Source organism: Phyllostomus discolor, chromosome 4, assembly GCF_004126475.2.
Source record: "Phyllostomus discolor isolate MPI-MPIP mPhyDis1 chromosome 4, mPhyDis1.pri.v3, whole genome shotgun sequence".
Classification (NCBI taxonomy): domain Eukaryota; kingdom Metazoa; phylum Chordata; class Mammalia; order Chiroptera; family Phyllostomidae; genus Phyllostomus; species Phyllostomus discolor.
In genome coordinates, this window is record NC_040906.2 from 103,538,112 (window position 1) to 103,609,398 (window position 71,287).

At 41.2% G+C, this 71,287-nt stretch overlaps 4 protein-coding genes across 7 annotated transcripts; 3 read left to right on the top strand and 1 right to left on the bottom strand.

Moving 5' to 3' along the window:
• Window positions 1-6,790: 6,790 nt before the first annotated feature.
• LOC118499938 lies at window positions 6,791-17,889 on the bottom strand. The gene is made up of 4 exons (XM_036022579.1): window positions 17,818-17,889; window positions 17,065-17,469; window positions 16,562-16,618; window positions 6,791-7,380 (listed from the first exon to the last, which is right to left on the bottom strand). Exons 1-4 carry the CDS (start codon window positions 17,887-17,889, stop codon window positions 7,273-7,275), a joined length of 642 nt encoding a protein of 213 aa, XP_035878472.1. The 3' UTR covers window positions 6,791-7,272.
• On the top strand, window positions 16,258-33,449 carry LOC114493890 (E3 ubiquitin-protein ligase TRIM39). Of its 4 annotated transcripts, none has more exons than XM_036023739.1 (10): window positions 16,258-17,087; window positions 19,332-19,791; window positions 21,340-21,435; window positions 25,906-26,136; window positions 27,329-27,351; window positions 27,883-27,998; window positions 28,705-32,109; window positions 32,205-32,287; window positions 33,050-33,175; window positions 33,321-33,449. In XM_036023739.1, the coding sequence occupies exons 2-7, from the start codon at window positions 19,339-19,341 to the stop codon at window positions 29,250-29,252; spliced, it is 1,467 nt and encodes a 488-aa protein (XP_035879632.1). In that variant the 5' UTR covers window positions 16,258-17,087; window positions 19,332-19,338; the 3' UTR covers window positions 29,253-32,109; window positions 32,205-32,287; window positions 33,050-33,175; window positions 33,321-33,449. The 4 variants fall into 4 exon arrangements, with proteins under 4 accessions (XP_035879632.1, XP_028364454.1, XP_035879630.1 ...); XM_028508653.2 differs by lacking the exon at window positions 16,258-17,087 and adding an exon at window positions 17,187-17,283; XM_036023737.1 differs by lacking the exon at window positions 16,258-17,087 and adding an exon at window positions 17,472-17,964.
• On the top strand, window positions 31,813-33,454 carry RPP21 (ribonuclease P/MRP subunit p21). Its single transcript, XM_028508657.2, has 5 exons — window positions 31,813-31,936; window positions 32,009-32,109; window positions 32,205-32,287; window positions 33,050-33,175; window positions 33,321-33,454. The coding sequence occupies exons 1-5, from the start codon at window positions 31,880-31,882 to the stop codon at window positions 33,401-33,403; spliced, it is 450 nt and encodes a 149-aa protein (XP_028364458.1). The 5' UTR covers window positions 31,813-31,879; the 3' UTR covers window positions 33,404-33,454.
• Window positions 33,455-41,885: 8,431 nt separating this feature from the next.
• LOC114495240 (high mobility group protein B1-like) lies at window positions 41,886-42,504 on the top strand (the record flags this gene model as incomplete). The annotated part of the gene is given in 2 exon segments (XM_036022560.1): window positions 41,886-41,910; window positions 41,913-42,504. Coding segments are annotated over 2 exon segments (588 nt in total), but the record flags the coding sequence as incomplete, so codon positions are not given.
• Window positions 42,505-71,287: the final 28,783 nt, after the last annotated feature.

Consider the following 71,287-nt stretch of genomic DNA (forward strand, 5'->3'; position numbering starts at 1 on the left):
ATAAACAAAAACAAAGACAAAAATCACATGATCATATCACTAGATGATGCAGAAAAAGCATTTGATAAGATACAGCACCCATTTATAATAAAAACACTCAGCAACCTGGGAGGAGAGGGAGCATTGCTCAACATAATAAAGGCCATATATGAGAGACCTGCAGCCAACATCATACTCAATGGGCAAAAACGTAAATCTTTCCCACTAAGATCAGGAACAAGACAAGGTTGTCCACTTTCACCACTTCTACTCAACATAGTATGGGAAGTTTTAGCCACCATGATCAGACAAAAAAAAGGAAATAAAAGGCATCCAAATCGGAAAGGAGGAAACAAAACTGTCACTGTTTGCAGATGATATGATAGTGTACATAGAAAATCCTATAGACTCTGCCAAAAAACTACTTGACCTAATAAATGAATTTGGCAAAACAGCAGGTTACAAAGTCAATATCCAGAAATCGAAGGCATTTGTGTATACCAACAATGAATCAGCAGATGCAGAAATGAAGAAAAAACCCCATTTGATAATAGCAAAAAGAAAAATAAAATATGTAGGAATACACCTAACCAAGGAGGTAAAAGACCTGTACTCAGAAATCTACACAACACTGAAGAAAGAACCCAAAGAAGACACAAACAAATAGAAATGTATACCGTGTTCATGGATCAGAAGAATTAACATCATCAAAATGGCCATATTACCCAAAGCATTTTACAGATTCAATGCAATACCTATTAAAGTACCAATGGCATATTTCACAGACATAGAACAAACACTTTAAAAATGTATATGGAACCATAAGTGACCCCAAAGAGCTGCAGCAATTTTGAAAAAGAAGAAAGTAGGAGGGATCACAATACCTGACACCAAACTGTATTACAAGGCCACTGTAATCAAAACAGCCTGGTACTGGCATAAAAACAGGCACATGGACCAATGGAACAGAACACAGAGCCCAGAAATAAACCTTAGTCTCTACAGTCAATTAATATTTGACAAAGGGGGCAGCAACATAAAATAGAGTAAAAATAGACTCTTCAACAAATGGTGTTGGGAGAACTGGACAGCTACATGCAAAAAAATGAAACTCTAGCACCAACTTACACCATACACAAAAATAAATTCAAGGTGGATAAAAGATTTAAATATAAGTCATGACACCATTAAAGTCCTAGAGGAGAACATAGACAGGAAAATCTCAGATATTCCATGCAGAAACATTTTTACTGATATGTCCCCTAGAGCAAGGGACATAAAGCAAAGAATAAGCAAATAGGATCTGATCAAAATAAAAAGCTTCTGCACAGCTAAAGAAAACAGTATTAAAATAAAAAGAGAACCAACCATATGGGAAAACATATTTGCCAATGATACCTCACACAAGGGTTTAATCTCCGAAATATATAAAGAATTTACATGACTCCACTCCAAGATGACAAGCAAGCCAATTAAAAAATGGGCAAAGAACTTGAACAGACACTTCTCCAAGGAGGGCATACAGGGGATCCAGAGACACATGAAAATATGCTCAGTATCACTGACTATCAGAAAGATGCAAATTAAAACCACAATGAGATACCACTTCACACCAGTCAGAATGGCCATCATAAACAAAGCAACAAACAACAAGTGTTGGAGAGGTTGTGGACAAAAGGGGACCCTAGTGCACTGTTGGTGGGACTGCAGACTGGTGCAACCACTATGGAAAACAGTATGGAACTTCCTCAGAAAACTAAAAATGAATCTGCCTTTTGACCCGGCAATTCCACTGTTAGGATTATATCCTAAGAACCCTGAAACACCAATCCAAAAGAACCTATGCACCCCAATGTTCATAGCATCACAATTTACAATAGCCAAGTGCTGGAAGCAACCTAGGTGCCCATCAGTAAATGAGTGGACCACAAAACTGTGGTACATTTACACAATGGAATTCTATGCAGCAGAAAGAAAGAAGGAGCTCCTACACCCTTTGCAACAGCATGGATGGAGCTGGAAAGCATTATGCTAAGCAAAATAAGCCAGGCAGTGAAAGACAAATACCATATGATCTCACCTTTAACAGGAACCTAAACAACAAAACAACCAAACAAGCAAAATATAACCAAAGACACTGAAATAGAGAACAGTGTGACAATGACCAGAGGGGAGAAGGGAGGGAATTTCAGGGGAAAAGGGGAAGGGTTTACAGGAACAAGTATAAAGGACACATGGACAAAAACTAACGGGGAGTGGAAATGGGAGGGAGGCAGGGAGAGCTGGGTGGGTGGGCTGGCGTGGGAGTAAAAGACAGAAAACTGTACTTGAACAATAATTAAAATAAATAAAAATAATAATTTTAAAAAATTATATAGAATAAAAAAAACTCCAAAAAATCTCAGCAATCTTGAGAAAGAACAAAGTTGTAGGTATCACAATACCTGATATCAAAGTATACTCCAAGGCCAATCAAAATAGTCTGGTACTGGCATAAGAACAGAACCACACAGATCAATGGAACAGAATAGAGAACCAGAAATAAACTCTTGTCTCTATGGTTAATTATTACTTGACAAAGAGGGCACAAGCACACAATGGAGTAAAAAACAGTCTCTTCAACAAATGGTGTTGGAAAACTGTACAGGTACATGCAAGACAATGAAAGTAGACTACCAACTTACACCATAAACCAAAATAAACTCAAAATGGATAAAAGATTTAAATATAAGTCTTGATACCATGAAATTCCTAGCAGAAAATATAGGCAGTGAAATTTCAGATATCACACATAGCATATTTTTGCCAATATATCTCCTGGGGCAAGGGAAATAGAGGAAATAATAAACGATTGAGACTACATCAAATTAAAAGGCCTCTGCACAGCTAAAGAAACCATCATCAAAATGAAAAGGGAACCAATTGTACAGAACATATTTGCCAATGATACATTAGACAGGGGTTTAATCTTCAAAATACATAAAGAACTCACACAACTCAACACCAGGAAGACAGACAATCCAATTAAAAAATGGGCAAAGGAAGACATACATATGGCCCATCAACACATGAAAAAATGTTCAACATGACTGCCATTAGAGAGATGAAAATTAAAACCACGATGAGATACCACTTTATGCTGGTCAGAATGGCTGTCATTAACAAATCAACAAACAGCACGTGCTGGCTAGGATGTGGAGAAAAGGGAACCCTAGTGTACTGTTGGGAATATGACTGGTGTAGCCACTGTGGAAAACAGTATAGAATTTCCACAAAAAAAATTAAAAATTAAAACAATTTTAAAAAAATTTTGGCCCAGTGTTTCCACTGCTGGCATTATACTCTAAGAATCCCAAAACACCAACTCAAAAGAACAAAATAAACTAATGAACAAAATAGAACCAGAGACACAGAAACATGGAACAGTGACAGCTGCCAGAGGGGAGGGAGGCAGCAGGGAATGGAGTAAAGAAGGGGAAGGCATTAGTCAAAAAATACGTATGAATGACCCATGGACATGAACAACAGTGTAGGGATTGACTGTGGGATCGGGGTTGGACTAGGCAGAGGAGGGCAAAGGGGGAAAAATTGGGACAACTGTAATAGAGAAAACAATTTTTTAAAAAAGAAGTATTACATATATACAATAGAATATTACTTGGCCATTTGTGACAACACAGAGAGCCCTAGAGGGTATCATGCTAAGTGAAATATGTCAGTCAGTGAAAGACAAATACCATACAGTTTCACTTATATGTGGAATCTAAAGAGCAAAATAAAGAAACAAACAAAATAAAAACAGATTCATAGATACAGAAACCTGAGGGTTGCTAGCGGGGTGGAGGGTTGAGGGACGGGGCTAAAAAGGTGAAGGTGTAGCACAAATTGGTAGCTACAAATTAGTCACAGGGACATAAAGTGCAGCATAAGGCATATAGTCAATACTACTATAATAAGTATATATAGTACCAGGTGGGTACTAGACTTATTGAGGGGATTACTTCAAAAGTTATATAAATGTGTAACCACTATGCTATATACCTGAAACTAATATAAAGTATTGTCAACTGTAACTTAAAAATAATAACTAAAAAAATAGGCAGAACATGTAAACAAAATGATTCTACAAAATATAGTCAATCAGTTTTAATGAGAATGACCCACCTTTATTAGTATGTAATTCTGTGGCTATAACTATGACCCCCTAATAACAGGCTTATTCAAGCTAGAAGTCTAGTTCTCTGACATATAATGGCCCTGTTGTAGGTAGTCCTGGATTGGTGTACTGTCAGCAACATATGCTCCTTCAATATTCTGCTCTGGGATCCCTAAGATAGCAGTTCCCCAACTCTGCTGCACATTTGAATCACTTGGGGATTTTTAAACACACTACTGTCTGGCCTCCACCTCCAGACCCTCTTATTTGATTGGCTCATGGTATAACCTGGGCATTGGGATTTTTAAAAGCTCCCTACGTAATTCTAACATGCAGAAAAGTTTGGGAATTACTTGCCCTAAGGAAATGTTTGCATCCCCATGGTCCAAGTTGGCTTACCTCATCTGCATTCCAAACAGTGGATAAGAGTATGGGGCATGGACCAAAAGCTGCACCCATCATTTCTAGTCACATCTCACTGACCAATCACATGGCCATACTTGGTTGCATGAGATGCTGAAAAGGTAATTTTTATTTCAGTCTGCCAATTGCTCAGCTAAGAATACCTTCTTAAAAAAAGATTTTAGACTTCCAGCCAAGATGGAGGCATAGGTTGTGCCTCTTCACACAACCAAAAGAAGGACAACAACAAACTTAAAAACAAAAAACAACCAAAACTGACAGAAAGTCAAACTGTATGGAAATCCGACAACCAAGGAGTTAAAGAAATATTCATCCAGACCTGTAGGAGGGGCGGAGACAGGCATCCAGGCAGGGAGGACTCGAGGCAAGGCAGCAGCTGGAGGATCAGGGCAGGCAAGGCTAGGCTGGTGGGCAAGGTGGCAGCTGGCAGACAGAGCATCAGCAGCTTGTAGACTGGGTGGTCCCACATTCATGTGCAGATAAACCAGGAGGAATAACTGGGGAGCAAGACAGACCACACAACCCAGGATTCCAGTACGGAGAAATAAAGCCTCAAACCTCTGACTGAAAACACCTGTGGGGGTTGAGGCGGCAGTGGGAGAAGCTCCCAGCCTCACAGGAGAGTTCATTAGAGAGATCAAAAGGGTCCTAGAATGTACACAAGCCTACCCATGTGGTAATCAGCACCAGAAGGGCCCAATTTGATTGTGGGTAGAGGGGGGAGTTACTGAAAACCAGCAAAGAGCAGAGCAAGTGGCATTGTCCCCTCTTAGACGCCTCCCCCACATAGAGTGCCACAACACAGCTCTGTAGGTTGCCCTACCCTAGTGAATACCTAAGGTTTGGCCCCATACTATGTAACAGGCATGCTGAGACAGATCGAAGCTCCAGAAAAAATACAACTAAGTAATGAAGAAAGAACCAACCTATCAGATGCAGAGTTCAAAATACTGGGAATCAGGATACTCACAGAAATGGTTGAGGATGGTCGCAAAATACAGGAAGAAGTGAAGCCTATGAAAAGTGAAATAAAGGAAAATGTACAGGGAACCAACAGTGAAGGAAAGGAAACTGGGACTCAAATCAAGAGTTTGGAGCAGAAGGAAGAAATAAACAATTCAACCAGAACAGAATGAAGAAAAAAGAATTCAAAAAATGAGAGGCCTAGGAACATCTGGGACAACTTTAGACATTCCAACATCCAAATCATAGGGGTGCCAGATGGAAAAGAGGAAAAGCAAGAAATTGAAAACTTATTTGAAAAAATTATGAAGGTCATCTTCCTCAATCAGTCAAAGGAAATAGACTTTCAGGAAGTCCAGGAAGCTCACAGAATCCCAAAGAAATTGTACCCAAGGAAGCATACACCAAGGCACATCATAATTATGTTGCCCAAGATTAAAGATAAAGAGAGAATCTTAAAAGCAGCAAGAGAAAAGGAGACAGTTACCTACAGAGGAGTTCCCATAAGACTTCCAGCTGATTTCTCAAAAGAAACCTTGCAGTCACGAAGGGGCTGGAAAGTATTCAAAGTCAAGAAAGGCAAGGACCTACATCCAAGATTACTCTGTCCATCAAAGCTATCATTTAGAATGGAAGGGCAGATAAAGGGCTTCCCAGGTAAGGTCAAGTTAAAGGAGTTCATCATCACCAATCCCTTATTTTATGAAATGTTAAAGGGACTTATCTAAGAAAAGGAAGATAAAAAATTAACAGACTAGGCAAACAACTAAAACAGGAACAGAATCACAGAAATGAAAATCACTTGGAGGGTTATCAGCAGAGGAGTGGATGGGGAGAAAGAGGGAAAAGGTACAGAGAATAAGTAGCATAGATGGTAGGTAGAAAATAGACAGGGGGAGGGCAAGAATAATGGGAAATGCATAAGTCAAAGAACTTATATATATGACCCATGGACATGAACGGGAGGAATGTGGGTCGGAGGAGGTGCACAGTATAGAGGGTAATAAAGGGGGGAAATGGGACAACTGTAATAGCATAATCAATAAAATATTTTTTTAAAAAGATAAAACATTTTGTTTTTTTTTTTTACTTTTAGAGAGAGGGGAAGGGAGGGAGAAAGAGAGGGAGAGAAATATCAATGTGTTGTTGCCTCTGGCATGCCCTCCACCGGGGACCCGACCTACAACCCAAGCATATGCCCTGACTGGGAATCAAACTAGCAGTCCTTTGGTTCACAGACTGGCACTCAATCCACTGAGACACACCAGCCAGGGCTAAAAATACTTTATTAGACAAGAAGAGGACAACAAATATTGGCTATAACCATCAATCTCTCTCCCCACCCCTCCCTTTTTCTTTACTAAACATAAGCAGTCTGTTCAGGCAAAAATGCCAATCCTTGAATCTACAGACAAAACTCTAACAGAGTTCTCTGACATTGTCAGATACCTTCCGTCCACAAGTACATGCAGCCAGAGGCTGTAACAAATCATCCTCAGAGGGTGGAAGATCCAAGCTTGATGAAATACATATCAGAATATCAACCCCAGAAAATTCCTGGGTTTTCAGGTGAGTAGATATGTTATGAGAGTCAAAAGCAGGCAGCAACATCCAAACTCCATGTGCATTATCCAGCTGACTGAACACAGTGATGCATTCTCAGTGCAGCAACATAGGAAAACTTCAAAGGGAGGGGTGGTCTTCTAAAATTCACCAAATGTGTCATCTTGGGCCTGAAACCATCTTGTTAACTACTTCTTGAGACTCTTCGTTCTAGATTTGCGTGTATTCAAAACTTCTTTTCCAGAAGAAATGCAGACACAATTAAATGGTAATTTCATCATCATGCATCTTGAATGCTGCAATTAGTCTAAATGAAATAAAATAAACATAAACATATGAAGTAACAGATCTTAGAAAACAGCATGAAACTGTTTATAATTCAACTTTCACATTATAAATCAAGCATTAACTAAACCATACCTTTATAGAAAATCACCTTTATGACACTCTAGTATTACATGTTCACAGATGAAAAATACTGAAGTTCAGAAAAATTAATAATTTCTTTAAACTGGTAAATTGGTAGGACTTCTAGATCCAAAGTGCTAAGGGTCTGATTTCAAACTTCTCATATTTTTCATTATACTATGGAACATCCTACATACCATTGTATAGCTGTCTTGCTCTGCAGGGGTTTTCTTTGTCTAAGGTATTTGCTGCTCCTATTCCACTCCCTCCCCACCCCCCTCCTCCAACCCCATGCCCACTTCACATAATGACGGGAGGAAAGACAGGCAGGGCAGAGGGGCCTACTGATCCACCATCTTTCAATATCTCTCTGTAGATCCTGGGCCCATTCAGGTGCTCCATTCACAACCACACTAAGATTCTGACACCATTAGATCTGGTTTCTCTGGACTTCTCATCTGTAATTTTGGTTCTTAATTAGTCTAATTCAGGCATTCCTTCATTTAACATTGAGAATCCATTTCTTCTCTGATACCCCTGCCTCTGGTCTCTTCCCTCTGCTAGCCATTTGGGTATCCATTACTAAGTAAAACATCCAAAATTCACATTCATCACTCCTTAGCCAAGATCACCAGAAGCTCCCTGTTACTGATTCACACTGAAAACTCTCCAGTGCTACTAGGAGGAAATCACTCAGTATTTTCTTTAGCACTGTTATGCAGTGCTGAATTTGCCTGATGTCTGTATTAAAGGCCAGACTGTAAAGCCTGTAGTGGTTTCTAATGCAACCAGGTGCTTGTTAATAGCAGTAACATGCTGCAAAAGGGAAGGTGGAACAAAATCTTCTAAGTAACTTTCTTATAAACCTGCTTATTTAAGTGAAGCATATAAAGGAAAATGTACAAATCCTAATAAATGTTCACAAAGCAAAACTGAACACATCTGTGTCACCACTGCCCAGATTCATAGCAGCAGATCATGAAACAGTGCCTAAGGAACTTGTGACTGAAAGAGGACCATCACAAGGCACTTCCCTTTCCTTCTGCTCTTTATTGAGTACCAGAAAGGATACTTAGGCTAGAGACTTGAGGAACTCAAGACAATTTCCTTTGGAGAAATTAAAAGCAAGCAGTTAGAAGTCTTGTTTTCAGAAGGGTCAAAACTGAAATAAAAGCAGACATCTCATTCCAAAGTGTTGTGAATGCAAAAATGCAACAGCAAACACAAGAGCAGAACATAGTTCCCATAACATTTAATCCAAGGTGAGTCTTCTACTTAACCAGGACTAGCTTAAGCAGGGAACTACTAATAGCTGAAGCTTAGTGAGAATGGTCAAATTGTATCTTGGGGTTTACAGAAGTATTGGGTGAAACTTCTAAAAAGTTTTCTTCAAAATGAGCAGAGAGAAATGCACACTGGTTTTCCTCTTCTTCCATCCTGTTGCCTGATATATATCTGTGACAGGTAGAGCCCTGGTACCATCCTGAGCCAGAATAATGAGGGCCACACTGCAGTGATGTAAGAATGTAAGAAAACTGGTTCCCAGGACTTTGATGAACCATCAAATCGACCCTAGAGGACCACCTCCAAACATTTTTTACATAAGAAATAAATTTCTAATTTGTTTAAGCCACTTATCTTTCATCTATAACATATAGTCAAACCTAAACTGAGAGTAACAACGTTCCACATGCCTCCTCACTCAACCCATTCCTGCTTGTACACCTTTTCTTCACAATGTATCCTACACATGAGCAGGCTCTCTCTCTTTTTGTGATAGTCCAGTGAAGTCTAATAATGCCTTTTCTTTACAAAGTTAACACCACTACGTCTTCCTTATACGCACTGATCCTTTATAACATGTTCCACAAGAGCACACAGTACTCCCTGCAGAATAAGGAGAAGGTGGAAAAACTTTTTCCTATCAGCTATCAAGAATTACTGTAACAATAAAGTTACAGTAATTAATATAGAGTTGTATTGGCACAAAAAGAGATGTGGGTAAATGTGGATAAGTAGTTGTTGAAATTATGACAAGCCCTGGCTGGCGTAGCTCAGTGGATTGAGCACGGGCTGGGAGCCAAAGTGTCCCAGGTTCGATTCCCAGCCAGGGTACATTCCTGGGTTGCAGGCCATAACCCCCAGCAACCGCACATTGATGTTTCTCTCGTCTCTCTCTCTCTCTCTCTCTCTCTCTATCTCCTTCCCTTCCCTCCCTAAAAATAAATAAATAGAATCTTTAAAAAAAAAAAGAAATTATGACACTGCAGAGTAGTTGTGAGAAAGAACATGTATTCATTTCAACCTATAACACTACAGTAATCAAAACAGTGAGGTACTGGCATAAAAACAGACACACAAACCAATGGAACAGACTGGAAAGCCCAGAAATAAACCCATACATCTACATCCAACTTATATTTCACGAGGGAGCCAAGAATACTCAATGGAAAAAAGACAGTCTCTTCAAATAAATGATGCTGGGAAAATGGGGTATTCACATGTCAAAGAATGAAACTAGAACCCTATCTTATACTATTAATATAAATTAACTTGGAATTGATCAAAGACTTAAATGTAAAACTAGAAACTATAAAACTCCCAGAAGAAAACATTGGAAAAATGCTTCTTGACATTGGATCTTGGCAATAATTTTTTGGATATGACACCTAAGGCACAAGAAACAAAAAATAAGCAGGTAGGACTACATCAAATTAAAAAGCTTCTGCACAGCAAATAAATAAATAAATAACAACCTATGGAATGGTTAAAAAACTTTGCAAACCATATATCTGATAAGGGGTTAATACGCAAAATATATAAAGAACTCATACAACTCGGTAGAAAAAAATACAAAAGACAAAACAAAACAAAAAAAGGAATTCAATTTAAAAATGGGCAAAGGACCTGAATAGACATTTTTTTCAAAGGTGGCATCAAGAACATGAAAAGTTGCTCACAATCACTAATCATTAGAGAAATGCAAATCAAAGCCACAGTATCACCTCATACTTGTTAAAATGCCTATTACCAAAAAGATAAGAAATGGCAAGCATTGGCAAGAGGCTACTGACAAGGCTATCTCCTTGTCACAGGTTTTTTTAGAATTTTGATCTGTTCTTTCATTTGGGCCATATTTCTTTGTCTCAATGCACCCTACATTGTACGGTGTGGAACCTCAGGCATCCACCAGGGTGGGGCAACCCACTTTGCTGCATTGTGGCACTGTATGTGGGGAAGGAGTCAGAGGTGGAACAATGCCAATTTCTCTGCTCTTGCCCTGCTTTCAGGCACTTCCCCTCATTCACAGGCAAACTGGTCCTTCTGATTTTCAGATGGGTGGCCCTGTGTTCTAGGGCCCTGTGGATCTCTCCAATGAATTCTCAGTTTCTCCCACCACTGCAACCCCCACAGGTTTTTACAGTCAGAGGTTTTGAGGCTTTAGTTTCCCACACTGGAACCCTGGGTTGTGCTGTGTATCTCACTCCCCAGTCGTTCCTTCTGGCTTATCCACACACAAATGTGGAACCACTTGGTCTGCCAGCTACTGCCTCACCCGGCCAGGTCTCTCACCTTGCCACATGTCCTCTCTGTCCCTTCTACGAGTTTGGATGAATGTTTCTTCTTTAACTCCTTGGTTGTCAGACTTACATCCAGTTTGATTTTCTGGCCATCTGGTTGTTTTTTGTTTTTAAATTGGCTGTTGTCCTTTTTTTTGTTGTGCAAGGAAGCAAAGTGTATCTGCCTACAATTCTATATTGGCCACATGTCCCCTCTTTTTACTTTTTTTTTTAAATGAAGTCAGAAATAGAGGACTTCACGTAAGTGCTTTATATTATATTTCTGATGGGCAGCACTGCTCTAGAGAAAAATAAAGATCTCCCCTTTACATCGTATTTTTTAAAATAGCAAAACTTAAATTAAAAATACTGTAAGAGAGCCCTGGCCAGTGTGGTTCAGTTAATTGGAGTGTTGTCCCACACACCAAAAGGCTGCAGGTTTGATTTCTGGTCAGGGCACACACCTAGGTTGCAGATTTAATCCCCAGTCCAGGCACATATGATTGTATATGGGAGGCAACCAATTGATGTTTTCCTCTCATATCAATGTTCTCCCTTCTCTCTCTCTCTCCATCTCTCCCTCTCTCTCTAAAAAAAGCAATGAAAAAATGTCCTCAGGTGAGGGTTTTTTTTTTAAAGTACTATAAGAGAACCTAGGAATATAAATTAGAACCTGAGAATCAGGATGGATTTCTTAATGAAAACAGCATGTCACACATACATGACTATGTAGAAATTGATAAAAAGACAAAAAACCCAACAGGACAAAAGGTCAAAGGACAGGACTAGAAATGCACAGAAAAAGAAATAATAGTAACAAAAAGGTACTCTAAATTGGGGTCCCCAAACCACAGCAATGGTCCATGGTCCATTAGGAACTAGCCTGCACAGCAGGTGATGATGGTGTGTGAGCAAGTTCTGTATTTACAGCCACTCCCCAGCACATGCATTACCTCCTGAGCTCCGCTTCCTGTCCTGCATTATGGTGAGCTGTATAATTATTTCTCTCTATATTACAATGTAATAATAATAGAAATAAAGAGCACAATAAATGTAATGCACTTGAATGATCCTGAAACAATCACCCCCGTCCCTGTCTGTAGAAAAACTGTCTTTTACAAAATTGATCCCTGGTGCCAAAAAGGTTGGATGCCACTGCTCTAACTGACTAAGGAAGAGAAATTCCAATTCAAGTAACTAAGCCATCTCTACTGTCTGAAAAAAATAAAACATACATAATACCTCTGCCAGGAATGTGGGAAAGGGACAAGCTCATGCATTGCTGCCAAGGGAAATATAAAGAATAACAGATTTCTGAAAAACCAATATGGCAATAACCATTAAAATCAGAATTACATACTATCCTTCAACACAGGAACCTTTCTCACAGTAATAAATCTACTATACATATTGACATATGTTCAAAGACTCTGCATTGTAACACTGTTTATGGAGCAGCAAAAAAAGGAAACTAAGTAACATTGAATAAGAAACTTAGTGTAAATGTCCATCTGCTGACAAAGGGTTGAAAAAGTATGGTACCTACAGAACAAAACCAGTTATGCAATCATTAAAATTGTTAAATGAAAAATATCACCAAAATTCTTTTATTTGATAATGTCAGCACTGGCTCCATGATAGGGAAACAGATTTTCTCATACTATGCTGGTATGGGCATAAATAGCTACAACCTTATAGGAAAGAAGCTAGAAGACTCTATTAGATTATTTAAATTTCCATGCCAAAAGAAAATATAAAGACTCAGCAGTCCAACTTCCAGAAATCTGTCCTACTAATATATGGTATGAAAGTCTAAACATACATGTGCAAGTATATTAAATCATTATGTAGCATACCTTAAACTAAAACACGATGTTGAATGTCAATTATATCTCAGTAAAACTGGAGGGGGGGATATATGTACAAGGATGTTCACTATAGACTTTATTTAGAACCTAAATGTGCATTCTTAATAAAATGGCTGAATAAATTATGTATACACAATGAAGTAATAAAAGACTTGAAAAAAATGATGTAGTTCTATGTTACTGAACTAAAAGAAGACAGTATAAAGTATAAAAAGCCCAAAGTGAAGACTGTCTTTGAAAATTTTCATAATTAAAAAATAAAATAAAGGGGTTGGAGGGAATAGATAGTTTGTCTTTTTATGAGTAAGAATCTCAGTAATCTGGACAGTTGAACCCTCTCCACCCCAATCCACCATACATGACCTCCATCAGTTTTCTACCTGCACAGCTAACATACTCATTTTCTCTATATGAGTCATTAATTATAAATCATCTTCTATCTTCCTCTCCTGATATAAAAACAATATTTAAAATGTATGTTTATAGGACTTCCAGCCAAGATGGAGGCATAGGTAGATATGCTTTGCTTCCTCACACAACCAAAAGGAAAACAATCAATTTTAAAAAAAGAAAGAAAGAAAAAAACTGCCAGAAAATTGAACTGCATGGAAGTCCAACCACCAAGGAGTTAAAGCAGAAACATTCATCCAGGCTGGTAGGAGGGGCAGAGAGCAGCAGCCAGGGGAGAGAGGATCCATGGCAAGGTGGCAGCTGGTGGACCAGGTGGTCCCACATTCATTTGCAAATAAACCAGGAGGAACATCTGGGGAGTGAGACAGACTACACAACCCAGGGTTCCAGCATAGGGAAATAATGCCTCAAAACCTCTGGCTGTAAAAACCTGTGGGGATTGTGGCAGCGGGAGAAACTCCCAGTCTCACAGGAGAGTCAGTCAGAGGGACCCACGCAGTTCTAGAACATACGCAAACCCACCCACCCAGGAATCAGCACTAGAAGAGCCCAATTCACTTGTGGGTAGCATGGAAAGTGACTCAGAGCCGAGCAAGCGCCACTGTTCCCTCTCTGACATGCACATACCCTGCCCCCACATACAGTGCCACAATGCAGGGAAGTGGGTTGCCCTGCCCTGGTAATACCTAAGGTTCTACCCCTTACAACACGGGTGTCAAACTCATTTTCACAGGGGGCCAAATCAGCTTCACAGTTGCCTTCAAAGGACCGAATGTAAGTTCAACTCCTTAACAGTTAAGTAGTAGTTACATTTATACAGTCCTAAAATTATTTCAGCCCTTTGAAGGCAACAGCAAGGCTAATGTGGCCCCTGGTGAAAATGAGTTTGACACCCTGCCTTACAACACAACAGGTGCATTGAGAAAAAGAAAAATGGCCCAAATGAAAGAACAGATTGCCCTGGCTTCTGTGGCTTAGTGGATTGAGCGTCAGCCTGTAAACCAAAGGGTTGCTAGTCATGGAACATGCCTGGGTGGTGGGCCAAGTCCCCAGTAGAGGGTACGCAAGAGGCAACTACACATTAATGTTTCTCTCCCTCTCTTTTCCCCTCCCTTCCCATCTCTAAAAATAAATAAATAAAATCTTTAAGAGAAGGACAAGCAATGTTTTAAACAAAGAAAAAATAGATCCAAACTCCGGAAAAAGAACTAAGTGACAAGGAGATAGCCAACCTATTAGATGCAGAGTTCAAAACAATGGGAATCAGGATGCTCACAAAAATAATTGAGTGTGGTTGCAAAATACAGGAAGAAGTGAAACCTATACAAAGTGAAATAAAGGAAAATGTACAGGGAACCAACATGAAGGGAAGGAAACTGGGATTCAAATCAAAGAGCTGGAGCAGAAGGAAGAAATAAACATTCAACCAGAACAGAATGAAGAAACAAGAACGCTAAAAAATGAGGAAAGGGTTAGGAACCTCCAGAACATCTTTAAACGTTCCAACATCCAAATCATAGGGGTGCCAGAAGGAGGAAAGGAACAGCAAGAAATGGAAAACTTATTTGAAAAACAATGAAGGAAAACTTCCCCAGCCTGGCAAAGGAACTACACATGCAAGTCCAGGACACTCAGAAAGCCAAAGAATTTGGATACAAGAAGAAATACTCCCAAGATACAACATAATTAAATTACCGGAGATTAAAAATAAGGAGAGAATCTTAAAAACAGCAAGAGAAAAGGAGAGAGTTACCTACAAAGGAGTTCCCGAAAGTCACCCTGCAGGCAAGAAGGGGCTGGAAAAAAGTATTCAAAGTCATGAAAGGCAAGGACCTACATCCAAGATTACTCTATCCAGCAAAGCTTTCATTTAGAATGGAAGGGAAGATTAAGTGCTTCCCACATAAAGTTAAGGGAGTTCATCATCACCAAGCCCTTATTATATGAAACGTTAAAGGGACTTATCTAAGAAAACTATTAACAGTAAAATTACAACAAACTCCCAACTATCACCAACTGAACCTAAACAAACAAAAACAAAAAACAAACTACATGAACAACTAAAACAGGATCAGAACCACAGAAATGGAGATCACATGGAGGGTTATCAGCAGGAAGGAGAAGGGGGAAGAACGGGGGGAACAGTACAGGGAATAAGAATTATAAATGGTAGGTACAAAATGGGGGAGGTTAAGAATAGTGTAGGAAATGAAGAAGCCAAAGAACTTACATGTACAACCCATGGACATGAACTATGGAGGGAGAATGCTGGAGGGAGGAGTGGTTCAGGTCAGAGGGGGGAAAGGGGAGAAAAAAATGAGACAACTGCAATAGCATCATCAATAAAATATGCTTGAAAAAAGATGTATGTTTATAAATTTTCATCTCATTTAAGGAATCATCTCATTATTATAATTCATTTTTGCATATTACTGTGTTGGAAATCCCTTGGTTTAAATCAACATTACATACCTGTCACTCTCCCTCCAAAGCCAGGATAGAGGCTGACTGCCCGGTCATCCTACCTTAGCACTGAGGCGTTCTGTGAACTAGAACAAGTACTGTTGTGAAAACCCCTAATGATCCAAAAGCAATGGGGGTGGGGGAGTTAACAAATGTAATTTAAGTTTAATCTTCTCCAAACATTGGCTACCGAAAAGAGTGAACTAAAAGTAAAATAACATTAAAGAAAAAGTACACCAACTGTATTTAGCATTTGTGACCAGAAATCTTTGTAATCTGAATATTTTCTGCAAGTAAACAGTTTGTAGCTCCCAGGATGGGAGGCTAAATACGGCACATTGTTTGTAAACAGTATCACAAGTTACACTGGAAGACTTTGGGCCACTGGTCATTGCCCTGGAAAGGTACACCGAAATTTGCTCATCTCTTTCAGTCAGCATTTTGCATGCCACGTGTTGGGGTAGAGAAGGCTGGGCAAGCTGCCTTCTGCACCAGGGTCCTACACTCCTAGCCTGAGCTCTTCGGGACGCCCATCACACCCTCCTTCTCCAAAGTCACAGGCCTGCGAAGCTTCCAGAAGCAAGGTCGCTGTCATGCATTGGAGTCCACACAAGCACTATCTACTCCCGTGGAGAAGCTCAAGTCACATTCCTAGCAGTGAAAAGAACAGGCCTTGGTTTGCACGCAGCTTTAGGACGTTCAAGGCGCTTGCTGTTACGCGGAGCGACGATCTGAATACACAAACGTGAGCAGCAGAATCGCAGTACCAGCTCTCTCGCGGCTCCCACTCCAGAAGAGACGGAGATCATTTCCTCAACGCCCGCCTAGCAGGGATACGGGCGTGGAGCACTTGAAGCCCAAGGCTACGAGAACTTACTCCCATTATGATAAATGGATAACTCTAAAGTAGTCGGAAGTGACGTACTCGGTGAGACTCGCAGATCAGCGACGTAAGTGGCTGCCACCTCAACTACCCACCTTCTCCCGGGACTGGCCGGCGGAGGATAACTGTAGCTCAAAGTCCGCCACCAGCCCCGCCTCTACGGCTCCCAGCAGCACCCGAAACAAGCCAAGCCCGAGCCCAAACCAGACCGGAGAGCCTCGCAGCAAGCGCCCGGCGGCGCCTTGCGGGCAATGGGCTTCAGAACTCAGCCACGCGCATGCGCGGCCCTCTCTCCGGAGGAGTCCACGGATCACCTGGACGACCACGCATCAGCCACCTGCCCCTCCGGGTCCTTTCCCGCCCTTCACTCCTGCAGCTCATTCTCACCTCTGGCCTCCGGCCTTTTGCAGGTACGACTAAGCTCTCCCGCGGCCGCCCGCCGATACCCGGCTTCCACTGACTCGAGCCCCTCGGCGCGGCTTCCGTTTCCGGCGAGTATTGTGTGTCGCGCTGCGGGCGAGGGCGGGGGGTGGGGGGGAGGAGGAAGGAGGGAGGCAGCGCTCTGGCGGCTCCGCGCCCCGCACTGCCGGACCCGAGGCCGGGAAGGTAGGTGCTGTCCCGCCGCCGAACCCGGGCCCCGGGGCGTGCCCCACCGGCCGGCTCCACACGCCGCGTCCCAGCACCCCGCCACTGCGCCACCGTCCCGCACGTAACCACAGCTGCCTCCGCCCGCCTCGGGCCCGGGCGGACGTTTTGCCACCCGGCGACGTCAGCGCGTCCGGCGTTGCTTGGCTACCCCGCCGTTCCCCTGTCCCGCTGCTGCTCGCCTCCCCGGGTGGAACTCTGACGCCGTCATCGCGGGTCTGGGCTGCTTTGTAGCAGCGGGCACCCCACCTTCACGTCACACTCCTCACCTGGACACGCAACCCTTCCTCTCTGCCAACCTCTCCCTCTCTCCAGTACCCTGCACCTGATCTGACGGTAGAAGATGGAGACGGGGGTGGGATCGAGTCGTGTGGACCACGCTCAGGAGAGGGTCGCAAGGTGGGACCCCGGACAGTAGTAGAAACAAAACGAGAACATTCCTGAAGTTTGCCCTTCTACAGAGATACGAGGAATGGAGGGAAACAAATGACCAACCCAGAGGTGCCCCGAGGCCTCGCTGTTGCTGTAGCCCCAAGTCCTTTCCATGCTTCCTAAGATTTTCCCCATTGTTTTCACACACTTTGCCAATCCAGATCCCTAACTCCAGGTCCCTAACTCTGCATACGATCCAACTCGCCCCAGGTGAGGAGACCATCTAATTTCTAGAAGACTGGGAAAAGGGCCAGGTCACTACTTAAAGTTGGGGTTCCGTAGGTGGGAAACATCATCTAACTAAATAGTCTCTTCTGGTTGAGGAAACAAATTGAGATCCAAGTAAGTTACCACTCTAAATTAAACGCTTCACATGTGCCATCAATAGGCATACAGGAATAACAATGATTGTTAACTCAGCTCATCATATGGTTGCACCTCCCTCAGCACGTAGACCTTCTGAAGTTCTTTTGTTGGATTCCTTGGAGGGGAGGGTCAGGATGGACAGGAGGGGTCATGGGGATATAGAAATCAACCATCTCATGGGTAAAAATTATATTTTAAGGATAGAGTAGGGAACCAGCTTCCGCTTTATAAATCTCTTTCATGTATTTCCAATTCTTTTGAGGCTTCACTTCAGGGAGATTTTGATTGCCTCCTTACTTTTCTCTCCCAACCACTCCAAAACCTATTAGCTGGAGGCACCGTACGTCTAAGGAGTTAGTTATCAATAGCTGTTTCATGAGACTTCAATTACTGCTGAATATTTCAAATAGACTTTTCAGCTGTCTTTTCAAGAAGTTATTGGCCTGGGCTCAGTAATACACTCTTTAGTATTGTTGCCATGAATTTATCACTTAAGTGGTTTCAGGGGTCCAAATGCACAAATGGAAATGGGATGTCGTGTGAATCATTTCATTCCAAGAAGAGGGCACACTTCCTCTAGGCTAGTCTGATAAAAGGAAGAATAATATCAAAACTTTCCTGAAAAGAGGAGATTGTTACCCTTGCATAACTAATTCTGTTTGAAAAAGTGAGAGAACAGTGACAGAGAGTCAGGCTCAGGTTCCAATGGACTATGGTGATAAGATTATTCTGTAACATTAAACTTTATATACCTAATTTATGAAATCTTAGTACTTTGACTTTTATGGCAGTCTGCACTGTCCCAAACTCCTTTCTCATCTGTTAGAAAAATATGCAAAAACTAAGGATACATTGATCTAGAACTATTGGTTTTAGGATACAAGTGGGATGAGCCTGGATCAGGAGAAACAGAGCTAGAGTTGAAGGAGACCTCTGTTTCTAACAAGGGAAAGCAGAGATAAAAGACAGAAGATATTGGGGGCTGTGTGTCAGTTTGCTGACAAGGAAAAATAAATAAGTTGATAGCCAGGAATCACAAGTTTTGGAAATGGAGAAACAAAAGGTTGAATCTAGTGACAGAAAATGTAAAATACCAACATGGAGCTGAATCTGGAATTAGGATTTTACACGTGGGTAAATGTCAGGACAGAGATGCAAAAAAAATTAAACCTCCAACTAACATTTTTGTCTGCCCTCTTCCTATCCCTAAGTTAAATAATGGCAGAGACAAGTCTGTTAGAGGCTGGAGCCTCTGCGTCCTCCACAGCTGCAGCTCTGGAGAACTTACAGGTGGAGGCAAGTTGTTCTGTGTGCCTGGAGTATCTGAAGGAGCCTGTTATCATTGAGTGTGGGCATAACTTCTGCAAAGCTTGCATCACCCGCTGGTGGGAGGACCTAGAGAGGGACTTTCCTTGTCCTGTCTGTCGCAAGACCTCCCGCTACCGCAGTCTTCGCCCTAATCGTCAACTAGGCAGTATGGTGGAAATTGCCAAGCAGCTCCAGGCTGTCAAGCGGAAGATCCGGGATGAGAGCCTCTGCCCCCAGCACCATGAGGCCCTCAGCCTCTTCTGCTATGAGGACCAAGAAGCTGTATGTTTGATATGTGCAATTTCCCACACCCACCGGGCCCACAATGTCGCGCCACTGGATGATGCCACACAGGAGTACAAGGTGGGGAACTAGACACATGTTAATGTGGGGCATAAGGGAGGAGCACAGAAGGGGGGGCTCCCTGGGGAGAGCATCATATGAGGGGGGACCCAAAAAAAACCGGAATTATTTTCTGCAGGGTGGGCCCCTTGTAGTACAGGCTTCCCCCATGAGGTGAGTGTTCTAGACACCCATCTGTATCAGTGTATCAGCTGGCGTTGTTGTGAGAGGCTGTGTTCGGCTTCAGTGAATTTTTTTTAAGACTGTCAATGCATTTGCTTATTTCATGATGGGTGATTTACGGGCGCACCTGCCTGCACTTCACTGAGTTGTTCAGCAGTTTTTGACCAGAAACAGCATGACCCCCATGCCCCACCCTTCCTATTCACTGATCTTGCCTCAAGCGACTTTTTTTTTTGTTTCCCCGAATGAAAAAAGTCCTCTAACAGAAACGTTTTGCCAATGTGGAAGAGGTGAAACAAGAAACGGCAGAAGCACTAAGAGACATCAAAATCGACGAGTTCAAAAACTGTTTTGAGCAGTGGAAAAAATGTCTCAATAGGTGTATTGCATCAAATGGAGAGTACTTTGAAGGTGACTGAAGTTTAAACATGTAAGAATAAATACACAATATTTTATAAATAAATTCCGGGTCTTTTTGGGTCCCCCCTTGTAAGCTCCTGAGGGCAAGATTGTATCTGGTCCTCATTCTGTAGTCCCCTCAGAGCTGCATATGCAGGGGACACATAGTACATCTGATTAATTATACTCAAGCATGAAGAAGAGCAATGGCGAGGAGTACCCCAAAGTTTCTCTCTGACTTTTCTAACACGTTTGAGTATGAGTGGTCTTGGACTGTATCATATTTTGCATAAATGAATGGGACCACATGAAGAAGATCTAAATGAGGAAGAACTGAAAGGTGGTCTGGTTTCTTCATTCTGTCCCTCTGCTCATAGTACCCCTTCTCTTCCCATTGGTATTGGGAATAACATCATTTCACTTTAGACTGATCACCACCAGAGAGAAGAAGGTGAATCAGTCTTGTTTGCATCTTCCCCAGATAATGAATTACATGGCATCTGGTTTAAGTTATTATTGGGACACACTGTAAATGTTTGAGTAACAGAAACTAGAGATTTTAATGTCTTAGCACTTCATCATGTACTTTGCTTAACTATGTTAATAAAACCTTGGATATAAGATTTAAGGTAGTTTACAGTATAATTAAAATTTTATTATACTTGCAGATGATTAGATTTGGGTGGGAATACAAGTTAAAAAAAAGGACATTAGGGTATAGAAGGTCACTTTGACAGTGATAGGCAGTTACTTGAGTTAGGAGATGGATAGGGTTGGTGACAGCTGGACCACTGAGATTCAGTGAGAAGAAAGTTTTGGTGAGCAAGGAAGGCGATAGGGATGGGCTGGTGGCAGGAAGAGGAACCCGTAAGAAGTTGATGGTGAGATGGATAGGATGCAAACAGTTTAAAACAAATGAGTTAACATCTGAATGTAGGCTGTGCCAATCAACCCCAGATGCCACCTTTCCCACTTCCAACCCCTCAGGAAAAACTGCAGAAGTGCCTGGAGCCCTTGGAGCAGAAGCTGCAGGAGATCACCCGCTGTAAGTCCTCTGAAGAGAAGAAGCCTGCAGAACTCAAGGTAAAGGCAAGAGATCCCATTTGGGCTTCATGGCAGGAAATTAACCAAACATTAACTACATATTATTTAATTCACCAGTTCTGATTCATTAAAGAAAAAAAAAACAAACACCATTCTTTCAAAAATGATGGTATTTTCTTAGGTTTGATTGTCATTAAGCATTGTACTTAAAATTACTTGTCATGAATTAAGTGTTGCGGAGAAGGATCAACAAAGTGAAGGACAGATAGAATGTCTTACGTCTGGCAAGTTGAGAGAGTTCGTGCCTCTTGGTCTCCTTTTCTTTGTATGGCAGGGAAGGAGGCTCTGCTAAGAGTGCAGGCATAGGAGTTTCTTAGAGAAACTGAGGGGAGGAGAATTTGGAAGGGTCACTGGGGAGGAAGGAAGGAGGAACTGACCAAGAGTTTCCAGAACTGCCTGATGACATTAGGACCACATTATCTTTTTTTTTTTAATATTTTATTTATTTATTTTTAGAGAGGGATGGGAGGGAGATAGAGAGAAACATCAATGTGCGGTTGCTGGGGGTTACGGCCTGCAACCCAGGCGTGTACCCTGACTGGGAATCGAACCTGCGACACTTTGGTTTGCAGCCTGCGCTCAATCCACTGAGCTACGCCAGTCAAGGCCACATTATCTTAAGTAAGCTCAAAAATGCCAGGTGATATTCCTAGAATGATCTTTTCCTCCCCATCCTCTACCTATAGGATCTATCTGTCCTTTAGGCAGCTTGAAAGCCACTTCCTATGCAGCTTTTCCTGATCTTTCAGAAATTAGCTCTCTTAATTTTCATATAGTTTTGCATCTTTTTCATAACATTACCATATTTGTAGCATGATGTTCTGGTATCTGTCTTATTTCGTCTATTGGACAGTGAAAAATATTAATAGTAACAGTAATAATAACTGATATTTATTGAATTCTGTGCATTAATTTATTGAGTGTTCATGACTTTCAAAGCTTACAGCATTGTATTAGGTCTTAGGGTTCTGCCCCAGCTGGACTTATGAGTTCAGGCTAGATAACAAGAAGCCAGATAACAAAGGGAAGGAAGTCATAAGGTCATCTTTGGCAAGTGTGAACTTAGAGACCTTGTAAGGTAGGTGTTATTACCCCCAATTTACACAGGTGGAAACAACCTGGATAGTCCAAGTCTAGTTCAAGATCATACAACCAGTTTGTGGCAAAACCAGGGATACTAGTTCAGCCCCTGCGCTCCTTGAGCTTACAGTCAAGTAGACAAAATAAATACAGCATAAATAACATAGTTGCAAGTAATTTTTATGCTGTAATAATAATACAGCATAAAAAACATAGTTGCAAGTTCATAAGAAGACAACATAGAAATTGGACTTAATTAAAGGATTCCAAAAGAAACACAGGTTTTTGATGTTGAGATTTCGGGCTTAATAGAAATTAAACACATTTGAAAATAGTAAAAATACTGATTTTTTACCAACGACATTTCAACAGAAAGCAAATATTGTTATCTTAGTCCTTTATACATTTTAACAAAGCAAACATTTGAATTTTTTTTAATTCAACTAATTTTGATACAAAGGTGAACTTTAAAAAAAAGTTCTTTGATCTTTTGGAGGGCTCCCGAGAAATTTAAAAATATGAAATTAAAGTTTCTTCCCAATCATTAACTTTCTTCTTCCTGTTCATCACCTTCTTAAAGGTAAGGGATAGAAAGGGGAATAAAAATATTTAAAACCCTCTAAATACTTAAACAGAGATGTGGTGTTTTTAAAAATGTAAATTACCACCAACCTTCCTTTTGTGACCATTTGAATTCTCCCTCCTTTTCACTCATCTCCATCTCCAAAATCAGACCCAATGCCCTTTTTAAAAATAATTTGTAATTACTTTTATGTAGATAAAAATATTCTATCTATATAATTTTAAAAAGAGACTTTCATGTCCAAATATAGTGTAATATAATGAAAAGAGAAGTAATTTGTAACAAAATATGCTGTGTAATATTTGAACATGACTACTCTGAAAGACACTACAGTAGAGTCTTATCCTTGCACCTACACATGACATCATCAACAATGCAGCAAATACAAATTCCGATTGAAGTTATTGTGATGTAATGTTGACTCAAATACCACAAGCATCTTAACTCATGGTAACATAATTTTCTAAATGATAAATAACTTATGGTAAAGCTTTAAAAAAAATACGGTCTTATTCAGCCATTCCTGAAAAATTCAGGTATGTTAAAAGTGTATAAGAAATACTCTGTGTTTATGTATAAAACGGCACTGAAGTTCAGGCCTGTGTTTTTGAATGTGCAGCAGAACATTAGAAAATGGTGCAGGACAGTTCATCAGGGTTGAACAATATGTGAGGCAGGGTTGTCTCACATATTGAAGGAGTAGCTAGCATTTTTTCCAGGAGTGCCCCCAATCATGGCAAATAAAAAAAATGTACCCCACCCTGTTTCCAAAATACACCTAGAGGGAGGTAAAATACTCTCCTTAAGAACCAACAGAGTGAAAAAAGAGAAGAAATTACAGAGTTATACGAGGGAGAGCCATTTTGCTTCCTTTTTACCACATTTATGAATCCTAAATTCCACCCATTCATCAACCCTAAACACACACACAGGCTGCTGTGCTTTTGTAAGGGTAAATGTAGTGGAAATGTATTTGGTTTGAATGTGGGCCTAAGAGGGCAAGAGTGAAATGGGAGCAGTGGCTGCTCTAGCACTGGAGCTAGAGCTAGTCAGCCTCTCCTGGAAACTGGCTTGAAATCCAGAAATAGTAGGCTTATACAACCCATCCTGGCTTTGGGGTGCCACTCCTTATTCACTCTTGGCCCTGCTTTTCAGTGCCTGTCCACTTCCTCCTTCCACAATCCCAGTCTCTGCTTCTCACTTTGCTCTCCTCTTGGGTTGATTCCTCCCCATTAGTGCTATCACACTTGGAGGATCTTCCTTTGGGGAGATCATTTCTTGTTGCAGTAGAAGTACAGAAGGAAGATGTGTTTGCTGATAACCCTCAGAAATAGTTCTGGCTGGTGTTTGAGTCCTATATTATCAAGTTTCAGGAATGGTAGAGGTTCAAATATATGTTCTGGCTGAGAGAAAACATGTTTCAAATTTCAAGCAACTCATTTACTAAGAAACTTTGGGCCCTGGTTGGTGTGGCTTTATGGATTGAGCATGGGCCTGCCAACCGAAGGGTCACTGATTCAATTTCCAGTCGGCACAAACCTGAGTTGCAGATCAGGTCTCCAGTAGGGGGAGCGCAAGAGGCAACCATACATTGAGAGGAAAAAAAAAGAAACTTTGGAACCTATTCCTAGGATGGCAACTGTCAATTCTCTGAAGTGACTTGAAACTATTTAACAGGTTCAGCCCTGAAATCTACATTTATATTTGTAACAATCTGATGCAGACCCAGCCCATGTGTTGTGGATGTGATGAAAAAATTCACATAGACTGCGAAAGTCCTGTGGAGAAAAAGGGACGGCCACTCTGAATGAGAGAGGGCCCAACCCCTGCCTGGACAAGCTTTTATTGCTTTTCTGGGCACATTACATGGAGGATGGTCCTCATTTACTATGAACAGGTTTGCTTTAGGTGGTTACCTTTTACAGAAAGCAAAGGAGAGGATGTTGCTAATTACATCAAAGAAGGATATTTGCAAATGCAAAGGGAAAAGTGGTTGAACTGGTTATGCTCCATCCTTGGGAGGTTTAGCATAGATTTTAGGAAGTTACTTTAAAGATATGCAGTAAACATTTGTGCCTCAATTCAGGGTGAGAGAGTTTTAGCAAAAGCAAGACTCAAAGCAGTCTAGGTACAATGCAGGCTGATACCCCACAAGAGAACCTGTCCGTGGGTGTGGGTCCTGTGTGTTGACCTTGCTTCCAGTCAGTTTTCCGAATCAGAGGCTGAGCTGCATTCCCCATGCCACATAGAACAGTCCCCTATAACAGTTTACTACTAAAATCTTACTGATTCTAATATTTTTGCAGTTGGTTATATGTGGCATTTTCAACATACAAGTGATGACAGTTTTACCTCATCACTTTCTGGTATTTTTACTTTCTTTTTCTTAACAAATTATAATGGCTAGAACTTTATCATCAGACATATCAGATATTTCTGATAATTGAAATGGTTTGTCATATTATTGAGTTCTTATGTCTTGAATTATTTTTACTAAAACATAAGAATACAGCTTTTTAGAAGTTAATTCAAGAAAATTAAAACTTTTTTAAACATTGATTTTTATCTCCCCAGTGGTCTTCACTCCCAGGACATCAGTGGGGGTGACAGTGGAGATAGAGCCATTCTTTACAGAAGGAAATTGCAATGGAGAGAAACATGAGTGTCCTGTTAAACTGTTTTTAATGACACTGGAATCTATGTTAATTCATACACATGGCAGGTGGGGAAAGGGAGCCTGTCCCCCACTGGCTCTACTAAACATAGCACCCTCCCTCTTTTCTCAGAGACTAGTGGAGAGTCGCCGACAGCAGATCTTAAAGGAATTTGAAGAGCTTCATAGGCGGCTGGATGAAGAGCAGCAGGTGTTGCTTTCACGACTAGAGGAGGAAGAACAGGACATTCTACAGCGCCTCAGAGAAAATGCTGCTCACCTTGGAGAGAAACGCCGGGACCTGGCCCACTTGGCTGCCGAGGTGGAGGGCAAGTGCTTACAGTCAGGCTTCGAGATGCTTAAGGTTCGACCTTTGCCCCTGCGTAGTCCCTCAGGTCGAGCACAGTATAGCTTTGCACAGGCTGTTCTGTCAGCCCGGGATGCTCACTTCTCTGCTTTGCTTCTTTAAACCCAGTTCTTTCTTCTAGACATACTCAAAGCATCTATTTCTACAGAAAGGCTTCTCTGATATCTCCCAACCCCTTCTAATCATTTCTGTGTTCTTATGTCTTGTCAACAATTATGTGCTTATGCCAAAGGAAAAAAATCCACTCTTGAAAGGGAGGTCTAGTCTGAATTCATGAAAAAAGCTATGCATTAAAAATTGTGTAAATGCAGTTACCATTACTTTTAAGTCCTGGAACTTGATTTACCTACTGCTAAAAAAGAATAGAAACTAGTTTGAAAGACACTTGAAATTATGTATAAAAAATATATTGTTTTTGATATGTAAATGCCTCTAAAATGTTTGAAATCATTTGTTCTCTTAAGCAGATGCATGGTGTTAGCAAGGCTGTAGGAAATATGTTTCTTACCTTAGAGATCAGACTACCAGCATTTGAATCAGTGAGGTGCCGTTGTACATTGATCTGCATGCTAATGTACTCCTTGGTGTTTATTCTTATGTCCTTTCATGTATGTGTGTTCTGCCTTCCACATTAAACTGGGAAATCCTGGGGGGCAGAGATTTGTCTTCTTTGTCTTCTGGACCCCAAGTATTTGCAAATCAGGATTGGCACATAGTTCTTAATGTTTATTAACCAGTACCAGACAGGGGATACCAAATGATAGTGGGAAGTATGATCCATTCCTATACCACTAGTCTGGAACTATCTGTAATGATCCTCAAGGAGACAGGTGTGTGGTTGGTACTTGGGGGACAGAGGGAAGAGCAGACACAATCCCTGCACTTGCATTGAGCTCCCAGGGTCCTTGAGGAACAAAGACAAACACAAGAAACCATTTGGAAGTGATGTAAATTTCCAAGCTTCATGATGACCAGAAGTTGTAAGTGGGAATGAGGTTGGGAGAGAAGTACTACTCGGATCCCTCTGGAACTCTTCTCCTTTCACTGTGACCCTCAGTTACCCTATTCCCATTTTAGAGATCTAGAACTTTTGGGAGGAGAGGGATCCTTTTGCCTGTAGGAACAGGCAAAAGGATCCCCCTCCTTGACTACCAGCACCAATATTGCTTTCTTTTCTCCTTCCCTCTAGGATGTCAAAAGTACCCTGGAAAAGTAAGTGATTCCTGCATCTCTCTGAGTGAGTTAGGTCTTGACTTAGAGACTTAGAGTACAGTGAGGAGTTGGGGGAATAAGGATGGAAAAGCCACGCAGCTTCTGGGTAGGATACGGGAAAGGTTTATTACATCAATGAAACCAGTTAGGGAGTGATCATAGGGAATAATAGCCCCTTACCTTTTTCCCGTTGAGCATCAGGACTTTCTTGTTAAGGAAGATATCAAGGTAACATAGAACCAGATTCTCCCTGTGCCTGTATGTGGAATTGTGTCCAAACTAGATGGAAGGAGGAAAGGGTTGGGAGAAGGGAGGGTAATTACCCATTTGCATGAACTATAACAATATCCCCAGAAAGTTCTGAGACTCATTCTTAAGATAAGGTTTCGTCCAAGAGACCATATGACTCTCCATAGATTGGCCAAAGAAAGCAATACGCAAGTGTTTGTCCTCAGGTAGGAGGGAGAAAGTGGGAGGATGGAGCTTCCCCTGACCCTGCCCTTTCTTCCCCTATCTCCCTGTCCCTCCTAGATGTGAAAAGGTGAAGACCATGGAGGTGACTTCAGTATCCATACAACTTGAAAAGAACTTCAGCAATTTCCCCCGACAGTACTTTGCCCTAAGGAAAATCCTTAAACAGCTAATTGGTGAGTTGTTCCCAAAAGAAAGGAACAGAGGAAATTGGCAGAGAGAAGAAAGTGTTTAGGTCCTACCTCATATGGGCTTCAGTTATCCTATCTGTTGTTCCCCATGCCCATACCCACACCCACCCCTTTACCCGGCTTTAGATCACTCAGAGAGTCACAGAACTCCAACTGAAAAGGCTCAAGTATCCTCTGCTTTTAGGCCCACACTTTCTTAATAGGGACTGAGAAAAGTTAAATAATCCGCCTAAAACTTGTTCACTCTTGAAAGTGAAAGAGAATGTCATTAATAATTTATTCACAGAAAGTAGTCATAAACCAGGACTATCCCTATACCCTGATGGTGTCTTCTCTGTATCCTCAATGTACTTTTTCCATTCTTGCCCTTGTACCGTGCCTGGTGCTTCTCTGCAGTGAGATGATGATGTCAGGGACCATGGAGGGAAGACCAGGCATAAGGAGCCTAAACCACTAACCCTTGCAAAATCAAGAGAACATTATTTGCTTATTTTAGGGCTGGGGTGAAAAGTGAAGCCAGTGTTTCGTCCGTTCCCTTAAGTGATACCATGGATTGAGAAAGTTAACCAAACCACTGCATCCTGGGGCCCCCTAAAGGAGCAGGCTCTGTAAGGCAGGCTGGAAGAGTGAGGCAGGGGTGTTGAGCTATTCCCATCCTCATCTAGCTCCCCACTCTGGCTTCTCCCGCCAGCGGATGTGACCCTGGACCCTGAGACTGCTCATCCTAACCTAGTTCTGTCGGAAGATCGTAAGAGCGTCAAGTTTGTGGAAACAAGACTCCGGGATCTACCTGACACACCACGGCGTTTCACCTTCTATCCTTGCGTCCTGGCTACTGAGGGTTTCACCTCAGGTCGACACTACTGGGAAGTAGAGGTGGGAGACAAGACCCACTGGGCAGTGGGTGTGTGCCGGGATTCTGTGAGCCGAAAGGGCGAGCTGACCCCACTACCTGAGACTGGCTACTGGAGGGTGCGACTGTGGAATGGGGACAAATATGCAGCCACCACCACGCCTTTTACTCCTTTGCACATCAAGGTGAAACCCAAGCGGGTGGGCATATTCCTAGACTATGAGGCCGGCACACTGTCTTTTTACAATGTCACAGACCGCTCTCATATCTACACCTTCACTGATACTTTTACTGAGAAACTGTGGCCCCTCTTCTACCCGGGCATCCGGGCTGGAAGGAAGAATGCTGCACCACTTACCATCAGGCCGCCAACAGACTGGGAGTGACAGGTAGGGATGTGGGAATAACTGGAATGAGGCAGGACCAAGAGCAATGGGCCTTCCTTCCTGTGACCTGCTGGAATGTCTTCATGTTTGCCTAGTTCCAGTCCTGAAACATCTGGGAGAAACACCTTGGTTTCTAGAATGGCATATGTGGAGGAGTAGGTAGGACTGGTCTAGGATGAGAGCACAGCTATGTCTCCTCCCTAACTGAGTGAGGAGCTAGTTCCCAGGGGATTATCTCCCCTGAAGTTCATCGGGTTTTCTATTACACAGGACAGGTTGGGAAGGAAGGAGAGGCTTTTCCAGAAACAAAAAATCTCTGGGAGAGTCTGACATGTTCAAACCAGAGGAGGAAACAGAACCCCCTATACATAGGGGGTTCTTGAACCCAGAATAGTTGTGTTTCTTGAGGAAGAGCACAGGGGTGTGTATACCTCTAGATTGAAATGAAAATGAATGACAGTTGCTTTCACGGGTCTAGAAGTTAAGTTTTTCCAAGGACAGAGATTGGGCATCAAAAGTTTAGAAAGAAGGTCAGGGAAGGCGGCTAAAGGAGCAAATCCCTAGAGACTAATGAAGTGGAAAGGATTTCTTTGGTCTTCTATCCCCAGAGTGAGGTTGCCATTGTCAGTAGATTGGCCAGAGGAGAGGGTGAGAATGACGAGGAGGAGGACCCAGGTCCCTATCTCAGCCTTCAGCAGAGGTGGCTTATTGCCTGCCTCCTTACAGTTGACTATGTCTCCAAGAAGTCAGTCACCTTCCTCTTCAGGGGTGAGGTACCAGAGATCCTGCAAGACAGTCTACCCTTTAACTGCTTTCCCAGGGGAACTTGGAAAGGAGAGAGTCAGGTATTAGAGAAAGAGAAACAGATTTCTATCCAAAGCTCTGGCCTTAAAAGAATGTTGCTAATAGTTACTCCCAAGTTGTTAGCCTTATTACCTGGCTAAGGTGTCCAAGCCAGAAACTGAGAACGGAAATGGAGTCTTCCTCACTCTGAGGACGGGGTAGAAGAGGGTGGCATGTATAGGGAAGGGCAAGATGGGTGACTCCCTTGTGCCTGTGTGCATCTGGCCTGGAACTAGTGTTCACAGGAGCCAGTCTTTTGCTTGTTTGCTGCCATTCTTCACCGTTTGCCATTTCCTCTATCAGAGAATGTAAATCATTTAATGTTAGGCCAAAATAAACAATCTGTAGGGTACATATGTTGTCAAAAAAGGTAAAGTAATACATGCCAAACCAAACTAAAGTGACTTGGACTATCTGCTGCTTCAGTAATGGGGTTCACAGAAGGTTGGGATAAGAAACTGCAGCTTAGTGAGGACATTTCAGTTCCTCCTACCACCTCAACAGGACTCTGTTCAGACTCTCCTCTTACCTTTGTGCCTTGACTGTGGTTCTTTGTGGCAAGATGCTTTGGTTGGTAAAACAATATGGAACAAAGGATCCACTGAAGTGATCTCTGTGTTGTGTGGTAATTTGACGACTGTTTCTCTTGATGTATAAGACTCACTGTTAAAAATGCATGTTCCTGGGCTTACCCTTAGTGTTGTTCAAGGTCTGTGGTCCACCTACATTTTAAGCATACTTCTTTCCTTTGATTCTGGGGATACTTGTGAAACTCATCCCTGAAAAGGTTTCAGCCACTTCTGAGCCGGAGTCCTGGTCCCCTACCCAGCCTGATGGGGTTTGACAGGGGAGAAAGACCTCACCCTCCCCTGATGTAAGGCACCCTCTTCCTATCTCAGGGTTCATTCATGTTCTACTCCTCCAGCTCACATCCCTCTACTCTGATCTCAGGAATTGGTGGCCCTTAACTATGAAGCAGAGGCAAACAGGATGCCAAAAAGAACAAATGGGACACAGAAAGGTCAGAGGGAGGGATTGTGATCCATGTCTGTCTGTGTTGGGGGTGGGGTGTAGTTTCAGGGGCAGGAGATACTGTTGTCAGGTTTCTGTGTCCCATACCTATGACTAGGAGTTAGTGAGTATCACCTGCTGTGTGTTTAGCACTGCATAACAGGAAATGTGTTTGTCTGGTTAAGTGGAAATGAGCTGTGTTCCCTGAGCGCCTGGAGCCCTCTTCCTTCACTCCACCATCCTCATGATCCTTTCGAATTTCACTCCCACTGACACCAGTGATTTTTTAAAAATGTGTAACTGCTGTTCCTTCTACCTGTAGATCTTCCAGATATCCACCTTTGGCTGCAGAGAGTAGGGCAGAAGGTCTGTCTGGGTATAAATTGCACAGAACCATCTCCCCACCCTAGCTGCCAAAGGACCTGTCTTCTGTCCTGAAGATGTATAGCAGTTTGAGATCCTCTTCTGTTGTACTAGCCTCTCTAGTCTTTACCTAGTATAAGTGATCATGGGCTCCAGTCTACCTAATATAACTGATATGGGCTTGAATAAGACTAGAAGGGAGTTAGAACTCATGCACGGACCCTGGCTTAGAATGCAATTCAAACAGATGGATCTGTGAGGCCGCAAGGTGGCGCCAGAGTAAGGACCACAGCCGAGCGCCCGGAGCTTGGGAGCTCCGCTGCCCAGGAGGCATTGCGCTGTCGCTGTAGCGTGTCTGTCCGAGGGGTGGGGCCTGCAGGCCTTCGACCTGGGGCCCTCGTGTTGCCAGAATGGCGGGGCCGGTGAAGGACCGTGAGGCTTTCCAGAGGCTCAGCTTCCTGTACCAGGTGAGTCTGCGAAGGGGGTGCTCAGGGAGGGCCCTGGTGCCGCCAGCCGCCGAGTGACCGCCCCTCCCCTAGGCTGCCCACTGCGTCCTGTCGCAGGACCCTGAGAACCAGGCGCTGGCGAGGTTCTATTGCCACACAGAGAGGACCATCGCCAGACGGCTCGTCTTGCGGCGGTGAGAGGCATGGAGGACAGCGGCCTGCAGGCCGGGGTGGTTGGGGGAGAGAATGCAAGAGCGGGTATGCAGACCACCTTCCCCTCCTCCTGCAGGGACCCCTCGGTGAAGAGGACAGTCTGTCGAGGCTGCTTTTCCCTCCTCCTCCCCGGCCTGACCTGCACACAGCGCCAGAGACGTGAGTGCGCATATGGGGTGGGATCCGTAGGGAGCGCTGGAGGGCAGGTGACCCTTCCTTGCTTTGAATGGATGTTTGCTGTGGGATTCGCAGGAGCAGGAGTTGACTTTGTCCCACTCGAATTAAGTTAACGCCACCAGGACAGGAAAGATGTTGCCAGATGAGGCAACCTCGCCTGTGTGTAAGAACAGATGTTATTTGGCATCGTGGAGGACGATTCATTGCCATTCATGCAACAAATATTTTTTTTCTAAGATGTGCCAAGCATTATAATTGATTCATTATTCTCATTGAAGATGTAGTGTGATGGGACAGGCTAAGATAGCAACAAAATAGTGTAGAAAATGCTTTCATTTGGGGAGTAAAATGCTGTTACTTATGCCAGTGGTGGTGAGATTCATAATAAGAAGAGATAGTAGCAGATGGAAATTCTAGCCTTATGTGTTGACCTTGAGATGAGAGGTTGTGGTGCTGTAAAGAAAATGAGAGTTTAGGAGGCTGCAGTGTGAAGTGCACATGACACGAGGCTGGAAAAGGAAATGGCAGGTCTTGTAGAATCTTGTAAAGGAGTTTGGACTTCATCTTAAAAGAGTACCAAGAAATTGATAGTTTATGCAGGGATCTCACACTATCAAATTTGCATTCAAAGTAGGCGAGAGGTGGAATTCCTACTAGAAAACAGTGGAGACAGAACTGGGTGGAGGACACTTTTACTTCTCCGAAACGAAGGTACTCTGTTCCATGTTCCCACTTTCATTCCAGGCTGCAGGGGACAGCGCTGGACAGTACAGACCTGCCTGACATGCCAGCGCAGCCAACGGTTCCTCAATGATCCTGGGCATGTGCTCTGGGGAGACCGGCCTGAGGCCCAGCTAGGCAGCCAGGCTGGTAAGAAGTAGACAAAAATGTGGGATATGCCAGGTGGATAGGGATGGTGGGGAACAGAGGGCTGAAGAGGACACCAAGGTGACTTCTGGGTTGACATGAGAGGTGTCACAGCCTTAGAAAATTCTAACTTTGCTCATCTGTCCAGATTCCAAACCACCACAGTCCCTGCCAAACACAGCCCACCTTATTGAAGAGAAAGTGCTGCCTCAGAGCTCCAATAACCAGTGATGGATTCACCCTGTCTTCCAAATAAATAAAGTTTAATTCTGTTTCACTTTGGTGAGTCTGTGAGTATTTCAACTCTTAATTTCATTTTCTTCTGTTTCTGTCTGTATTCTCTGTCACCAGCTAATTTCTCCTTTGTCTTTATCATCCTCCTACTCCCACCATTCAGGGAGATCCAATCTTCATAGACAACTTGGCCCCACTGAGCAGCTCACACGTCCAGGATCCTTGGGCCCCTTCACACCTGCTTCTCAGTGCAGGGTCATGAATGGAACTCAGGCTCTAGGATTGTCTTCAAAGGAGCTGAGCCTGCTTAGGATGTTCCATATTTACAGCACTCCTGACTAAAGGGCTGGACAGACTGCTGTTTTTATGTGAGGGAAATATGTTGTGGGGGGAGGACTTAAGATCCTCTCAGTCCTCTTAAGATTGTCTTTTCCAGTCTCTGGGTTTTCTTCTTTAAAATTTAATAAGGGAAACTGTACAGACCCAACTTACAAGGTCAAAGAAGATATCAAAAGGACACTTGCAAACATTATTGAAGTATACTCCATAAGTATACCCCCCAAGGTTTTCTTGAGAATTAGTAAACAACAAAAACAGGTTTTGGTTTTGGTTTTTTGTTGTGTTTTTTTTTTTTTTTCAACATTCCTGGAGTTGCTCAGTGCTAACTAATCAGTTTACCACAAAAATATACAAACAACATTTACTATTTCCAGAATGCAGTATTCTTCCCTTTCTCTTATAAATCCTGTGTTTCACTTACTGCTGCATTAAAATCAACTTCATTAAAATGAAGTCTTTACAATGTCGTGGCTTAAATCAAGAGTGATTTGTTAGGCTGTCTGAGGGCTTGGCTGGGTGGTTCTTCTGTTCCAAACAGCACTCCACTGCATTTAGCTGGTGGCTGATACCTGGTCTGAAAGATCCGAGCAACTTCATTGTGCATGTATGGCACCTTATTGCTTCACCATACGGCCTTGCTATAGCTAGCTTTGACGTCCTCACAGAATGGTTGTCTTAGGATGGTTAGACTTTCTTCTAAGAAGACAAGGTGCAAATGCTTATCAAGCCTCTGTTCTCACCATACTTGCTAATTAATGTCCCCTTGACCAAAGCAAGTCACATGGCCAAGCCCAGATTCAATACCAGGGCATGAATACTGGGAGGTCCATTGGTTCCCTAGGGACCACTGATACAGCAATATACTGTATTGTTTTGCCTTTGTCCCTGACTCAGTCCCTCCACTTACTCCTTTACATGTCTAAATTATGCACCTGGAAAATACTAAATAGTATGAAACTAAATGTTTCTGAGTTATTCTTTCACTGTTTATTTCTGGCACTAATGCCTACTTGGACCAACTGTAGCACACAATAGAAACATGTATCCTAGAGAACTTTCTGTAGCTAGAGGAAGGAGAGCTGGCTCAGAAGGAGAAGATAGATTCAAAGCACAAGGAGGACTCAAGGGGAAGTTGCCAATTTGAAGATGGAGAGGGCAACATGATATGGAGGTCAAGTACCTTGAAGAATCTGATAGATGACGCGATCACCGACCGGCAGTGACCGCGGAACGCTGTGGATGGCTCGTCAATACTCGAGAAAAACATACACAGAGACAACCAAGTCCTGTGTGGAAGTAAGAACGGAATGGCCACTCTCTGTGGTGGGGAGAGCGTGCCATTCCCCTGCCAGAGAGGCTTTTTTTTTTTTTCCCCATATTTTTTTTTATTTTAATCATTGTTCAAGTACAGTTTTCTCCCCCCTACTCCCACTCCAGCCCACCCCAGAGAGGCTTTTTATTGGTTTCGTTTGCATAAAAATTGAGGTAAAGCTCATTACTCATTGCTAGGAAGTAAGGATCAAACAATAGGTAACAAGGAAGTCTGAGGGCCTATTTTGAGTCAGGGTCAAAGAGCTGTAAAAAACTTTAAGGAACAAACTTACTTCTTCCCTGGACCCTTATCATTCAACTGAGAGCATTCTAAACAAAGCAGGTTTCACAGGATTTTACATATTCTTTCTTAGGCCTGATCACCCAGAGAACCCGCCCTTTTCAGCACAGAGCTGTACCACCCTGTCATTGTTTCAGGCTTAGGTGGAGCAAGGGAACTAAGGCAACCAAAAGATAAGGAGATTTTCTTGCAGGCAATGAGGACTGAGGCTATGTCAAAGCCAAGGGACGAGGGTCCATCACCCCCTTTTGCTGTAGCCCCCGAAGTCCTTTCTTGGGGGCCTCCCACGTGATCATGCCTGCCTTAGGTCGTTCCCCCCTTGGGGAATCTTACCCATCATTGGCTGACCAACCAAGCATTGGGGGTCAAGTAAAAGGAGAAGAAGCGGCGCTCCTGCCAGGGAGATAAGCTTTTGTCTCCTTGCTGGCTTACGGTCCAAGGTCATTCCTTCAGGCTTAGCCTTAGCCTTGGCGGGGGTTACAGCTTCTGATACTAGGCAGGGCGGTTCCCAACAGATAGAGGCTCTCAGCTGACAGCCATCAACAAAACTGGAGCCTCATCCCTGCAGCCCAAATAACTGAATTCTGTCAACACACTGAATGAGTTTGGAAAGAGAGTCGCCCTCAGAGCCTCCAGATAAGAGTCCAGCTCACCAACACTTGATATCAGCCTGTGTAACCTGAGCCAGAACTAGCTGAGTTCACCAGATTCCTGGCCTCCAGAACTGGGCTGGAATGCTGATCTTTTCTGTTGGACTGGGACTTACACCACTGATTCTCCTGGCTCTCAGGACTTTGAACTTGGACTAGAACTACACCACTGGCTTTCTTGGATCTTCAGCTTGCAGACCACAGTTTGTGGGACTTCTTAGCTTCCATAATTATGTGAGCCAATTTCTTAAGATACCTGTCTGTGTACCTACTATTCATTCTGGTTTCCTGTAGAACCCTGACTAATACAGCATATATGTATATTTATGTGCACACACACAAAGCTGGAAATACAGGTTATGAAATATTTTTAATCCTCTTGCTGGAAAGGAAAAGTATAAAACCCTATATCACTTTGAGTTTTGAAAAGAATATCAGTGGGGAGTGGTGGAAATGCAGACAACGTATCCCCAGTTTCAGGATATTGGGGAACCACTGTAACTGTAATACAACTATAATTGAACAACAATAAAATAAAATATCAGTAATAGCTCTAAACATTCAACTTGATGACAGAAATGAAAATTGTATTACAAAAATAAATTTTTTTTTGATTAGCCTTATAGTATATTTTGATATCAGGTAGCATGATCCCTCCAAATTTGTTTTTCTTTCTCGATTACTTTGGCATTTCAGGGTCTTTTGTGGTTCCATATAAATTTTAGGATTATTTATTCTAGTTCTGTGAAAAATGCTGTTGGTATTTTGATGGGAGTTGCATTGAATCTGTAGAATGCTTTGGCTGATGTGGACATTTTAACTATGTTAATTCTTCCTATCCATGAACACAGTATATGCTTCCATTTATTTGTATCTTCTTCAATTTCTTTCTTCATTGTCTTACAATTTTCTGAATACCAGACCTTTTAGCTCCTTGGTTAAATTTATTTCTAGGTAATTTTTATGCAGTTGTAAATGTGATTGTTAATTTCTGCTTCTGATAGTTTTCTATATTGGTGAAATGATTTCTGAGTATTAAAAAAAGAAAAAGAAAAGGAAGAAAGAAACATGCAGCCCAACAGTGCATCCCATGCAGACATGGATACTTTTCACCTTTGGCTCCCCTTCTGTGGCTGCACCCACAAGTCTGGTTTCTGAGGTTGCTGGCCCTTGCACACTAAATCTGAAGTTTGTTCTGACTGTGATTATGAGTGCACATGACTGCACACATGCCCCACAATGGGATAGGAGTGGGAGAACTCTTGAGTTTTGATTTCCTGGCTGAGTCATTAAGTGATTCCTTTTGTATAGAAGACTGTAGGAATCAGGTCCTAGTTGGGAGGCAGATGAAACAATGTGGAACATGGTTCACTTATAAGTTGTGGCTTGTTGAACTGTTTTATGTTTTTGCTATATAGGTCCCTCTAACTAGAGATCCCTCCCCCCCTCTTCCAAAACTCTGTCCTTTTTCATGTGTATTTATTATGACATGACAGTTGTAAATATATATGCAAAAATGGATTTCTTGTAACAAAGAAGAAATCAAATCCCTAGAATGCAATGGTCATCTTTCTTTAATATTTCTAAACAATCGAGTAATTCAAAATGTGTGCCCTTTTAGGACTCTATAAATAAAGTTAAACAGAGAACAGAGAAGAAACTCAGGTCTTTCCAATTGTATCAAGAAAATGATTGCACTCTCTGCAGTGCTTATGTATTAAGACAGTAGGTAATGTTATGGTCCTATTAATTTTCTTTGGAATTCAATGTAGTTGTGTATTGAACTTAATAGAAGGAAAGTTTAAATAGCAGTTGTGTATTGAACTTAATAGAAGGAAAGTTTAAATAGCAATGAGATTGAGAACTCTGAGCACTTGCAACAAGCCCAGCTTCCCCTAAACTACCCCATAGTTTGTTAATATCAGTATTCAGATTCCTGATTCATTTATGTATCTGTTTCCATGTGGCAGGGACATTCTGATACTTAATGAACAATGCTTGGAGTTCCATAGTTAACTTTCGAGTCTTCTAGAGGATTGCAAACAACCAAAAAGGCTTATTGAATTCCATCTTGCTATGCAAAGTTTTATCAAATGAGCAAGTAGTAGATCGAATGCATCCCCAATTATGTACCATTTTCAAACCAAGTCTTAACTTTTTCAATACATTGTAGTAACTAATTCAGGGGAGGGAAAAGGATAACCCAGGTTTTTAGACTGACTATTTTTGAGCTATGGGGCTCATTTTGAAAGACTGCTGTCCAGATAAACTGTTGCTACAGGTATTAGAAGTTTCTTATGAATCCAAGTTGTTCATTCACTCATAGCCTAATTTAAAAATGAGATTTTTTGCACATGAGCAAAAACCTTTTGCTGAGTACAGAAGAAGGTGGACTCTATCTACAGTTATCTTCTGACCACAGCACCAGCTCTGGATGAGGTAATGTGGAGGGGTAATTTGTCAAGCCATAGAAAGAAAATCAAAACTCTAGGAAGGGTGCAACCTCCCACCATTTTAGAAGGTACCAGATTCATTTGTACTATTAGGAATGCTAGTTTTGTGTAAAAATAATGACTTACCTGTTTTCCCCCCAACTTTAGATCAAAAAGCTTTCAAATGTTACAAGTTATGCCAAACCAAAAAAAAAAAAAAAAGAAAAAAGAAACACAACAGAAAGAACATAAAACAAGAAAAAATTATTTTAAACCTACACAAAAATAAAAAGCCCACACCTTTTATTTCTGCTTTGAAATGCAAATAGTAGATCTCAGTTTCTCTGACAGTATAAAGACAGCTTTGTAAGTTAGTTACCTGTCCTACTGGGAGTGCTGTATGAAGCCACCCCCCAGCAGCCTCCCAGATCTGCCCACTTGCACTCTTTTAGTGGGGTACCATTTGCTCTTTTTCTTTTTAAGCTTTGTCTTTACTTGTGTATCCTGACCAAGAAATATCTCTGATTATGATCAATGTTTATGTCAAAGTGTAGGCTAGTTAAACTTTTGTAAAGTTGCCTGATATGTCATTTGTTAGGTTATAAACATCTCAATGAAGGGTTCTATGTGTTGTATACAAATCTTAATTATTTTGAAATGGACAAATTTATCATTACATTTGTAACTTTGTGCAATTTTTTACTATGTGCCTAGCTTGGTGTCAGTTCAGCTAAAATTAAAAAAGAAAAGGTGCGTGAAGAGTTAAAAATCAGAAATTAAACCAACTATAGCCCTGGCTGGTGTGGTTCAGTGGACTGAGTGCCCACCTGTGAACCACATGGTCTCAGGATAGATTCCCAGTCGGGGCACATGCCTCAATTGCGGGCCAGGTCCCCAGTTGGGACATGGGAGAGGCAACCACACGTTGATGTTTCTCTCCTTCTCTCTTTTCCCCTCTCTCAAAATAAATAAAATCTTCTAAAAAATAAAAAAAAAGTATATAGAGATGACTATTTTATATGACATGACCCAATCCTGCATTTATTTCTACCCCTTTTTTGAAAGCATTTATAAAACTAGTTGAGGACAGGTATACTTTTTTAACTATTTAGTACAATTTGTGCCTTTTTTGTCTGTATGTGAATAAATGCTGCACATTTTGCAATGAAAAAAAAAGAAAATGGGATCTTCCAAATGCCACAGAAACCAAGACTTAATCCCCAAACCTTAGGTACATTTAGCACATTTTTTTTAATCCTCCCCCAAGGATGTGCTTACTGATTTTAGAGACGGGGAAGGAAAGGAGAAAGGGAGAGAAACATCAATGTGAGTGAGAAACACTGATCAGTTGCCTTTCCTAAGCACCCCGACCAGGATGAACCCACAACCTAGACATGTGCCCTGACCGGTAATCAAACCCCTGACCTTTCCAGTTTGTGGGATGACACCCAACCAACTGAGCCACACTAGCCAGGGCCATTTAACACTTTTTGAAACTGGTAAAAAATGAGTATCATTATTGTCAGGGGGTGAGCAAAAAAAGGATGGAGAGACCATCCTTCTGAATTCAAAAGAGAGCTGCAAAATTACTTAGATTCTAACAAAGGGAATAATAAAAATTCTATTTTTTTCTGCATTAGAGTGACTCAGATAGTTCCTCTACCTCATAGTTACTCTATGAGATAATATATGTGAAGGCACTTTGAAAATGATATTAGAGGGCACTGCATCAAGTGTAAGTAGTAATCATAACACTTTGGGAAAAATAATAAGTAGCAAAGTGTATTAGAAAAGACAGGTCCTGGACATCAAGGAATCTGAGTTATTGTCCCCACAATACATATTTTTTTAATGAAGCAGTTTAACAATATTCTTTTCCTATAGCTTCTTCCAACTCTGGAGACTAGCAGATGGAGTTATCCAGTTTTCCCATTAGATGTCAGAAAGCCAGGGTGTCTTAGATTTTTTTATGCACTTATTAAATATTTTCAAAAGATCTGCTGTGTGGCAGGACATTGCTCAGGACTTGGGATACATATTAGTGAAAAAAATACTTGGAGGGAAGATGAGCAAAAAGCTGTGTATGATAAATAACTTATATATCATAAAGAGATGTGTGCAATAGAAAAAAACAGGAAGGTAAGGAAGCTGTGGGGCTTCCATTTCTAAATAGGGCAGTCTAGGTAAACAGCACTGAGAAAGTGCCCAGAGCAGACTCTGAAGATGTTCCTTCTGTGTCACCCAGACAACCCCAGAGAAGGTTACTTCCTGCAGTTACTTCCTATTCATAACGACAGTTTCTGTCTCTCTGCCCAAGGGTATTATATAGAAGCAGGATAGGCCTAATGTGCCAGAGAATAATGCCGCTGGGAGTTACTGCAAACAGTGAGACGTGGGTGTTGGTGAATAAATACTCTTTTCTACATAATCTCTCCTAATCCAGCAAGGCTGAGCCCTCGTGACACCAGTGCTTAGACGTGCCCTTTATATACTTCCTTCCTTCACCTGTTTCACTCCCCACTCCCTCACCATAATTCCTCAATGATATTCCAGGTAAACTACCTGTTAGGGTAGCCATTGCCAAAGGCTATGAAGGAATTCACAAAAACAGGAAAGAGCAGAGAGCAAAGTGTATTCACTTTCCAAGTGAGGAAAGAGGCTAAGCATGGAGAAATGTACCAGCATCAAAAGGTTGGGACTGTGAGCTTTTATTGAATTATAAAGATGGGGGGTGGGGGGTGTGGTACCCATTGCTTTGTTTGGCCACTGGGCTGTTAGGGGTGTTGCAACACAGGAGATTTCAGTTGGTTTTGTGTAAACTGCAGTTTTCTCCAATGTTATCTTTAGCCTACAGCTGTGGGGAATAGTTAGGTATGTTCTGTTCTTGCTCTTCCTATAATTTTTTCAGTCCTGGGGGCATAAGCTCAGAAGAATAAAATGGTAGTCATGTTTAAAGAGGTCATAAGCCTGCTCAGCAAATGGCACCACAACAGCAAATGGCTTGAGCTTTATCCTTCCATTCCTCTTTCTGGTTTTAAAATTATTTTATTCTTAATGATTGGATCCAATCAGGGCACTATGGGTGAAGGTCTTATCTTCTCATGGCTACTTCCTGCTGGTTAGGATATAGAGTTGTCCCTACCGAAGGGTCCAGGTATGGGTCATTAAGAGGAAGATGGTGAAATTGGACAGCCCAAAAAGCAAGAGCTATGGTCAGAGGCCATTTGTGGAGGGAATCTCCTAGAGCCTGGACATTTCGCTGAATGAAGGATATGAGATATTTGAGGAGACATGGCCCAAAAGTGAGAATAAAGAAAAAGGCAGCATCTGACTCCCGCTCTCACAGCCATCGCAGTACATTGAGCTCCACAGAGACAGTGTAGGGACAAGTGCATGCTGGACAGGCACTGGGCAACTCTGTGCTCGCTGAGGAAAAGTAATTAATCACAGGCAAAGGAGATCCTAAGAAACCAGAGGCAAAATGTAATCATATGCGCTCTTTGTGAAAACTTGCCAGGAGGAGCACAAGAAGAAGCATGCAGATGCTTCAGTCAACTTCTCAGAGTTTTCTAAGAAGTGCTCAGAGGGGTGGAAGATCGTGTCTGCTAAAGAGAAAGGAAAACTTGAAGACATGGCAAAGGCAGACAAGGCCCATTATGAAAGAGAAATGAAAACTTATATTCCTCCTAAAGGGGAAACAAAAAAGAAGTTCAAAGATCCCAACGCACCCAAGAGGCCCCCTTTGGCCTTTTTCTTGTTTTGTTCTGAGTATCGCCCCAAAATTAAAGGAGAGCATCCCGGCCTATCCATTGGTGATGTTGCAGAGAAGCTGGGAGAGGTGTGGAGTAACACTGCTGCAGATGACAAACAGCCTTATGAAAAGAAGGCTGCTAAGCTGAAGGAGAAATACGGGAAGGATATTGCTGCATACCAAGCTAAAGAAAAGCCTGATGCTGCAAAAAGGGGAGTCATCAAGACTGAAAAAAGTAAGAAAAAGAAGGAAGAAGAGGAGGAAGCTGAAAATGATGATGAATAAATTGGCTCTAGCGCAGTTTTTTTTCTTGTCTATAAAGCATTTAACCTCCTGTACCCAACTTACTCCTTTTAAAGAAAAAAATTGAAAGATAAGGCTGTGTACAATTTGGTTTTGAACTGTACAGTGTCTTTTTTTTTTGTATAGTTAACATACTGCCGAATGTGTCTTTAGATAGCCCTGTCCTGGTGGTATTTTCAGTAGCCACTAACCTTTCCTGGTACACAGTATGGGGGTTGTAAACTGGCATGGAAGTTTAAAGCAGGTTCTTGTTGGTGCACAACACAAACTAGTTATATATGGGGATGGTAGTTTTTTCATCTTCAGTTGTCTCTGATGCAGCTTATACAAAATAATTGTTCTGTTAACTAAATACCACTCTATAATTGCAAAAAAAAAAAATGCCTCTTCTAAATGCTTCTAAGTAGATACAATCTTTTTTATTTAAAAAAATGAGAGAGAGAGAAGAAAATGGCTAATATAGGTCCTAGGGAGTCAGCCAGGAAAATCGGGACCAGATACTGGCCTTAAAATTCCACCAGTAAAATCCTCCTGAGGCCCATTCTTTATAGTACTTGTTTGTTTTGTCAATGATATTTTTAAATTGTTTTGTATTTTTCCAAATAGGTTATTACTAAGAATGAGTGAGTGAAGACCTGATCTCCCAGAGCCCAAGGAGGCTGGGGATTTGCAGAGTGGCCTGAGACCTTCCATCCACCCCTGTGATGGAGATAGGAAAGGGAGCCAAAGGGCCCCACGACTCAGAAAGAGCAGAGTAAGTGGCTCTGGTATCAATTATGAAATCAGTTAGCCCTGGCTGGCATGGCTCTGTGGATTGAGCACCAGCCTGAGAATCAAAGGATCGTTGGTTCAATTCCCAGTCAGGGCATATACCTGGGCTGTGGGCCAGGTCCCCATTAGAGGGCACATGAAAGGCAACCATACATTGATGTTTCTCTCCCTCTCTTTAAAAAAAAAAAAAAAGAAAGAAAGAAAAGAAATCAATTAGTGTACCTACAACAGAAAGAGTTACCTGGGGCTCAACCAATTTGATGGTGAAAGTGGAGCCTGGTCTGATGTCAGGACCTGTCAGTCCAATGTCTGGAGGAGGCCAAGGAGGTCTGTGGGTATGGAGGGAGCCTTTCTAGGAGTGCCTGCTGGCGCTGGAAGGGGAGTTCCCTCTCCTCTCTTGAGGGGAGGGCACTCCCTCTTTCAGTGCCCCATCTTTTTACAGCATGAGCACACTCCTGGAAGATTTTTTTAGGACACTCTTTGCTCCAGTGACCCTCTTGTTTGCAGTTGAAGCAGGTTCAGAGCCCTGGTGCCCCCAATGGGCTGTCCTTGCTGCTGTGTTGGGGGCCTCAGGTAAGTTTCTCCCTGAAGAGGCCCCTTAACTGCTGAGGCTACCAATTAGGAAATCTCTTTTTGCTCCTGGGATCATTGTCAGTCCCACACCCTTTTCTTCTTTTGTCTAGTCTCATCAAAATTGTTTCAGATTTTGAAAGCCAGATTGACTAACTCTGATTATGGAGTCTGAGGGCCCTTTTCTAGTTTTTGGAGTTTGCATCAAATGTCAGGTGCTGACAGGGAGATGAAGTGCATTGCTAGGACAGACTGACCTTTCTTAGAATTAGAGTTTAGGTGAGTATAGAGGCAAAAGGCCTCCAAGAGCCTAGAGAGGAAAAGAGCAGTATTCTCATCTGGCCATTGAGTGATTTCCTTAACCTGGTCATAATTAATAGGCTCAGGAGTCTCCCTCTTCATTCTCACTATGAGGCAGGAGAGCATGTGTTCCTGTTTATGGCAACCAGGAGACTCCCGCTGATAGTGTCAATTAGGGTCCTGGTCAGGGTCAGCCATGGGGCCAGCAGCATAAGCATGAGGCTCTCTCTAATTTTGGTCATCCCCCATATTCCCATGCCTTAGCCCAAATACGGCCTTTCTCTGCAGGATTAGCACAGGTGGAAAAAAATGATGTGATTATCTCTCCAGAAGAGGTCATAGGATATTCAAATTCCTTTGTAAACTTAGCTGGGCCAACTGAAAACTGCTAACCTGGGCCTCAATTTGGGGAAAGCTAGACATAGAAAAGAGAATCTGGACCCAAATAATGCTGCCTGGTCCAGCAACCTCATGGAGAGGGAGCTGGGCCGCAAGCTTAGGGGTTTCTTGAAAGGGACGGCCAGGATGGACATGGCTTCAAGAAAACCAATCTGAAGTGGCGATAGAGGGAGAGTTCTGAGGAGGGGAAGTGGGGAGAAGAGAAGAAGGGGGTGTTAAAAAGTCAGGTGAAGGAGTGGATATGGAGGAGGAACAGGTGCAGAGAGGGAGCGATTGTCCGAATCTTGGGAAGATGGAGAAGGAAAGGAAGTTGGTGTAACTTACATCATAATACAGGAGGCTTGAAGATTGAGATGATAAGAAAGTTCAAAAAACCCATGAATGTAAGGAAGCTCAGACCATTTCTCAAGACTGTGACAGTACAGGTTAAGTTGGAGGATAGTATTATAGTTAAGATATCTGTTTGTGGGCCAGATCTCCCGATCGCCTAGTTTGTATTGGAGCCATATTGCAATAGAAAATCAAGCACTTGGGCTTGAAGTCAGTAAGTCCCAGAGCCTTCAAGTTCTTGAGGAGACATCCCAATAGGGAGTCCCTGGGTGGAGTTGAATGAGCACTGCCCATGGCAAGAACTACAAGAAAAGAAGAGAAGAACATCTTGGGATGGAAACATGAGATCTGTCCTAAAGTCAGGCATGCCTGAGTCCAAGGGCAGACTGAGACCATGAAGACAGAGAAGACCAAACAACAAAGATTTGTCCCAGGGTCAGGAGTCCCTGAGTCCAAGCACAGACAAAACACAGCAGAGAGACAGTTGAGAGGCGTCCCTTTCAGCTGAAACCCTGGGAAAGTGATAGTTACACCCAATCAGGATTTATAACAATGAGACGGAACTAAGCTATCACTTTTGACAAAGCAAATGTTTTCACCCCAAGATTTAGAGAGAATTACTGATCACTGGCCATGTAAGGAGGTGAGGAGGAGGCTTCCCACAGTCTGGAGAGACAGAAAATGATTAGAATCCTCTCTCCAAACCTCACAGAGACAGGGTTGGGGGTAAGGCTGCGATGAGCTCCCACTGTCCAGTGTTCCCCTAGTTGCAAGTCTCAGGAGGCAGAGGAGAAGGGTAAATAGAGAATGTCTCCATATGGGTCACTAAAATGTTAGGGTGGCTGTTGATGTGGGCTGTGGAAGAATGTGCAAATAGAGGAAAATGCAATGAGGAAAGTTTATTCTCGTTCAAAGGGAGAAAGGAGGCTAGACACAGAGAAATGCACCAGCACTGAAAGGTTGGGACTGTGAGCTTTTATTGGATTATAAAGGGTGGGGTTTTGCTTTGTGTGGCCACTGGGCTATTAGGGGTGTTGCAACACATAAGGATTCCGTTGGTTTTGTGTAAGCTGCAGTTTTCTCCAATGTTATCTTTTGCCTGCATCTGTAGGGGGTGGTTAGTCACATTTTGTTCTTGCTTCTCCAGTCCTGGGGAAATAAGCTCAGCAGAATAAAAGAGTAGTCATGTTTCACAAAGTCATAGGCCTGCTCAGCAAATGCACCACAATAGAAAATGGTGCCAGCTTTCTCCTTTTCCTACCTGCACCAAAGTCTTTGTCTGGGTTTGCTTGGAAGGAAACCAAATGGAGAGTGGCATTTGAAAAAAGACTTGAAGGATGTAAAGCATCTAGCCATGCAAATGTCTGGGTAGAAACTTCTGGGCAGAGGGACCAGCAAGGGCACAAGTCCTGAAGTGGGAGCCTGCCCAGAGGATTACAGAGTCAGAAAGGCCAGTGTAAGAGGAACAGAGTGAGCAAAGTGGAGACTAATCAGTGTGGCCAGAGAGCTAATAGAGGCCAAGGATCTTTAGGCTATCACAAAGAAATTGTTCATTGGGAAGTCATTGGAAATTTTTAGCAAGGAAAGATGGCTTAACATTTTTAAATGATTGCTCTTCCTTTTTTTAAATATGTTTTTCAATTACAGCTGACATTCCATATTATATTAGATTCAGGTGTATAATGTAGTGGTTAAACAGTTTTATAACTTACAAAGTGATCTCCTCAATAAGTCAAGAATCTACCTGGCACCATACATAGTAATTATAATATCATTGACAATATTCCTTATGTTGTACTTTATATCCAAGTGACTATTTTGTAACTGCAAGTTTATACTTCTTAATCCCTTCACCTTTTTTACTCAGCCCCTCACCCACCTCCCATGTGGCAACCATTAGTTTGTTCTTTGTAAGTCTGTTTCTGTTTTGTTTGTTTACTTATTTTGTTTTTTAGATTCCACATATAAGTGAAATCATATGGCATTTGTCTTTCCCTGAGTGGTTTCACTCCGCAAAATAATCTCTAGGTCCATTCAAATTGTTGCAAATGGTAAGATTTCATTGTTTTTATGGCCAAGTAATATTCCATTGTATATATGTAATACATCTTTTTTTGAAAGATGTATTGTTGTTGAATTGTTGTATGTTGTTGAAATACAGTTGTCTTCATTTTTCCCTCATCACTCTACCCCACCTACCCACCCCAACCTCCCACCCTCAATCCTACCCCCTTTTGGATTTGTCCATCGGTCCTTTATACAAGTTCCTTGATAACCCTTATCTTTATCCAATTGTCCATTGGTGGGTATTTGGGTTGCTTCCATTGTCTTGCCTATTGTAAATAATGAATGAACATGGGATGCATGTATATTTTCAAATTAGTGTTTTGGATTTCTTCACTAACTACCCAGAAATGGAATTGCTGGATCACAGATAGTTCTATTTTTAATTTTTTTGAGGAACTCCATGCTATTACCATAGCGGCCATACTATTCTCCTCATCCTTGCCAACAATTCCTTGTTGACTTGTTGATAATAGCCATTCTGACAGGAATGAAGTGATATCTCATTATTTTACATTTTACATTTTAATTCACATTTCCTGATGATTAGTGACATTGAGCATCTTTTCACATGTCTGTTGGTGATCTGTATGTCCTCTTTAGAGAAATGTTTATACAGGTTCTCTGTCTATTTTTTAAAATTATATTTTATTAATTATGCTATTATAGTTTTCACAATTTTTCCCCCTTTCTACCCCTCCACCCAGCACTCTCCACTCCCTTAGGCAATACCCCCACCATTGTTCATGTCCATGGGTCATGTGTATAAAATCTTTGGCTACCCCATTTCCTGTACTGTACTTTGCATTCCCATGACATTTCTATAACTACCTATTTGTACTTATTAATCCCTTCACCTCTTCACACATTCTCCTACACCTCCCTCCAATTTGGCAACCATCAAAACACTCTCTGTATCCATGATTCTGTTCTTGTTTGCTTATTTTTTAGATTCAATTGTTGACAGATTTATATTTTTTTACCATTTTATTGTTCATACTTTTGATCTCCTTTTTCTTAAATAATTCCCTTTAACATTTCATGTCATAATACTTTGGTGATGATGAACTCCCTTAGTTTTTTCTTGCCTGAGAAGCTCTTTATCTGTCCTTTGATTCTAGTTAATATCTTTGCCAGGTAAAGTAATCTTGGCTGTAGGTCCCTGCTTTTCCTGACTTTGAATATTTCTTGTCAATCCCTTCTAGCCTGCAAAGTTTCTTATGAAAAATTAGTTGGCAGTCTTATGGGAACTCCCTATAGGTAACTAACTTCTTTTCTCTTGCTGCTTTTAAGATTCTCTTTATCTTTACCTTTGTCATTTTAATTATGATGTGTCTTGGAGTGGGCCTCTTTGCATCCATCTTGTTTGGGATTCTTTGTGATTCCTGGACTTGCATGCCTATTTCCTTCACCAAATTAGGGAAGGTGTTTTTTTTTTCATTATTTTTTCAAATAGATTTCCAATTTCTTGCTCCTTCTCTTCTCCTTCTGGCACCCCTATAATGGGAATATTGGTTCTCTTGAAGTTGTCTGAGAGGTTGCTTATGCTATCCTCATTTTTTTTTTGATTCTTTTTTCTTCTTGTTATTCTGCTTGGTTGTTTTTTTGCTTTCTTATATTTCAAATCATCGATTTGATTCTCAGCTTCATCCACTCTACTGTAATTCCCTGTAAATTGTTCTTTATTTCAATTAGTGTATTCTTCATTTTTGACTGGGTCTTTTTTACATTACTGAGGTCCTCACTAATTTTCTCAAGCATCCTTATAACCAATGTTTTGAACTCTGCATCTGAGAGATTGCTTATTTCCATTTCGTTTAGCTCTTTTTCTAGAGTTTTGATTTGTTCTTTCATTTGGGCCATGTTTCTTTGTCTCCTCATTTTGACAGCCTCTCTGTTTCTTTCTATGTATTAGATAGAGTTGCTTTGACTCTGTATCTTGATAGTGTGGCCTAATGAGTAGGTATCCTGTATGGTCCAGTGGCACAGCATCCCCTACTACCCAAGCTGGGTACTTGAGGTGCACCCTTGATGTGGGCTGAGTACACCCCCCCCCTTGTAGTTGACTCTTGGTTGCTGTTGGCAGATCAGGAGATTTACCCAGGCCAGTCAGCTCCAAGGATTGGCTGTGACCACTGACCACCGACCTCCACTTCCTGTGGAGGATCAGGTGTGTAGGGGCAGGGTGGTGGTGCTCCGATGTTGTCTGTAGCTGTCCACTGGGTGCACTGACCTGAGGTTTCCAGGCCAAAGTCATCCTCCACCTGTGTCTTGTCTGGGGCCACCCTGAATGAGCTATAAAGCAATCTGAGATGGCTCTTACTTGTGCTGGGCTTGGAGATTCCGAGGTGAAGCCAAGCTGTGAATCTAGGCTGGCTGCTGTTGTGCCAGGCCTGGATCTCACTGAGGCCACCTATTGCTTGTTTGAGAGGATTTAGAAAGTTGTGAATCTTGAGCCAAGACCTGCCATTCATATGGTAGAGCAGTTTGGGTGGGCCTGTAAATTGGGTGGTGCAGAGTGTGGGGATTTCCAAGGCGGGTCAAACAGTGTTAGCCAATTTGATGGAGTCTCTGATATGGCACCAGCTTGCCTGCTCTGTGGAGGGTTTAGGAAAGGGACAATGGCCTCTGCTTGCCTTGATGTAAGACACTTCAGTTTCTCCCCATATACCACTGATGCCCTTCAAGCTGCTATCCCAGTGCTATAGCTCAGAGGGAGTGAGTCTGGGCAGGTGATTCTGTATTGGGTTCTTTAAAAGGAACTGCTTAGGGCTCCGGAAATTTCTACGACCAACTCAATCCCCACTGGTTTTTATAGACAGAAGTTGTGGGGTCTTAACTTCCTGGCACTGGAACCCTGAGATGTAGGTCCTGGTATGGGGCTGGGAATCCTCACTCCTGAGATTTCCCTCGAGAATTTTAAATCACCACACATGGATGAGGGACCAGCCTGTTCCATGTCTGCCTCCCTCATACCAGTCTGGATGGATGTGGTTTATTTAATAAGATAATTGTTGTCAGACTTCCATTCCATTCCATTTGTGATTATTCTGAGTGATGGTTGTTCTATATTTTAGTTGTAATTTTGAATTGGTTGTGCAAAGAATTGTGCCATATCTGCCTACTCTGCCATCTTGAGTAGAAGAGCCATGTGCTTATTTTTTAAACTGAATTGTTTGTTTCTGGTGTATTAAATGGTATGAGTTCTTTATAAATTTTGGATTATATCCCCTTACAAGATGAATCATTGACAAATATCCTCTATTCTGTGGGTTCTCTTTTTGTTTTGTTGATGGTTTTCTTTACTTTGAAAAAATTTTTAGTTTGGCATAGTCCCATTTGTTTTTCATTTTCTTCTGTTTCCCTTGTTCAAGGAGGTACTTCCAAAAAAATAAAAGCTCAAAGTCAGAGAGTCTATGTCTATGTTTACTTCTAGTATTTTTATTGTTTTGGTCTTACATTTAAGTCTTTAATCCATTTTGATTTATTTTTGTATATGACATAAGGAGGTGGTCTAGTTTAAGTTTTTGCATGTATCTGTCCAGTTTTCACAACACTATTTACTGAAAAAACTTTCTTTATCCCCATTGTATATTCTTGCCTTCTTAGTCATAGATTAATTGAACATATAGAATTTATTTCTGGGTTCTCTATTATTTTCCATTGATATATATATTTCTTTATGCCAGTACCATGCTTTGTTGATTACTATGGCCATGTATAGTTTGATAACAGATAGTATAACACCTCCAACTTTGTTCCTCTTTTTCAAGATTACTGGGGCAGTTTGGGGTCTCTTGTTGTGCCATATAAATTTTGGGATTACTTGTTTTAGTTCTGTGGAAAATGCCATTGGTATTTTTATATGATTTTTTTAGTTTTTCAATTACATTCACCTTTTTACCTGTCCTCTCCAATCCTTCTCCCATCTGGAAACCATGAAAATGTTCTCTGTATCTGTGAATCTGTTTATTTATATTTGTTCATTAATTTTGTTTTTTAGATTCAGTTGTTGATATATATGTATTTATTGCCATTTTATTATTCATATGTGTTATTTTTCCCCCTCCTCTTCTTCAAGAAGACCCTTTAACATTTATTGTAATACTGGTTTGGTGGTGATGAACTCCTTTAGCTTTTTCTTGTCTGAGAAGCTCTTTAGATATCTTTCAGTTCTAAATGATAGCTTGTTGTGTAGGGTAATCTTCATTTTAGCTCCTTGCTTTTCACCATTTTGAATATTTCTTGCCAGTCCAATCTGACCTGCAAAGTTTCTGTAGAGAAATCAACTGACATTCTTATGGGAGCTCCCTTGTAGGTAACTAACTGATTTTCCCTTGCTGCTTTTAATATTCTCTCTTTGTCTTTGAACTTTGACATTTTAATTATGTTGTGTCTTGTTATGAGCCTGTTGGGTTCATCTTGTTTGGGACTCTCTGTGTTTCCTAGGTTTGTATGTCTCTATTTCCCTTACCAGGTTAGGGAAGTTTTCTCTCACTTTTTCACACTGGTTTTCAATTCCTTGCTCTTTCTTTTCTCATTCCAGCATCCCCATGATGCAAATATTGGTATGTGTGAAGTTTTCGCAGAAGCTTTTTATACTACCCTCATTTTTTAAATACTTTTTTTCTTTTTGCTGTTCTCATTGGGGATTTTCTGCTTCCTCATCTTCCAAGTCTCTGCTTTCATCCTCTGCTTCATCTACCCTACTGTTGGTTCCTATAAGATATTCTTCATTTTAATTAATGTATTCTTCATTTATGACTGGTCCTTTTTTATTTTTTTGAGATTTCATTTATTTATTTTTATAGAGAAGGGAAGGAGAAAGAGAAGGAGAGAAATATCAATGTGTGGTTACCTCTCATGCTTTCGCCTACTGGGGACCTGGCCTGCAACCCAAGCATGTGCCCTGACTGGGAGTCAAACCAACCACCATTTGGTTCACAGCCCACACTCAATCCACTGAGCTACACCAGCCAGGGTGACTGGTCCTTTAAAAAAATGTTATTACATTATTAGAGTGACACTGGTCATTAGGGTCATTGTGTACATGTTTCAAGTGTACATGTCTGTGAAACAAGATCTGTACACTGCACTGTATACCCACAACCCAAAATCAAACCATCCTTTGTCACCATGTATTAGACCCTCACTACCTCCCTTCTCTCAGGTAGCCACCACATAGCTGTCTGTTTCCATGAGTTTCAGTTTTATATTCCACATATGAGTGAAATCATATGGTTCTTAGCTTTTTCTGACTGACTTATTTCACTTAGAATAATATACTTAGGTCCATCATGTTGTTGCAAATGGCAGCATTTCATCTTTTCTTATGGCTGAGTAGTAGTCCAGTGTATATATGTACCACATCTTCTTTATCCAGTCCTCTATTACAGGACATTTTGGTCTTAGCCACTATGAATAACACTGCAATGCACAGGAGATACATCTATCTTTGCAATAGATGCCTTCAAGTTTTGGGGGTAGATACCAAGAAAGGAATTGCTGGGTCGTATAGTAATGCTATTCTTAATTTTTTAAGGAACTACCAGACTGTTACATACTGGCTGTAACAGTCTACATTGCAGCAGTGAATGAGGGTTTCCTTTTCTCTACCTTTTCAACACTTGTCATTACCTGTCTTGTTGATAATAGCCATTCAATTAAGTGTAAGGTTACAAATATCATTGTAATTTTGTTTTGCATTTCCCTAATAGCTAGTGATGTTGAACATCTTTTCATATATTTGTTGGCTGTTTGTATGTCTTTTGGGGAGAGGTGTCTGTCAGGTCCTCTGCCCATTTTTTAATTAGGTTTTTGGTGCTGAGTTTTACGAGTTCTTTATATATTTTAGATATTAACCTTATGTTGGAGCTGTTGTTTGCAAATATCTCCCATTCAGTGTGTTGCCTTTTTGTTTTGTTGCTGTTTCCTTTTGATTTTTAGTTTAATATTGTCCCATTCATTTACATTTTTACATGAAAGAGCACCTGTATACATGTTTTATTAAACTATTTAATGTTTACATACAATCATAAATTTTTTGAAACTTCAAAGTTCTTCGATGGTTTCAATATTGTTTTCAAATTAGCATGATAGAACCTTAAATATTACATCATTCTGATTATTTTTTAAAGAGCTAAACCTCTAAGAGATCACTCCAACATAATTGTCCATTAAGTATCTGTAACAAAACTGGGTTCCTAGCTGTTTCAGCATACGGATGGTTCCTCTACTGCCTGGGCGCCCTCTGTGACAGCTTTAACACATTTGGCCATTGTCTGTGAGACTCTGCTGATTGAACCTGTCATGTAGAAGTCTTTTATTGTTAGCTGAGGTAAAACAAGGGAATTAGCAAGAAGTTGCTGGTTCACTAGCTAAGAGAGCTCACTTGCTTGCTGGAAGTAAATAGCTCCTTCAATGTCATCATATCAAACAAGATTAGGAGAGACTTCTTCCCATCTGTTCCTTACTTGATCCAGAGTATTAAATGGAAGAGTTATACCTGCAGTCTCCAAGAGGGCTCTTATAATTTTCCAGTCTTCTCTTGCCAAGCCAGGAGGTGTCACTGCTACTTTAGTCTGCAGAGCTTGGCCCTTGGTATTGACATAAGTAGCAGATTTCTCCATGTAAGCAGCACCTGGGAGAATAGTATCAGCTATAGGAGCTCCAACATCACCATGATGTCCTTGATAAATAATGAAACAATTCTTTGGCAAATCCTGTCAAGTGATACAACTTCCATCTGTCCTAGGAGAAATAGCACTTTGGAAGGGTTCTTTCGAATTGCTTCCACCCCAGGTTCATAGCCAAGATCTAAAGAAGCTCATTTATGGTTCCATATAAATTTTTGAAATATTTGTAATATGTCTCTGACATATATCATAGGTATTTTAATAAGGATTGTATTGTATCTATAAATTTCTTCAGGTAGTATGGACATTTTGATGATGTGAATTCTTCCAACCCAAGAATGCAGTATATGCTTCTATTTATTTGTGTCTTCCTTAATTTATTTCTTAAGTGTTGTGTAGTTTTCTGACTATAGGTCTTTTAACTTCTTGGTTAAGTTTATTCCTAAGTATTTCATTTCTTTTTGTTTCTATAGTAAGTGGGATTTTTTGCCTAATTTCTCTTTCTGATATTTCATGGTTAGTGTACAAAAATGCTTTCAATTGAGTATTTGAATCAACTGAGTATTGACTTTGTATCTCCCTGTTTTGCCAAATTCACTTATTAGGTTGAGTAGATTTTTGGTGGAGTCTGTGGGATTTTCTATGTACACTATCATAGCATCTGCAAACCATGACAGTTTTGTACCCTTATTTCCAATTTGGATGCCTTTTATTTATTTTTTTCTTGTTTTATTGCTGTGGCTAGGACTTCCAATACTATGTTGAATAGAAGTGGTGAAAACGGACATCCTTGTCTTGTTCCTGATCTTAGTGGGAAAGCTTTTAGTTTTTGCCCATTGAGTATGAGGCTGACTGTAGGTCTCTCATATACGACCTTTATTATGTTGAGGAATGCTCCCTCTATTCCCACTTTGGTGAGTGTTTTTATCATAAATGGGTACTGTACCTTATCAAATGTTTTTTCTGCATCTATTGATATGATCATGTGATGTTTGTCTTTACTTCTGTTTATGTGATATATTATGTTTATTGATTTGCAAATATTGTACCATCCTTGCATCCCTGGGATGAATCCCACTTGATTATGGTGTACGATCTTTTTAGTGTATTGCTGAATGTGGTTTGCCAATATTTAGATGAGGATATTAGCGTCTATGTTCATCAGTGATATTGGCCTGAAGTTTTCTTTCTTTGTTGTGTCTTTATGTGGTTTTGGTATTAGTATGATGCTAGCTTCATAAAAAGAGTCTGGGAGTCTTCCATCTTCTTGTATCCTCTTGGAGTGGTCTGGGAAATATAGGGGTTAGCTCTTCTTTAAATGCTTTGTAAAATTCTCGTGTGAAGCCAGGGCTTTTGTGTGGGGGGAGTTTTTTGACTACTGCTTCAATTTTACTAGCTGTTATTGTTCTGTTCAGGCTTTCTGCTTCTTCTTCATTGAGTTTTGGAAGATTATATTTTCCTAGAAATTTGTCCATTTCACACACATTTTCTAATTTCTTGGCATATAGTTCATAGTAATTTCTTACAATCCTTTGTATTTCTGTGGTGTCCGTTGTAATCTCTTCTCTTTCATTTCTGATTGTTTTTATTTGGGTTCTCTCTCTTTTTTTCTTGAGCCTGCTTAAAGGCTTGTCAACTTTATCTTTTCAAAGCACCAGCTCCTGGATTTATTGATCCTTAGAATTGTTCTTTTAGTCTCTATGTCATTTAATTCTGCTCTGATCTTGGTTATTTCCTTTCTTCTACTTGCTCTGGGCTTTGTTTGTTGTAGTTCCTCCAGTTCTTGTAGGCATAGGGTTAGGTTGTTTATTTGAAATGTTTCTATATTTTTTATGTAGGCCTGTATCACTATGAATTTCCTTCTCAGAACTGCCTTCATTGTGTTCCATAAGTTTTGAATTGTTGAGAGTTCATTTTAATTTATTTCCAGAAATTTTTTAATTTCTTCCTTGATCTCATTCTTAACCCATTCATTTTTTAATAACATGCTATTCAATCTCCATGGATTTGAGTGTTTTTGAGTTTTTTCACTGAGGTTGTTTTCTTATTTCAGTCCCTTGTGGTCAGAGAAAATGCTAGATATGATTTCAATTTTCTTGATTTGTAGAGGCTTGCTTTTGTCCTATCATGTGGTCTGTCTTTCAAAATGTTCCATGTGCATTTGAAAAGAATGTGTATTTGGCTTATTTGGGATAAAAGTTTATATATATAAATAGTCAGTTAAGTCCATTAGATCTAGCACAGTGTTCAATGCTACAATATCATTGTTGATATTTTGTTTGGAAGATCTATTCATTTTTTATGGTGGCATGCTAAAATCTCCTACTATAATTGTGCTTCTGTCAGTATCTTTCTTGAAGTCCTCCAAGATTTTCCTTATCTATTTGGATGTTCCTATATTGAGTGCATATATGTTTATAATGTCTATGTCTTCTAGATGGATTCTTTCATTGAGTATTATGAAGTTTCCTTCTGGGTCTCTTTTTTTTACCCTTCTTTTAAAGTCTATTTTATCTTATATGAGTATTGCTACCCCAGTTTTTTTTCCTATCCATTTGCTTGGAGTATTTTTTTCCAACCTTTCACTTTCAGTCTGTATAGATCTTTTGTTCTGAGGTGGGCCTCTTGTAGGCAGCACTACCTACAAATATGAACAATAAAATGACAACAAACTCACAACTATCAACAAATGAACCTAAAAGAAAAGAAAAACAACTAAAACAAAAACTAAGCAAACAACTAGAACAGGAACCTAATCACAGAAATGGACTTCACATGGAGGGATTTCAGTGGGGAAGGGGAAGGAAGGAATAGGGGGAAAGGTACAGGGAAGAAGAAGCATAGTTGGTAAGCATAAAATAGATGGGGAGAGATAAAAATGGTATAGGAAACAGAGAACTCAAAGAATTTATATGTACAACTCATGGACATGAACTAAGAGGGGGGAATGCTGGACAGGTGGGGGATGCAGGGAAGAGGGGGACAGAGTGGCAGAAATTGGGAAAACTGAAAATAAAAAAAGAAAATGAAAAAAGAAAGGCAGCCCCTTTAGCATATTTTGCAGTGCTGGTTTGGAGGAGGTGTATTGTTTCATCCTTCTTTTGTCTGGGAAACTCCTTATTTCACCTTCCATTTTAATTAGAGCCTTCTTGGGTAGAGTAGTCTTGGTTGCAGGCCTTTGCTTTCATTACTTGGAATATTTCTTGTCATTCCTTCTGGCTTGTACTGTTTCCACTGAGAAGTCAGTTGCTAACCTTATTGGAGCTCCCTTGTATGTTACTTTCTGTTTCTCCCTTGCTGTCTCTAAGATTCTCTCTTTGTCTTGGAGGTTTGCCATTTTAATTATGATGTGTCTTGGAGTGGGCCTCTTTGGGTTCATCTCGATTGGGACCCTCTGTGCTTCCTGACCTTGAGTGGCTTTTCCCCTCTGCAGGTTTGGGAAATTTTCTGTCATTATTTCTTCAAACAAGGTTTCTATCCCTTACTCCTTTTCTTCTTCTGGGATTCCTATGGTTCAAATGTTGTGTGTCATGTTGTCTTGCCATTCCCCTAAGCTATTTTCACATTTTTTTAGTCTGTTTTTGTGCAGCTGGCCTACCTGGGTATTTTTTTTCTACCTTGTTTTCCAGCCTACTATTTCAGTCCTGTGCTTCATCCATCCTGCTTGTAGTTTCTTCTAGTGTATTTTTTAATTTCAGGTATTGTATTCTTCATTTCTTCCTAGTTCTTGTTTATAGTTTCTATTTCCTTTTTCATACTGTTGTTCTCACTCAGTTCCTTGTAGTTGTCTGTGAGTTCTTTGAACAATTTTATCACCATTCTTTTCAATTCTATATCTGAGAGTTTGCTTGCTTCCATTTCATTTAGCTCTTTTACTAGGGAGTCTTCCATTCCTTTTGATTGTGGGTTCTTTCTTTGTGTCCTCATTTTAGTTGACTTTTTTTGTTTCTTTCTGCAATTCCTGATGCCCCACTTTGCTGTCTTTTGCTGTTCACCAGAGTGTGAACATCTCTGGTAGGAGTTCTGTAAGACTCAATGGTACAATCTCTTTGATGTCCTAGTCTGGTTGCTCTAGGGTTGCCCTTTCTTCCATTTGTGAAGGCTGTCTTGTTGTACTTGGGCTTTACCTGTTGGTGGCTCCTTTGTTGGTGGGTAACCCCCCTCCCCCCGCATTGGTTTCCTGGTATTCACAACTCCCACATTGTCTTCTATGTGATCAGAGGCAAAGGTGAAATGGAGTAAGACAGTGGGAGAATAGTCTATGGGATTTAAGGTACTATCAAGTAGAAAACACATAAGAGGTCATTTGGAGAAGTACAGCATTAACTGTGATATTTCACCCAACTATTCACTTTTTATATAAGGTGAAAAAGAGATAAGACTCTTATTAGAAGGGAAAAAGAATGTAAGCTGACTAGAAAGCAGGGCACTTATGTGAGGTTAGATGGTGAGATATATTGAGAGTAAGGGTTAGAAACTTGGTGTACTGTGTAAGAGAATAAAGTTAACCACAACAGTAATAAAGCTCAGAGAGATGGCAAAATGAGTTAAGAAAAGGGAAAGGTGCTATGTGTTATTTGGAATAACAATAATATGATTAGAAATATATAATCTGAATAAAAAAATAAAAAGTAAAAGAATAAGAGTGGTGTGTTGTTGGAATATGAGTGAAGTGAAAGGAGAAAAATTAAAATGCAATATGAGAGGGAGAATAAAGAAAACCAATCAAACAATGAAATCAAACAAACAAAACAAAAAACTTAATGGAAAGAACAGAAATTTAAATACATAAATAAATAAATAAATAAATAAATAAATAAATAAATAAATAAATAAATAAATATATGCATTGTAAAGGATTGCAAAGTGAAATTTGTCTCACTTGTTGGTGTTAGCCTTCTGACTTCTCTCTGGATCTGTTTGTGATCTTGCCCCAGCTCCAGGTCTTTTTGTCTTACACTTGAAAAAGAAACCCTCCTGCTGACTTTAATCATGCCACGCAGGTTTTGCTGGTTTTCCTGGATGCTGCAGGCAGCAGGGGTCTGGGCTCCATTTTTTCCTTTTCTGTTGTTCAGCATCTGGGCTCAGTCTGGGCTACAACATTCACTGGTGACCAGTTTCCAGCCCATACCCTCAGAGTGCTGTGTGGTCCACATTTTCCAATCTGTGCATATGCACCAAGCTGGTGCCTATAATACACCTCCTTATGCAACCCTTTGATTAGTCCATGAGGTGCAGAGTGGGAGCAAATCACATCCCTCCTCCTCCCTCATTGTTGGCCTGGACCTGCACAAAGTCCCCTCAGGGCATTTTGGTTCCCCTATTGAATTAAGTCTCTCTGGGCACTGCTACCTCTCTGACTCCCTGATGCCCCCTTTTGATCAATCCATGAGGTTCCTTGAGTGAGAGCAACTCATGTCCCCCTTCCTTCCTCTTCACTGGCCAAGCCATTGTAGGTGAGAAGTCCTTGCACAGTGGCTGAGATCCTTTGTTGAGCAACTTACCCTTGCTTGCAGCAGGCCGTTCCAAACAAACACCTGGCTTTCCACACAGAGTAACTCTCTGACCACTCCAGAAACTATCTGGGTCACAGCCCATTGCTTCTTCCATCTCCAGGTATCATCGGGCCCCGTAGTTTCTCTGGTATTCACTCTCCCAGCCAGAGACCAGAGTCCCAGCCAGGGTATGCTGCTGGCTGTGTATCTCTTACTGCATCTTTATCCCCACAGTGACCTTAAGAGGCCAGGTCTCCCTTGCAGGGAGCTGAAAGTCATTGCTCTGGAAAGGGAGGGAGCTGCAAAGTCACAATCACTGACCTGGCTCTCCTCCAAAGTTGCTGTGGCAGCTGTGCTCTCTGGTACAGGGCTCAGGGACCCTCCCCTCAGCCTACAGAATCTCCTTACCTTCCAGCTTTAAATGTCCTCTCCAACCCTTGGCTTCCAAACTTCATATCAGCAGGAATTCTGTTGGCTATTTACTCTGTTCCTCAGAAGATCGGCTAGGTGTCCCAGACGTATTCATGAGCAAATGGGTTCAGCTCCCACCTACCTTGCCACCATCTTCCCACCACCATTCTTCTTATTTTTGTTTTAAATTTTATTTTTTCCCTTTATTTTTTGTGACTTAATCTTTATTGTATTTTTTCATTACAATTTACTCCACTTATACTCCCCTTCCCCTACAATCACCACACTGTTGTCCATGTCCATGAGTCCTTTTTCCTTTTTGATCAAACCCTCCACCCTGAACCTCCCTCCCATCTAGCTGTCATCTGCTCTCCATCTATGAATCTGTCTCTATTTTGCTTGTTAGTTCAGTTTGTTCATTAGTGAAATCTACAAATTAGTGAAATCATATAGTAATTGTCTTTCCCTGACTGGCTTATTTCACTTAGCATAATATTCTCCAGGTCCTTCCACACCTATACAAAGGGCAAAATTTTCTTCTTTTTGTACATGAGTAGAATTTTATTGTGTAAATATCCCATAGTTTTGCAGTCAACTAAAAATTTTTTGCACAGCAAAGGAAGTCAGCAACAAAATAAAAAGACAACCCACAGAGTGCAAGAACATATTCACCAATACATCTGATAAGGGGTTAATATCCCAAATTTATAATGTACTTACAAAACTCAACACTGAGAAAACAAACAACCCAATTAAAAATGGGCAAGAGAGCTGAAGGTTCTTGAAAGAGGACATACAAATCACCAATAGACACATGAAAAGATGCTCAATATCACTAATCATCAGAGAAATGCAAATTAAAACCACAATGAGATACCATCTCACATCAGTCAGAATGACTAACATCAATAAATCAACAACAAGTGCTGGCAAAGATGTAAAGAAAGGGGAACCCTATTGCATTGTTGGTGAGAATGCAAACTGGCACAGCCACTCTGGAAAGCAATATGAAGATACCAAAAAGATTAAAAATGAATCTGCCTTTTAACTCAGCAACCCCACTTCTGGGAATATATCCAAAGGACACTAATGTGAAAGAACATAAGCACCCCTATGTTCATTGCAGTGTTATTTACAATTACTAAGATATGGAAGCAGGATTCCAGTCCAGATGGCAGCATAGGCAGACATGGCTCACCTCTTCACACAACCACATCAAAATTACAACTAAAATACAAAACAACCATCACTCAGAACATCAGAAATCAAGTTGAATGGAAGTATAACAACTATGGAATAAAAAAAAATACATCCATCGAACTGGTAGGAGGGGTGCAATGCAGAACAGGTTGGTCTCTCACCTTCATGTGGTGGGTAAAACTTCAAGAGGGATAGCTCAGGATCAAGGAGTTCCAGCCCCACATCTTTTCTACCCGTCCCCCACCCCAGCCCAGGGTTCTTGTGCCAGAAACATAAAATCCTCACAACTATTGGCTGCAAAAATCAGCAGGAATTGAGTCAGTGGAAGAAACTTCTGGAGCCCCAGGTAGTTCCTCTTAAAGAACCCAAACATGGACTGAGCTACACAGACTCACTTCCTCTGAGCTCTAGTGCTGAGGTGGCAGATTGAAGGGCACCAGTGACATACTGGGAGAGGCTGAAGTATCTGGCATCAGGATGAGCAGAGGCCTTTTTCTGAGCCCTCCACTGGCAGAGCCAGGAGCCGGCAGGCTGATAACATATTTGAGATTCCACCAACCTGGCTAACACTGTTTGGCCCACCTGGGAGATCCCCAAAAACTCCACTCTATCCAACTTATGGGCCCACCCAAGCTGCTTTTCCATATAAATGGTTGGTCTAGGGAGCTCAGTGGGCTCCAGGCTGGGCACTAGCAACAGCCTAGATTCACAGCTTGGTTTCACTTGGGAATCTCCAAGCAGCCATCTCAGATTGCTTTATAGGTAGGTCACTCAGGGTGACCCCAGGCAGAACACAGGCTGGGACCTGACCTTGGCCTGCATCACCCAGGTAACCCCAGAACCAGCGCAGCCAGTAGACAGCTACAGACTGCTTCAGAGCACCACTAATCTGTCCCTCCACAGCTGATCCTCCACAGAAGACAAAGGTTGGTGGTAAGTGGTCACAGCCAATCCATGCAGCTGACTGGCCTGAGTAAATCCTTCCCATTGATTTGCCAACAGCAACCAAGCCTCAACTGTAAGAGGAGGGTGTACTCAGCCCATACAAAGGGAACACCTCAAATGCCCAGCTTGGGTTATAGGGAAGGTTGTGCCACTGGACTCTACAGGATACATACTACAATTGGCCACACTACCAAGACATGGAGTCTAAGCAACTCTATCTAATATATAGAAACAAACACAGGGAGGCTGCCAAAATGAGGAGACAAAGAAACATGACCCAAATGAAACAACAGGTCAAAACTCCAGAAAAAGAGCTTAACAAAATGGAGATAAGCCATCTATCAGATGCAGAGTTCAAAATACTTTGTTATAAGAATACTCAAGGAACTTAATGAGGACCTCAGCAGCAAAAAAAGAAATCTGGTCAGGAAAAAAGTACTCACTAATTAAAATAAAGAACCATTTACAGGGAAACAACAGAACAGTAGAGTGGATGAAGCTGAGAATCAAATCAATGATTTGGAACATAAGGAAGCAAAAAATAAGCAATCAATCAGACTTCCGGCCAAGATGGAGGCATGGGTAGACTGTGCCTCCTTGCACAACCAAAAGAAGGACAACAACAATTTAAAAACAAAAAGCAAACAGAACTGACAGAAAATTGAACTGTATAGAAGTCCAACAACCAAGGAGTTAAAGAAGCAACATTCACCCAGACTGGTAGAAGGGGCAGAGATGGGCAGCCTGGCAGAGAGGACTCCAGGCAAGGCGGTGGTTGGAGGACTGGGGTAGGCAAGGCAGCAGCTGGTGGACCCAGCGATGTGGTAGCTGGTGGAGCGGGTGGTTCCACATCCGCGTGTGGATAAACTGGGAGGAACAATTGGGGAGCTAAATAGACTGTGCAACCCAGGGCTCCAGCGCGGGGAAATAAAGCCTCAAACCGCTGATTAAAAACAACTGTGGGGGTTGAGACAGCAGCAGTTGAAACTCCCAGCTTCACAGGAGAGTTCACTGAAGAGACCCACAGGGTCCTAGAACATACACAAGCCCACCCACACAGGAACCAGCACCAGAAGAGCCCACTTTGCTTGTGGGTAGCGGGGGAAGTGACTGAAACCCAGCAGAGAGCGGAGCAAGTGCCATTGTTCCCTCTCTGACCCCTTCCCCACATATAGCATCACAAAACAGTGGCATGGGTTACCCCACCCTGGTGAATACCTAAGGCTCCATCCCTTACTTCATAACAGGTGCGTTGAAACAAAAAAAAAAAAGCCCAAATGAAAGAACAGATCAAAACTCCAGAAAATATACAACTAAGCAATGAAGAGATAGCCAACCTATCAGAAGCACAGTTCAAAATACTGGTAATCAGGATGCTCACAGAATTGGTTGAATTTTGTCAAAAGTTGTATGAAAAAATGAAGGCTATGATAAGTGAAATAAAGGAAAATGTACAAAGAACCAATAGTGATTGGGAGGAAACTAGGACTCAAATCAATGGAGTGGGCCAAGGAGGAAACAAACTAAACAACCAGAACAGGAACAGAATCATAGGCATGGGGACCATTTGGAAGGTCAACAGCTGGAAGGGGAAAGAGGAGAAAGGGGGAAATGGTGCTGGGATCAAGAAGCATAACTGGTAGGAACAAAATAGACAGGGGTAGGTTAAGAATAGTATAGGAAATGGAAAAGCTTACATGGATGACCTATGGGCATTAACTGAGGGGAGAGGGAGTACTGGAGGGAAGGGAAGTACCAAGCAGAGGGGAACAAAGAGTAAAAAAAAAAAATTGGGAAAACTGTAACAGCATAATAAATGAAATATATTCAAAATTAGAAATAAATTACATTAAAAATAGCCCTGGCTGGTGTAGCTCAGTGGATTGAGAGCAGACTGGGAACCAAAGTGTCCCAGGTTCGATTCCCAGCCAGGGTACATTCCTGGGATGCAGGCCATAACCCCCAGCAACCACACATTGATGTCTCTCTCTCTCTCTCTCTCTCTCTCTCTCTCTCCCTCCCTTCCCTCTCTAAAAATAAATAAATAAAATCTTTTAAAAAAATTAAAAATAAATAAAATTTTTAAAAAGATATGGAAGCAACCCAAGTGTCCATCCATAGATGAGTAGGTATTTTTTCCCTTTCTATGACTTGTTTCTATTCCTATTACTATTTCTATTTCTCCCTCTAGCCTCTCAAAATTTTTTTCTTTCCATTAGTCACCTTACATTCTTTTTCCCTTTTATGTAATATCCCAATTCTCTCTCCACCTTTATTAATTTTTGCTTGTTTGTCTCTGATATTGGGGTTGTTTCTGCTTTTCTTCATTTTTATTCCTAGATGTTCACTATTTTTGTATTTCAAATCTCAAATTTTACTGTTTCCCTACCCTACTCCAACAGGGCCTTCTTCCTGCCCTATTTTATTTTCATTTTGTATTTCTCTCTTAGCCTGATTTTTATTCATTATGCTTATTAATTCTCTCTCTATCCTCTCAAAATCATTTTTCTTTCCTTTAGACATCTCATAATCTGGTTTCTTTCTTTTTTCTTCTTATAATATTCTTATGCCCTTTCCACTTTTATTAATCTTTGCTCATGTGTTGTTGATATCACTGTGGTGGTTGTTTTACTTCAATTTTGTTCCTATTTTTTTCACTATTTTTTCTTTTTAAACTTCATATTATATTCTTCCCATTTCTTAATCCATTTTGCCTTCTTGTCCTCCCTTTTTTATTTACATCATAAATTTTATTTTCTATATTTCTTCACCTTGTTTCTATTCCCTACTCTTATTATTTCTCCTCCTGCTACCCTCTCAAAATCATTTTTATTTCCATTAGTCATCTCATATTCGTCTTTCCTTTCCTGTAACATTATTATTCTCTTTCCAACTTTATTAATATTTGTTCATTTATTGTTGATATTTTGGTTGTGCTTGGAGTGTATTTTTGCTGGTGTGGGTTTTGTTTCCTGGGTTGATTTATTTTGTTCTCATGGCACCTGTACAACAGCATACAAGACATGGTGGGTAGTGTGACTCTCAGTCAACCAGATGGAGGGGAGAATCCACCGATCAAAAAGCCAACAATAACGAAAATCCAAGACAGCTCACAAAAATGGCATAAAGGACATCCCTAGAGCATCCAGCTCAGGAGATCAAGGAGACTGCCCACTGAGTCCCACAGGTCTCCTACCACAGAAGGCCACCTTATGAAGACAAGAAGTCAAAGCACATCAATCTACTATGCAAAAACAAAGAGTCACCTAAAGGGGGGAGACAAAGATACAAACCCCAATCCAAAGGAAAGGAGGAGTGCCCAAGAAAGAGTGATAAATGAAATTGAAGCAAGCAATCTATCAGACATAGAGGTCAAAATAATGGTTATAAGGATGCTCAAGGAACTCACTGAGAACTACAAGGAACTTAATGGAAGCTATAGGGAACTTAGTGGGAACTACGTGAGCATGAAAAACAACATAGAAACTATGAATAAGACCCAGGAGGAAATTAAAATACAATATCTGAAGCAAAGAATACACAAGAAGGAATTAAAATGAGACTAGATAGAGCAGAGGATCAAGTCAGCGAGCTACAAGGCATGGTAGAAAAAAATACACAATCAGAGCAAGAAAACAAAAAAAGACTCAAAAATGATGAAGAGAATTTAAGAGAGCTGCAGGACAACATGAAATGTAAAAATATTTGCATCATAGGGATACCTGAAGAGGAAAAAAGGAAGTAACAGAATACCTGTTTGAAAAAGGAATAACAAAACTTCCCTAACTTGGTGAGGGGACAAGCCATACAAGTCATGGAAGCACAGACCAGCCCTGGCTGGTGTAGCAAAGCGGATTGAGAGTGGGCCTGCAAACCAAAGAGTCACTGCTTCAATTCCCAGTCAGGGCATGTGCCTGGGTTGTGGGACAGGTCCCCAGTAGGGGGTGTACGAGAAGCAACCACACATTGATGTTTCTCTCCATCTCTTTCTCCTTCCCTTCCCCCTCTCTGTAAACAAACAAATAAACAAACAAACCAACCAAACCACATGAAAGTTAAAATGGAAAAATTTAAAGACAAAGAGAGAACCGTAAAAGCAGAGGGGGAAAAATAGCTAGGAATATACAAGGGAGCTCCAATAAGTCTATCAGTTCATTTCTCAAACACTATAAACCAGAAGAAAATGGCATGAAATATTCCAAGTAATGTAGAGAAAAGGCCTACAACCAAAACTATTCTATCCATCAAGTCTCCCACTTAAAATGGAATACCAAATAAGGAGCCGCATTAAAAAAAAATGGCTAAAACTACATCGCCAAACCAGCATAGGAAGAGATACTAAATGGACTGCACAGGAACAAAGGAAAAAAGGCAATGAATAAATAACTATCAATAATAACCTTAAATGAAAATGTATCAAATGTTCCAATCAAAAGACATAGGGTAGCTGAATGGATAAGAAAACATGACCTGTATATATGCTGTGTACAAAAGACCCACCTCAGAACAAAAGATCTACATAAGCTTAAAGTGAAGGAGTGGAAAATAATATTCCAAGCAAAGGGACATGAAAAAAAAAAAACACTGGAGTAGCAATACTTATATCAGACAAAGTAGACTACAAAACAAAGGCCATAATGAGAGACAAAAAAAAAAATTCATTACATAACACTTAAGGGAGAAAATGGTTCAACAAGAGGATATACAACTTGTTTACATACATGAACCCAAAATAAAAGCACCTAAATATGTAAAGAAAATCTTGGAGAACTTTAATAGAGATCAACAGCAATACATTCATCATATGGGATTGTAACATGCCACTGTCAACTATGGATAAGTTGTTCAAACAAAAAAAGGAAGTATATTATGTCATTGAATGACACTCTAGATCAATTGGACTTAATATTTACAGAGCATTTCACCGCAAAGAAGCAAAACATATATTCTTTTCAAACACACATGGATCATTTTCAAAGATAGACCATATTGTAGGACACAAAACAAGCCTCAGCAAATTGAAAAAAAAATTGAAATCATATCAAGCATCTTCTTGGATCACAATGCCCTGTAATTAGAAACCAACCTCAAGGGAAAAACTCAAAAGCATTCAAATGCACAGAGACTGAATAACATGTTGTTAAATGATGAATGGATTAACAATGAGATCAAGGAAGCAATCAAATAGTATCTGGAAATAAATGAAAATGAACACACAGCAACCCCCAAATTATAGGACATGGTGAAGGCATTCCTGAAAAAGAAGTTCATAGCAATACATACCTACCTAAAGAAGATAGAAAACTCTCAAATAAACAACATAATTCTACATCTAAATGAGTGGGTAAAAAAAACTGTGGTACATTTACACAATGGGATACCATGCAACAGAAAGAAAGAGGGAACTCCTACCCTTCATAACAACATGGATGGAATGGATAGTATTATGCTAAGAGAAAAAAGCCAGGTGGTGAAAAAACAAATACCATATGATCTCAACTATAAGTGTAATCTAATCACCAAAACATACAAGTGAGCAAAACAGAACCAGAGACATGGAAATAAAGAACAGACAGTGACCAGAGGGGAGTAGGGAGGGGAATAGTGGGGGACAGAAGGAAAAGAGTCAAGTCAAGGGACTTGCATAAAGGACCCATGGACAAGGACAATGGAGGGATGAGGATTAAATGTGGAAGGGAGGGAGTGGGTAGCTCCGGCAAGATTAAAGCAGGGAAAATGGGGACAAGTGTAATTGAACAACAACAAAAAAGAAGAAGTAGAGGAACAACAACAAGAAACATGCTCAAAGCAAGTAGAAGAAAGGAAAAAAATCAAGATCAGAGGAGAATTAAGTGATACAGACACTAACACAAAAAAAAAAAAATTCAAAGAATCAGTGAATCCAGGATCTGGTTCTTTGAAAAGATAAACAAAATTGACAAACTGTGCAGTCAATATATGGCCCTTTTTCCTCCCATGACTGAGACCTTGTCACAGGGTCTCTGGTCATAAGGAATGTATATTGCTTTGGGAACGGATTGTAATTCCTTCCTTTTCTCTTTTTGGGAGTGGCTTCTTGTCCTGTGACTGCTTCTTGACCTTTTCCATTTTCACATGCACATTGATGTAATGTAGCTCCTGGCCACATGTAGGTTTGTGCAACCTGAACCAGTGATGCCTTTGTCTTAGACCCTTTATAATGAACCTTAGACTGGAGGAGGTGCAGTCTCTCACACAGACACGAGTGCAATCCCCTGTAATGTGAGTAACAAACAGCATATCCACATCTGCTGGTCCTCAGGTGGTTTATTTGAAATATCATGAACACTTAAGCAGCTACAATTTGAGTTTAGAGCTCCTGTGCTACACGAAACTTTAACCAGACTCAGAGAGAGAAAGGGGCGGGGGGGAGAGAAAACCCAAATAAAAATCAGAAACAAAAGAGGAGCAGTTACATTCAATGCCACAGAAATACAAAGGATGGTAATAAATTACTAGAACAACTACATGCCAAGAAATTGGACAACATGGATGAAATGGATAAATTTCTAGTAACATACAATCTTACAAAAATTGAATCAAGAAGCAGAGACTCCTAGTCAAGATGGCAGCATAGGTAAACATGGCTCACCTCCTCCCACAAGTACATCAAAATTAAAACTAAAATATAGAACAACCATCACTCAGAGCCATCAGAAATTCAGTTTAATGGAAGTCTGACAACTATGGAATTAAAGAAACCATATCCATCCAGACTGGTAGAAGGGGTGGAGACATGTAACAGGCTGGCCCCATATCAATGTGTGGTGGATAAAAATTTGGGAGGGATATCTCAGGAGCAAGGAGTTCTGGCCCCATACCAAGTCCCACAGCCCAGGGTTCAAGCACCAGGAACATAAATACTCAGATTTCTGGCTACAAAAACCAGTGAGAATTGAGTCAGGGGAAGAAACTTCTAGAGTCCAGAGCAGTTCCTGTTAAAGAAACCACACACAAACTTACTCAGACTCACTCCGTCCAGGGTATCAGCTTGAAAAGCACTAATGGCATACAGGGGGGAAATGAGGGTCTGGCATCAAGGTGAGAACTGGGGAACAGCTTTTGCCCAGAGCAAAAGGGAAGGACAGGCAATTGTACATTTTCTGAACCCTCCCAACACAGAGCCATAGAGCTGGTGCTATATCTGAGACTCCATCAACCTGACTAACACTCTTTGACCCATTCTGGAGATTTCCTGAGGCTATATCCCACCCAACTTACAGAAGTTAACAACTTTTCCATATGAATGGCCGGTCTTGGCTCCTGCTTGACAACTTCCTAAATCCTTTCAAAAAACAGCTGGCCTGCCCTGGCTGCTATAGCTCAGTGGATTGAGCACAGGCTCTGAATTAAAGGGTCACTGGTTTGATTCCCAGTAAGGGCACATGCCTGGTTGTGGGCCAGGTCCCCAGTGGGAGCTATGTGAAAGGCAACCACACATTGATGTTTCTCTCCCTCTCTTTCTCCCTCCCTTCCCCTCTCTCTAAAAATAAATAAATAATTTTTTTTTTAAAAACAGCTGGCCTAAGAGAGCCCCTAGCCCCTGTAACTATTGGTAAGTGACCCCAGCACAGATAAGCAGCAGCTAGCCTAGGTTCACAGCTTGGTATCATCTGTATATCTGCAAGATCAGCACAAGTAGCAGCCATCTTGGATTGCTTTATACCTCAGGCAGGGTCTGTACCCCAGACAAAACACAGATGGGAGATGACCTTGGCCTGAACAACCTGGGAAACCCCAAGCCAGCACACCCAGTGGACTGCTACAGACAACACTGAAACACCACCACCCTGCCCCTACACAGCTGATCCTCCACAGAGAGCAGAGGTTGGTCGTCGGTGGTCAGTGGTCACAGCCAATCCTTGGAGCTGATTGGCCTGTTGGAATCCCTCCCACTGATCTGCCAACAGGAACCAAGTCTCAACTACAAGAAGAGGGTGTACTCAGCACACATGAAGAGCATAAATCAAGTACCCAGCCTGGATGATAGGGGAGGCATGTGCCACTAAACCCTAGGACACCTATTATATCAGGCCAGCCTACCAAAACAGGGAGTGATAGTAGCTCAACCTAATTCATAGAAATAAATACAGAGAGGCTACCAAAATGAGGACAGTAGATCAAATCTCCAGAAAAAGAACTAAACAACAGGGATATAAGTAATTAATCAGATGCAGAGTTCAAAACACTGGTTATAAGAATGCTGAACTTAGTGTGGACCTCAACAACATAAAAAAGATCCAGTCAGAAAAAAAGTATACATAACTGAAATAAGGAACAATTTATAGGGAAATAATAATACAGTGAATGAAGCTGAGACATAAATCAATAATTTGAAAAATAAAGAACCAAAATACAAGCAATGAGAACAAGAAGTAAAAAATCAAAAAAAAAAAAAAACACAACAACAAGGATACTGTAAACAGCCTCTGGGACAACTTCAATAGGTTCAATATCAACATGTACATTATAGGGGTGCCAGAAAGAGAAGAGAGAGAAAAAAAAATGGAAATCTGTTTGAGAAAATAATGAAAGAAAACATTCCTAATTTGATGAAGAAAATAGATATGCAAGTGCAGGAATCAAAGAGAGTCACAAACAAGATGGATGCAAAAAAAGGACCACTCCAAGACAGATCATAATTAAAATGCCAAGGTTAAAGATAAAGAGAGAATTATAAAAGCAGTAAAGGAAAAGCAGTTAGTTACCTATAGGAGAGTCCCATAAGATTCTCAGCTCACTTCTCAAAAGAAGTGTCATGGGCTAGAAGGGATTAGCAGGAAATATTCAAAGTCATGAAGAGCAGGGAACTGCAACCAACATTGCTCTACCCAGCAAAGATAAAATTTAGAATCGAAGGGCAGATAAAGAGCTTCCCAGACAAGAAAAAAACTAAAGGAGTTCATCATCACCAAACCATTATTATATGAAATGTGAAAGGGACTTATTTAAGAAAAAGAAGATCAAAACTACGAATAGTAAACTGGTAATAAATACATGTTTATCAACAATTGAGAAAGCCGATCTTCTGAGGAATAGACTGAACCACCAACAGAATTCCAGCTGATATGAAGTTTGGAAGACAAAGGTTGCAGAGGATATTCAAAAACGGACAGTAAGGAGATTTTGTAGGCCAATAGGAGGGTCTCCGGGCCCTGTGCTGGAGACCAAGGCAACTTTGGAGAAAAGCCAGGTAAGTTTTCGTGACTTTGCACCTCCCTCCCCTCCCAGAGCAATGAGTTCACAGGCCCCCGCCAGGAGAGACCTGGGTGCTCAAAGTTACTGGGGGATAAAAGACATAGTAAGGAACACTCAGCTGGCAGCATATCCTGGCTGGGACTGTGGTCACTGGCTGAGACAGCACCAGAAAAATTGGAGATCCACGTCACATCTAGAGATGGCAAAAGAGAAGGGACATGACTAGCCTCTGGACTGGTCAGAGAGTTGGTCTGTGTCGAAAGATGGGCACTTGTTAGGAATGGCCTACCACAAACAAGAAGTCACTCGAAAAAAAAAAAGGCTCTCCACCACTGTGCAAGGACCTCTGGTGGGAAGCTGCCAAGCCAGAGAAGAAGGACGTGATTTGGTCCCCCACAGGGCAACTCACAGATTTATCACAGTGGGGCACCAGGGGC

Coding starts and splice junctions, on each gene's coding strand:
- LOC118499938 (XM_036022579.1), bottom strand. CDS start 17,889: ATGGGGAAAATCTTAGGAAGCATGGAAAGGACTTGGGGCTACAGCAAC. Junction 17,470..17,817: donor AGGCCTCGGGGCACCTCTGG/GTTGGTCATTTG, acceptor ACGGCGGGGTAG/CCAAGCAACGCCGGACGCGC. Junction 16,619..17,064: donor CAAAAGGCCGGAGGCCAGAG/GTGAGAATGAGC, acceptor TATCCCTGCTAG/GCGGGCGTTGAGGAAATGAT.
- LOC114493890 (XM_036023739.1), top strand. CDS start 19,339: ATGGCAGAGACAAGTCTGTTAGAGGCTGGAGCCTCTGCGTCCTCCACA. Junction 26,137..27,328: donor CAGGCTTCGAGATGCTTAAG/GTTCGACCTTTG, acceptor CCTTCCCTCTAG/GATGTCAAAAGTACCCTGGA. Junction 27,999..28,704: donor AATCCTTAAACAGCTAATTG/GTGAGTTGTTCC, acceptor TTCTCCCGCCAG/CGGATGTGACCCTGGACCCT.
- RPP21 (XM_028508657.2), top strand. CDS start 31,880: ATGGCGGGGCCGGTGAAGGACCGTGAGGCTTTCCAGAGGCTCAGCTTC. Junction 31,937..32,008: donor GGCTCAGCTTCCTGTACCAG/GTGAGTCTGCGA, acceptor CCCCTCCCCTAG/GCTGCCCACTGCGTCCTGTC. Junction 32,288..33,049: donor CTGCACACAGCGCCAGAGAC/GTGAGTGCGCAT, acceptor CTTTCATTCCAG/GCTGCAGGGGACAGCGCTGG.